The 67,501-nt window shown below is 43.1% G+C and overlaps 3 protein-coding genes across 16 annotated transcripts; 1 reads left to right on the top strand and 2 right to left on the bottom strand.

Moving 5' to 3' along the window:
- The first annotated feature begins 73 nt into the window (after positions 1–73).
- LOC117770258 (homocysteine-responsive endoplasmic reticulum-resident ubiquitin-like domain member 2 protein) lies at positions 74–6,134 on the top strand. 2 transcript variants are annotated; one of them, XM_034599465.1, is made up of 9 exons: positions 74–223; positions 492–777; positions 2,269–2,346; positions 2,866–2,976; positions 3,134–3,246; positions 3,915–4,004; positions 4,103–4,399; positions 4,589–4,703; positions 5,103–6,134. In XM_034599465.1, the coding sequence occupies exons 2-9, from the start codon at positions 631–633 to the stop codon at positions 5,268–5,270; spliced, it is 1,119 nt and encodes a 372-aa protein (XP_034455356.1). In that variant the 5' UTR covers positions 74–223; positions 492–630; the 3' UTR covers positions 5,271–6,134. The 2 variants fall into 2 exon arrangements, with proteins under 2 accessions (XP_034455356.1, XP_034455355.1); XM_034599464.1 differs by having other exon boundaries at positions 2,863–2,976.
- Positions 6,135–7,142: 1,008 nt separating this feature from the next.
- On the bottom strand, positions 7,143–42,539 carry LOC117770257 (sodium bicarbonate cotransporter 3-like). 12 transcript variants are annotated; one of them, XM_034599452.1, is made up of 26 exons: positions 36,689–36,918; positions 30,579–30,660; positions 29,353–29,502; positions 28,041–28,182; positions 27,434–27,594; positions 27,110–27,298; positions 25,741–26,124; positions 22,097–22,212; positions 21,162–21,319; positions 20,788–20,875; positions 20,424–20,570; positions 19,947–20,053; positions 18,361–18,535; positions 17,203–17,336; positions 16,823–17,068; positions 15,942–16,047; positions 15,516–15,677; positions 15,001–15,114; positions 14,646–14,807; positions 13,521–13,772; positions 12,887–12,955; positions 12,431–12,604; positions 11,700–11,837; positions 11,107–11,204; positions 10,683–10,731; positions 7,143–9,448 (listed from the first exon to the last, which is right to left on the bottom strand). In XM_034599452.1, the coding sequence occupies exons 1-26, from the start codon at positions 36,788–36,790 to the stop codon at positions 9,425–9,427; spliced, it is 3,729 nt and encodes a 1,242-aa protein (XP_034455343.1). In that variant the 5' UTR covers positions 36,791–36,918; the 3' UTR covers positions 7,143–9,424. The 12 variants fall into 12 exon arrangements, with proteins under 12 accessions (XP_034455343.1, XP_034455350.1, XP_034455342.1 ...); XM_034599459.1 differs by lacking the exons at positions 10,683–10,731; positions 36,689–36,918 and adding an exon at positions 42,258–42,539; XM_034599451.1 differs by lacking the exon at positions 10,683–10,731 and having other exon boundaries at positions 36,689–36,914.
- Positions 42,540–49,513: 6,974 nt separating this feature from the next.
- On the bottom strand, positions 49,514–54,234 carry eomesa (eomesodermin homolog a). Of its 2 annotated transcripts, XM_034600408.1 has the most exons (7): positions 52,700–54,234; positions 52,136–52,290; positions 51,365–51,486; positions 51,019–51,177; positions 50,784–50,845; positions 49,953–50,671; positions 49,514–49,829 (listed from the first exon to the last, which is right to left on the bottom strand). In XM_034600408.1, exons 1-7 carry the CDS (start codon positions 53,401–53,403, stop codon positions 49,816–49,818), a joined length of 1,935 nt encoding a protein of 644 aa, XP_034456299.1. In that variant the 5' UTR covers positions 53,404–54,234; the 3' UTR covers positions 49,514–49,815. The 2 variants fall into 2 exon arrangements, with proteins under 2 accessions (XP_034456299.1, XP_034456298.1); XM_034600407.1 differs by having other exon boundaries at positions 49,514–50,671.
- Positions 54,235–67,501: the final 13,267 nt, after the last annotated feature.

Genomic DNA, 67,501 nt, shown 5'->3' with positions numbered 1-67,501 from the left:
TTGGTTTTTAACATGGTTTTTAATAATGTCTCTGTTGTAATCTTCACTTTCTCCAGTAGGTGGCGGTGGCAAACGGTATCGCAGCAGGTAGACAACCACACAGCATCCAACGAAGAAGTGCTCCACCCAGGTCCAGGGCAGTAGTTCGATCATTAGACGTAAACAACGCAGAGAAACCCGCTGAAGCAGAATCACTGCGGGACGAACATCCGAACCGAACCAGGTGAGTGTTCGACTCGGTTCCGTTAGCATCCGGGCTAACGTTGTCTGCTGGTTTTAACGCCCAGCAGAGGCAGGGTTCTACCGAAGCTAGCGTTAGCTTAGCCGGCTGTTAAATACCCCTGAGCAGGGTTAGCAGGTGGATTATTTACTGCATTAAATTGTGAAGTTATCACAGATGCTGGATCAGTTTCCACTCACACATTATTCCTCCGTCATGTCTGAAGCTATGAGGCTACTGGTCTCATGCTAACATCATGTTCTGACCTCAGGCTCCTGCAGAGGAACCTCAGGGCTGGAGATGATCAGCGCTGGAGCTTTGCACCGATGGTTCCGGGAGAAGATCTAGAAAACGAGGACCTTCCAGATTTCTCCCCCCCCTCCCACCTTTATGTCAGATGGTTGTGAGTCATGGATCCAGCTGTTGTGGACGGTCCCGTCATCCTCGTCATCAAGGCTCCGAACCAGAACTACGACGACCAGACCATCAACTGCTTCCAGGACTGGACCGTGGAGAAGCTGAAAGCTCACCTGTCAGATGTGTACCCCAGTAAACCAGTAAGTATTTATAATAATAATACTACTACCCAAGTAAACCACTAAGTATTTATACTGCTAATACTACCCGAGTAAACCAGTAAGTATTTAGGCTACTAATACCACCCAAGAAAACCAGAAAGTATTTATACTGCTAATACTACCTGAGGAAACCAGTAAGTATTTATACTGCTAATACTACCAGAGTAAACCAGTAAGTGTTTATAATAATAATAATACCCAAGTAAACCAGTAAGTATTTATACTACTACTACTACCCAAGTAAACCAGTACTTATACTACCCAAGTAAACCAGTACTTATAATAATATTAATAATACCCCAGTAAACCCGTAAGTATTTATGATAATAATAACACCCTAGTAAACCAGTAAGTTTTTATGAAAATAATAATAATAATAATAATTTATTTATGGAGCACCTTTCAGCACAAAGTACAAAGTGCTCACACGTGTTGAATCACAAAAAAACAAACACAAAGTTTCATCTTTGTGTTTGGTTTTGTGTGTGTGAACTGGGCAGTTTGCCAGTATAGTGCGACAGGAAACCATGTTCCCAGTCCCCTGCATACTGTTAACGTCTGTTATTAGGTATTCACAGTCCAGCCCACAGACACATGTGTATCTGAGCGTTTAGACTCAAAAAGTGTTAATGATAAGATCAGGTCTATTATATTTACATTTCCAATGTGACAGGAGTGTATTTCACCAGTGTAGAATAAGAAGCCAGCATTTACACAGCCAACAATCCCCAGTTGGACTTTTTGCTGTTTCCGTTCTGCTGAGATCCCCTTGAGAGAAACTTTCTGTGTTAAATAATCATAAAAGTGACCCAGACCATTAACCCTGATCTGTTCTGTGAAGAGATATTGAATCCCAGCAGCTGAAGGAGCCTCAGAATCTGCAGATCTGACGTCACAGTGAAAGGAAGCTTTTCAGATTCCTGTTGCTTTGTGCTTCTAATCCCTTTTCCTTTCTGCCACTTGTTCTGATGCAATCATTGTAAACACACAGGGACAAACTGCTCCCTCGAAACGCTGCAGTGTTTTCTCTGTGAAGGCTGCACTATTGTTTTGATTCAACCCATATTCAACCCAGAATAATACATTCTCAGTTGCAAGTGGCCAAGATTTTAAAATTGGCACTTTCAATTCCCAAATGGCGGCACGCAGTGAATGTAGGTCTTAAGAGGACAGACTCTGACCTTGTTGTACCGCCAGTTTAATCCACTGTTAAGACCTACTTATCCCAATTGAGGTTACGATGAGCTCATCCTCATTACTTACTCACACAAAGTCTCCGCCTTCTGATGTTGTGACCTACATTTGCAAATTAGCCGTTTTCCTTTCTTTTAGTTTTCAGTCGACGTTATATTAAAAATCTTCTAAAAGGTCAAAAACAAACGAAGCTAAACGCAGTTTGTTTCCTGCCGTTGTTGCTAAGATACAGAACCCCTCCTCTGACCCTGCTGTCGTTATCATGAACGTTTTCAGAGCTCCAAAGACCAGAGGCTGGTGTATTCTGGGAAGCTGCTTTTGGATCACTTCACCTTAAAAGATGTGCTCAGAAAGGTAGGTTCACTCTCTAGTTACAGGCCTGTTTAATCATTAGATGGTCAGGGTACAAAGGTAAAGTCTGTTTTCTTGTCAAAAAACAACAACAAGAAAACAGGCGCGTAAATTGTTTGAAACCAAAATGTAATAAAACTTTTAAAAATGTCTGTAAACACTAAAAACTGGGGTTTGTGTTTCATGTGTGGACAGATACAGACATCACCTAAATTACCAGGGACATAGAGAGAGTTATTTTGTGCTTTGATTTTTGTGCTTTGATTTAATTTGCTGCTTCTTTCGCACCTCAGGGCAAAAACTCACAGCAACATTTGTATTATTGAGATGTACAGAATTATATAACTGAAACGTCCTTGTGATTGGGTTGTATTTTACTGAGAAAATCAATGTGGTATATAAGTTTTCTGTGTTTGTTTATTGATGCTGCGTTCACCCACAACAGTCCAAAGTTTATTCTTGTTTTCTTTGAACCTGCAGTATTTTGACTCTGATAATGAGCTGTACTGGTTTCTACAGCAGGACGAGTACCATATGCTCCATCTGGTGTGCGCCTCACGGACCCCTCCCAGCTCCCCAAAGCCCCCCCGAAGCCACGGTAACAAGCCTCAGGAGAACCCGGCCAGTCCCACGGTGGGTCAGCCACACACACATGCATCACACCTTTCCATTCATTTCATCATCAGCACACTTCCTTTCATCATCCAGCTCCACGAGGACTCGAGATGTTTTGCTCATCTTTGAGCCGTGACGTGTTTGGTATATTCAGAACTTATCTGTCTGGTTACAGCCCTTTACGAACTCAAACAGCCCCCCCACTGGTCCACAACCCCAGTCGTCTACAGGGGAGAGCAGCGATGGACCCTTCCCTTCCCACCAGATGTATTCACAGTTTATGCACAGGTAAGATTCTGGAGAAACTCAATCAGAGCAGAGTCAACTCCCCCGCCTACACATGATTGTCTAGTTCTTATAGTAGAATTATAAATAAGAAAAATAACTGGTCTGAAAACCTAAATCATTTATTTGTCATAAAACATAGAAAGTGAAAAATCTGTATCTTTCCCTTAATCCACACTGAACTGTGATGGTATCTTCTCAGGCCCCATCTTTCAATCAAGTTTGGTGGAAATCAGTTATGTAGATTTTCAGAAAATTTAAACTTGTTCGTCCACTTCATGTACCGACTGAATTCATCCGGCTGTTAATGCTTCAAACTGTCAAATCTTGTACCTGTGATCATGGTCACGGCGGATCATGGCGTTCATCGTCACCTTCTTCATGTCCCTGATCCCCGAGGGGCCGCCAAACGCTGCTAACTGAAAACACGGGCGCCGAGAGCCACCGGAGCGGACAAATATCCCGAGTAGGGAAGCTGTTGCGATGAGGTGTTAACAGTTTCCCAGTGCGACAATTTACTCTGGAGTTTAAGACTTTGAGCTGAAACACAAATGACTGATTGAGCCTGAAAAGGAGAAAACCAGTTACTTTATAATGACTTTTTATTGTTTGTCTGCACAAAGACCAACATGTGAAACTGTCAAATGTGAACCGTCTGTCTCTTCCTCCAGCTGGAACCAACACCCTCCACAGTCCTATTACAGCCCCATGACACTGATGTGGTGGCAGCAGCTCTACGCCAGACAATACTACATGCATTAGTGAGTTCCTTCATATTTGGTGAATGGTTTTATAACATTGGTCAAACCACACATCCTCAGCTCAGCTCACATCCTGTCCCCTCCCCCCCTCCTTCCAGTCAGTTACTAGCCGCTGCCGCCGCCTCCTCTCAGCACCTGAGGCCCGACCAGCCCCCCACCCAGTCCCACCAGGCCGACCCTCTGAGCCAGCGGCCGCAAGCCGACCGCCGTGGCAACCCGGAGATCCAGATGAACGCCCAGGGGGGGGAGATCCTGAACGAGGAGGATCTGAACTGGGACTGGCTGGACTGGGTGTACACATTCTTACGTGCTGCCATCTTACTCAGTATAGTCTACTTCTACTCGTCCTTCAGCCGCTTCGTCATGGTGATGATGGCCATGCTGGTGCTTTACCTGTGAGCAAGCCTTTTACTTTACGTTTGTATGCAAACCATGATTTTGCATGTACAGCTTCTATTTTTTACCTTTAAAACTTGGTGGAAGGGTGGAGGACAATGTTAAAATTCGTTTTTTTTTTTAATCAAAACCCCAATAGTTGAATGTTTCATTGTGAGAGCTTCATTCTGGTGTTGGTGTGTGTGCAGGCACCAGGCCGGCTGGTTCCCTTTCAACCTGGAGAACGAACTGCTGCTCCCTGGAGACCGAGCCAATCAGGACGACATGGAGGGAGAGCTACAAAACCACGATCTCCAAGAAATGGTCAGTGCTTCTCTCATCTTTACTGAGATAATTACCCCCGGGGCTGATGGGGATCTGTATCTGTGGTACAAGGTTTTCACCGAAGTGCCAGGTTCAGGAAATGATTTCAGAGAAGTGGAAATCAATTTCAGGAGATGTTGCAGTCAACTTAAATCTTTTTTCAGTTTTCAGACTCAAAAAATAAACACAACCCTCAGTTTTTAGTTTACAGGGAAACTTCATCAGTGACTAAAAAGAGAACTAGTTTATTTCGATAAATTTGAAATGCCTAAAACATTTTGAAATAACTTTACTCGAAGGGTAAATTGCTGAAGTTATCTCAGTCAAATATGTTAAACCTGTGGTAGAGACACTGCATGTTACCGTCGTTGGTTCATATCACGACCTCATCCCGTATAGGAAGGACTAATGGATGACAGCTCGGACGATGAGGGGGAAAGCGGAGAGGAAGGAGCCGATGATCCGAACAGTGGCCCCCACGCAGGCTTCCTGGCCTCCACGTGGTCGTTCATCGTCACCTTCTTCATGTCCCTGATCCCCGAGGGGCCGCCAAACGCTGCTAACTGAAAACACGGGCGCCGAGAGCCACTGGAGCGGACAAATATCCCGAGTAGGGAAGCTGTTGCGATGAGGTGTTAACAGTTTCCCAGTGCGACAATTTACTCTGGAGTTTAAGACTTTGAGCTGAAACACAAATGACTGATTGAGCCTGAAAAGGAGAAAACCAGTTACTTTATAATGACTTTTTATTGTTTGTCTGCACAAAGACCAACATGTGAAACTGTCAAATGACAAGAACTTCTTAGTTCAACTTCTACAAAGGTTTCCTAGTGAGGCCTTGTGAACGTAGTGAAAAATACTAAGTGTCTGCCAAAGCAATGTCTCTGTGATTTATAAACTAGGGACAGCAGGCACGTTTGTAAAGAAAACTAATCACAACACTACTTGTGTTTAACAACTTCAAGCTACAATATTTGTTGAAATAGTTTTGTTTGCATTGCAATGATTCTTTTTACGTGATGGTTGTTTTCTCTGGGCCACATTAGTGCAAAAGCTGAACCGCAGCAGGAAACCCTGATTCATGTAGCACTTGTGATAAAGAGTGATTTTGACCTGAGAGTTCCTAAATGTGTCTGAACACGTTGTGCAGTGTGTGATGTGTAACAGAGTGATGTGAATCAATGCACTGTTCGTCCTCTCAAACAGCCTGAGAGAGAAGAGGGAGACGGAGGAATCGACCCTCCGCCGCTGACAGAACGTCAGGCGGGAAGGTCGGGTTCTAAGCGGCGTCGAGCGGTCGTGTCAAATTTTCCTTCTGTTGCAGAGTCCACGTAGGACAAAGCATCAAACCTCTGGTTTGTGAAATGGCTGCTGCTGTTACTTATGTTCTGTAAAATAATAATCGTGTTTATTAAACCTACAGTCATGTCATGTGTCAATCTTTTCTTCCAGAGTCTCTCTGAGGCAAAAATCAAAACACGATCAGAGTACAGATCCTGAGTCACAGAAAGATACAAGTCATTATTCTCTTATTATTCTCAGTATACTCCCACGTTATGACTGTTCAAGTAACGTCAAGGTCTTAAAAGCCTCTCGAAATGAACATTTTTGAAAATCCAAGCACAGAAAGTTCCCACCTGAAATGTGTAAGTGGAACAGAGGCTGCAGATGCAGAGATGTGATGCGGTTGTGCTGCTGAGCAGTTGTGTACAAAACAGATCTCTGCTGCCCCCAATTGTCCTCAACATAAAAAACACCCCAGGCTTTTTATAAAGGGAACAGAGCCTATACATCACTGTGCATCTGTATTCAGATCTAGTATTTACCTCTTTTATCCTTGAGGGGCCGTTTAGTTTTGACTAAAGCTCAACTGAATTATTGTGACCAATACTGATGAATATTTGAGATTTTTCAAGAAGAATATATATAGACGATTTGTTAACTCTGCCGAGGAGGTCAAGTTTTTCTATGATGAAGTAAAAACTACAGAACAGATTTCTGGACATTGGCTAAGAGAGAACACACTTTTGAGGCAAATCCTGGATTAGTTTTTTCATTTTCTTATTTACTTTGCAAGGTTTTCTACATTGTCACCAACTTTCCAGGGAATAATTCATGTCTCTTGATGAAAAACAAATCTGTCATTTTGAGGGAACTGATATCTGTGAGCGTATGAAATGTGGTGCAGCTCAACAGATCTTAATGGGACTGTTGGACCTTGGTAGCGGTATGAGCCAATCTAGTTTTTTCCTTTTACATCCTTTAAATGTAATAATCAAATAACTGTGACCAAGATTCTGGTTGCGGGAATTCAACAGTTAAAAAACTAACTTTAAATATAGAGTATAAACTGAGGAAATTAGACATTTACGTGAAAAATGATGCGATAAGAGTGAATTGAGGATGAGGAGGGTGAAGAAAGTTCACTCAGACTCAGCAGGAAGTCACCATGTTTACACTTTTATTGCTTTGCATCAAACGGCCATGACACAGAAGTCATCATTCCAGATAACAGGTGGCAGTGTGCGTCACTGATGTCACGTCTGTTCGTGTGCATTGTCGTTGTGATGGTTTGTTGCTGATGTTGTTCGTCCACCTCTTTAAGTTGATAAATCTTAAGGAGATGGATTGATGTGAAAATTGGGTCTTTTTTAAAAATCAAAATAAGGAATATAATTAAGAAATAATAAGTTAGTAGTCGGTGGACAAATTACATTTTCATGTATAAAGAGCTAGAACCAGGATTTCAAAGTAAGATTTGGAGTAAACGTCATGTTTGATGATGCCAGTAAAGTTATTTGACATTCATTGATAATTAAAAACACACAGTACCTCAATACTGATGACAGAGCGTTTGTGCTGTGGCAGTAGAAACACTGTGCACAGCTAGAGTTACATCAGAAGATGGAAGATAACACAAGTCACATGGTGCGAGTCGGTGGCTCAGGCTACGACCTTCACACGGACGTGGAATCACATTTAGACGAACATAACACTGAGCCGCGTAAAGTGACCATGGTCAGTCTTTGGCGTTTGTGTGCCATCTTGTTTGTGTGTGTATGTATGTGTGTGTGTATGTGTGTACATCTGTTCTGAACACTTATATTAGACTTGTACATTAAGATCTCCAACAAGGCACGTAGATAAGCTATTGTTCGTATAGTCACTGCAGCTACACACAGACAGAGCCGAGGAAAACGGACACGACAATCGTTTCACTAATTATCCGTTTGCCTGAACACGAGCTCAGAGTCACGAGTCCATACGTTGCACAGTATGGAACACTCACTTATTGCTAAAACACGACTGCACTCAGCAAAAATAAGAACAACTTCATAGAATAGAATATTTTTACACTTACTGTAGACTTGCATAAAATGATTTTGCAACGCTAGACGTTTACTAGTCTTTACACCACACGTACACTATTACTAACATTATTACAGACAGTATAAAAACAGGTGCAACTAACCGGGGGGGTCACAAATATACTGTTGCTTTTCTCCTGCACCCACTAGTTTGAATGATTTACAGCATTTATGAAAATAGTCGTGGTACCAGCGATGACAGGAACACAGTGGACAGTTAATTATCGCCGCCTTGTGACAAAAATATCAAGTGACTACGGTCAGAAATCCTTCGAGATTCCTGAGTTGTTTGACTGACATTTGAACAACAGCTCTGTAGATACTGTGGGAGAAGAAACCTTTTCATTAAACACACTATATAATCCATTTTTTAGGTAAGAAACTATACTGGGAAAGTGCTTACTGTACAGTACAGACTTTATATGGCCTCAGAAGTAGGTTTTCTATAATGTTACAAATGAAAAGAACACAGTTTACATACATACATACATATAATGATATTTCTATAACAGCACATATTATATAAACAGTGAGGTTTACAGTGAAAATAAACTGACCGACTTTCAAAGCAGCAATATCAACACTGAGTGCTCCCCCTGGAGGAAGGAGAAGGTATTTGTAAGTAGGTCTATAAAGGTGTATGCAGTAGTCGTGTGGAGTCTGACTGAACGTACCTGGGTTTTGGTTTGTGTCATTTACTGTAGTGTGCCGGGCCAATTCTGAAACACAACCCTCCGTCACTGACGGTACCTGGCCTCATTATCCAATGTGTGTTAGAAGCTGGTGTCGTTTAGCGAAAAGGTCTTAATTCGACCTAAAACACACGGAGACGAACGGGACAGGACGACGCACAGACATCTACGGGACTGTGACCAGCTAAAACAATGACAGTAAAATTGAAATTAAAATACACGAGGGGTTAGAAATAAAATCAAATTCGCACAGTCCAACATTCCCCACTAGGGAGGCCCCTTCCTTTGGCATCTGTGGTTTGAACAGCCGATTTGCTAGAGAGAGAGTTCCTAAACAGTGAGCGTCGGTGGGCAGTTGACAGCAGGGTTCCTCCGTTCCTCGGAGACGTGCGCTCTACAGTACGTCATGGCAGCTATTTGTACATTATGTGCTGCACCCTTCAAGACTCGAGTGGACTCACAGCCCTGGGGTGTAGGGGAGGGAGCTCGTCCGCCGCCCTGCAGGCAGGTTGTGCTGCTTCAGTTCTACGCCCCCTCTTTCCCACTAAGATGGAGTGTTGGTGTGCGAGAAGGAACCAGGAGGGAAGGAGGGCCTTCCTTTTATCACAGGAAGGTCTCTGAAGTGGAACCTGCTCCAGGCGAGTCGGGGCTGACGTCGACTCTAACGCAGGCCAACTTCTCCTGGCTGAGATGGAGAGACAGACACAAGATCAGTGCCTCGGACATTACTTAGGGTGGAGAGATGTGAGATTCTGTTAAGATGCAAACTCCTTTGATTTTACCACCTAAAGTAAACCTGAGGGATGAGAGGGCGAGTGAGAGGACTGTGACTTAACTGCGACAAACATAGATCAAATATGCGTTTACATGTTTTCCTTATAAAATAGTTTAAACACATGAGATTAAATGATACTTTAAACTGAAGGAGACAAGAACAGAGTCATATCTGCTTGAACAAAATTACATTCTCTATGGATTTAAACTTTAGAGGGCTACACATAATAAATATTTTAGGTTTTCAGACCAGAAATCTTTGTTACTGGACAGATTTTCCACGAAACTTTAGAAAAAGAAGCAGAAGAAGAGGAAGAAAAAGAACCTGTTAAATTTTGCTGCAGATCCGGCTGACGGGGCGGATCTGGATTTTTAAAGGGTCTTTAACATTGCGACATTTTCATTTATATCTCTGGAGGATTTGCGGATCTTGATGAAAAAACTAGACATGTTTAGGGGACTGATATTTATGAGTTTGTCCAGTTCGGTGCAGATCCAAATAAAAATCCAGATCTTGTGAATTTAAATGTATTTTCATAAGGCGACTGCGTCGGCAGAGGAATGTGCCGTTCTAGTTCATGTTATCATGTTAAAGTCGTGCGGCTGAGAGCAAGAAAACTTTTGATAGCCCTGACACCTTCCACTACACTTCTCTGGTCGGGCACACGAATTGAGTTCACATCTTTACTTGCTGATATTTTTTCAGCATGTTTTCATCAGAGATGTATAAAACCAAGAGGTCAGAATCAGGACTACATGCTACACTGCAAACACACAAAAAGAAGAAGACAGGCATCTAGACATCAAATCAGCAGCAGAGCTTCAGAAAAGTTCAGATCAAGAGACACAAACATGCAAAGGAAAAACAAATGAATGCAGATTAAAAATCAGAGCTGACAAGAAATGTCCCTTTGCATTAGAAGCACCAGGTATTAGTTGATTGGGTCACACAAGAATCAAATTGCTTCAACATCTCATCGCAGGTCAATCATCCGCAAAACAAACAAAGCACACGACAACAACAACACACGTAGCAGTGCGTTTTCCTCAGTTGTGGCCATGCGCTAAGTGTCTGAGTATCAGTGAGCGAGGTTAGAGAGCAGCCGTGTGGGTCAGATGTTTTGCATCAGACACAGCCCTGCTACCTCTTCTTCCATTGGAAGGCTGTGGGTCACTAGTCCTATTCTGTATGATCTGTTCAAGATGGACATAACAACACACAGCTGACGACCAGAGTCAGAACAACCATTTCAGCTTGTATATGACATGAAGCATCTGAAAACGCGTTCACAGCTCTAGATTCTGGGCTGGTTTTCTGCATCAGACTTCAGTTAAGGAGGAAAATCATGTTTATTAAGTGTCGTCCATTAAGCATAAAAGATTAAATTGCATTACGCTGCCATATTCGGATCCAAACATTAAAAATAATAAGATTATATTTTTGGGAGCGATACACTTCTGTGCAATTAGAAATAGAAAACACTTAATGAGTCGTGAAGTCTTTGCAAAGTGCTGCTTTTCGTTCTTGAACTGTGTGTCGTTGTGTTGTGTATGTGCTGCTCTGCTCACCTCCCTGAGAGGGACTTCACTGGGATGCTGAGGTGGTTGGAGCCTTCAAAGCCGACCTTCAGTGCCATCCCCTCTTTCTGCCGCCTGGACTCTGCCTCCTGGGGGGGGAAACAGCAGCGGAAGCATGAATTAAAAACCAGCTGTTACTGCATCCAGGCTCGTGCATCACCATCTTTGTGGCTGGATATTAAGACATAACACTGGTTTATGATCACACAGGGCAGAGAGCTGGATGAAAAAAAAAAAGAGTAAAATGAGTCCAATAGAATGGTTCAGTGTTTGTTTGTAGCTTTGAATATTGAATGTTATGTTTTGCTATATTCAAGTTTGGACTTTAAGCTTGTGTACATCTGTGACTAAGGGCAAAGTCTGAATATGTTCAGTTTAGATTTTTCTAGCTGGAGTCAAAGGTTGAGGTGGTCTCACTGCAGGACAAAGCATACAAATAATTATTACTCGGACGTTTCATTGGCACTGTTAAAAATTCTCTCGAGGTATTCTTGAGTTATTGCGTTCATGGGGATGTGATGTACGTAAAAACGCACGTACAACCTGAAAACATAATGCCTCCGGCCACTAAAATGAGTCTTTACCAGCTTTTCGCGAGCTTTCTTTTTCTTGTCATCCTCTTTCTTCTTCTTGCTTTCTGGAATCAAGTCGTCCAGCCAGCTCATCTCTCTCTTGGTGAAGAAGAAGTCCAGAAGCTTTCGGATGAAGACCAGCGCCAGAACCTGGAGACACAGACAGCACAAGAACTATTATCACAGGTTTATATCAAAAATATGATAAAACATATTTGTACTGATACTGGGAAACTGATTAAAGATTAAATGGTTAGTTTCTCATTTACAAAAAAGTAAAACCGTCCTCGTATGTTTTTAGACTCAGGTCCACTGAACATGTCACAGGAGTAGAAGGTGACAGAGGATGAGGGACCTTGGTCTATTGTGTCACATGGTGGCTACCTAACCATGAGTCAGGCTTCATCCGCACTATTACGCTTCACTTTTAAAATGCAACGTTGACACACTGCCATACACACTACTTGTTGCTGTTGTTGTTGTGTTTGAAAACGTAGAGACTGCATTGTAACCTGGACGAGCAGAGACGTGGTTACACACATTTCTGACGGCAAAACAGTGTAAACACTTACTGTCAGTAACAGTTCCACCACGTTGTCATCAGTTTAAAAAAAATATTTCACTTTTCCTCACAGTTGTTTCTCTTTGGCAGTTGTGTGGGTGAGACTATCTGCATCCATGTCTTTGTTAACTAGTTGTATCCTGTTGTAGTGAAGTGATGAATAAACGAGAGACGTCTTTACCATCATGGGAAACACGACGGCCGCTGAAGAGGCCTTGATGACCCAGAGCAGCACCAGACAGGTGAGCTGCACCAGGGTGAAGACATGGACCTTCCACAGCGGCACATAGCGGAGATAGATCAGATCCGGCTGGTGCTTGGCAGGCATACCAAACAACTTGATTCTGTCAAAGAACTACAGAGAAAACGAGAAGAGGAAGAGACTCAGCAAGCGAGATAAGATATGCAAATGAAAAAAAAGACCGGAGAGATGAGGGCTGACGAGGATCGGGTAAAATTCAATACATTATTCAGGAGCTGGAACACATTGAACAAAAGCTTTTAAGGATGCTGAATTATGATCAAAGGATTTGGAGCTACAGGGGCCAAACGTATCTTTACTAACAGCTTGTGACTGCGCTTGTGTTCAGAACTGAAGAGCGCATTATCTTCAGAGACCAGCAGAGGAGAGTCTTACTTGGATTCCTTTGAGGGAGGAGACACCCATGTAGAGAAAGACTCCGTACAACACTGGCATTGGAATGAACTGTAAAGAGCAGAAGTCAAATGACGTGATCAATTATTCAGCTTCAGGTACAAATAAAGGAAAAATAGCAGGAGGATACATGACGTAGGGAGAAATAAACTGATCATAAACATGCGTGTCCCATGTTAGACATATGACTGTAGCTGCTTTCAGAAGTCCACTAAACTCCCGATATTTTCCTGAAATTTTGCCTATGGGCTGAATGCGAGACTGCATATGTCGGAGTCAATTACTCCAAACATTTTCCAGAACGTTTTCGAGAAAGCCCCCTAGTTAAAAGTTCAAGGGAACCAATGTGAGGATGCAGCAGGAAAAACAGATTCTAACACAAATGGACACACAACTGAAAAAAAATGTATCCTGCATGCTTTACCCAGGCACCCCCCCCCCCTTGCATGAATGTTCCAGAAACTTGACCCTACTGCGTTATTCTTATGTGAAAGTAATAGTGTGGAAAATGCTGGGAAAACTGGGTCATGTCTGAAAACTGCTTGTGATTTACAATAAGTGAAATCAAACAGAAGCCCAGGAGGGTGTCATTTATTTCTGCAATGATTTTTCTCACCTTGAGCACTGAGGTCATGAAAACAGAACAACCCATGAGGACAAAAATCATGAACCCGGTGACGCGCTGCTCTCGGATGCCCAGGAACTTGGGCTGCTCTCCGGGAGCGGAGCAGCCGGACTCCACCTTCAGGCTGTTCACGTGGGAGATGGAGAGGACGGTCGCAGCCACAAACCACGGCAGGCCCATAATGGAGCACACACCCAGCATGACTGCCACGATGAGCAGGTCCAGGTGATAGCCACAGCCTTTCTGTAGGACACACAAGGAAACAAGCGAGAGTTGAGAGATGCAAGAGCAGCGATGAGTTGTTTGTCCCTGTGGAGCAAATGTACAACAATAACAGAATAACACAGGACAAGGAGCAAAATTGTTAACAGAATTTTATTTGCCAAAACCTACTTGGAACCTTCAAGGTGGGTTGAGTTTATTTCTAAAATAGTAGCACTGTAGAAATCTGAAAAACTAAAAAGTCTCATTTCTGTGAGATGAACACAACAGAGGAAGAGACAAGACTAGAAAATGTTTTACCTTCAAACATAATTCAGGATGACAGAAAGACGTGGTAAGAGATGAGCAAGGCACAGAGGAAGAGAGAGGTGAAGAGGTTACAAAGAACAGACTGAAGGAAAACAAGCTGGAGGCTGCACTAATGAGCACAAGGTGAAAAGAAAATGTAAAAAGAAAAACAGGTGAACAGACAGATTTGTGGAGCGGAAAATGGGTTTAGTTGGTAAAGTCTTTTATTACAAAACTATCTATCGTAAAAACAATATAGTTTAACTCCCATCACAAGATTAATTTACATTTATTTTGGGATAAAACCAGTTCCCAGTAAGCTCGTTCAGATTCTGCAGTGTCTTGGGGTTTCAATGGGGGAACCACTTGCTTTTGGCATCATTAAAAATAAGACTTTAATGTGTTTTTAATAATAGATGGCAGATATTTGATGGCTTTTTTTTTTATCCTTCCCTGATACATTTTACATACGGCAGAGTTTTACTTTGCAGTATTTGAGAGGCAACATGAGAAAAGACGCCTGGAACACTTCAGAGATTAAGAAGGACTGTGTGTGTCTTTAAGATGAAACTCGGGCTGAAGTTAATCTCCCCAGGCAGGTCTGACCTTGAGTTTGTGCTCCTTGCGGTTTATGATGACTGCAGTGATCTGCTGGTCCATAAAGATGAGGATGGTGCAGAGCAGGGCAGGAAGTGCAGCCACCAGCAGTGTCCACCAGGGATTGTCTCCTAGCGGGTCCATTAGCCAGCCTCGGTTCTTTGAAGTAGGCTGCAGGCAGAAAGGCAGGGATGTGCTACTTTTAGTGTTGAAGGCATAAAGGATTTATTTGAGGATAATGTGAACATTAATTAGACATTTCCCTTAAGAAGGAATAAGGATATACAGGGTGCAATTATGTTTGTTTTTATAATTTTGACAACTATGGATTGAGATAGAAAGACAAAGTGGAACAGATGCCTACCTCGAAGCGGTCAGGAACATTCAGTTTAGGAGATGGGATGCCCATTAGATAGTCGACCAGCACCATGACCATGATGGTTATAAACACAGCAAAGTCGCTGATGGTGGAACGCACCTACAAACACATTCAGAGATTTGATATGCTTCTTTCTACTGTGTGTCAAATCTCATATTCATTACATGTGTGTCGACAGTAGCAGCTCAGACAAAACCAGCACCTGCCTACACAGAACACCGAGTGATAACAGAGAAGCTGCTGAAGTGTGGGAGGATGCAACGTGATCTTCTCTTTGTGTGCATGAGACTGCTCCTGCCTACTGATGACTGATGCATTGTAAACATTTACATACTGTGAGAGGATTTTATCTAGACAGACACACACTTGCAGTCACAGAAACATAGAAAACAACTTATTTAAATATTAATTTACATTACTTACTGTACTTTAAGTTGTTGAAAATCCACTATTTGTGTTGTTGACGGTAAAATAAAACAAGTGCACATAACAAATCTCACCTTGGTGGGAAAATATCGCTCCGTCTTGAATTGCTTGAGGAAGGAGGAGAGGAAGAAGGTGGTGAAGAAGAGGATGATCGACCAGAAGAGAACATCTGGGATGTAGGGACCATGCTGACCACAGGCGAGACCCTCAAACTCCCCCTCGAGCGTTTTACACATCTAGAGAAAGAGGAAGAATTATTGAAAAGTAAAATATTGTAAAGCAACGTCAGACTCACAGTTTTTGGGAGCTTAGTCATAGTAAAAAGTAGCAGCACAAGTATGTTCATGTGCCTGATTAAATCAGTATGAATCAGTGAGTGAGTGTGAATGACCGTACTGAGTAATAGTGGCTGATGAGTTCTGTTTGAATCCTTTACATGCGACGCAGTGTGGGTGTAATTACAGCCCGTCACACTGGAGGTCACTGTGTGCTTCCCTCACCGAAACATTGAGGCTGGTCCATGGGACAGAGTCTGGGTCGTATCCCGACTGATTCCACTTCTGCTCCTGCTCGTACGTGACATTGGCTGGTGGAGAGCACTGACACCTGAGGAGCAGAGAACAAATGCCAGGTCAATTCTGCACCTTGATCCTGTGCAGAAAAACTTCTAGGTTCATTTTGATTTTAAAACTACGGCTGCAGCATTAGTTGTGTTTTTAAATGTATTATTTTGAAAGGGAGTAATTTTCATTTAAGCTCTGTGGAACATCATGAGCCAACATAATTACAGTGCTCAGCAACAAAGGCAGTGTGTTCCTAATGATAGCATTTATGTCATCCTTACTAATAATGACTAAACCAACACATTTGGGTATGTCCACTTCAAATCATCACACTTTTGTGCCATATTGTAATAGATAGGAATGAGATTTGGGGGGTGCTAATTTGGTCATAGAAGAAACCCTTGGAATCAAGATTGCATGTGTCTCAGATTAGCAAATAAAGTAGATTTGGGCTCCTTTTTGGCGGAACTTGACTGGTCATATTTCCTTTTGTATAGGTCACAGACAAATAGTTCTCATATCTTTTAAGGTATTTTCCTTCACCACATTTTACCTAAGTTGTATACTATAACAAATACAATTAACAGCATTATGAGTGATTATAATAGTTAAAGGAGGACTTTTTTAACAAGTAAAAGTTTCACCAATTGTAGTTTATAATGTCATCAACACCTACAGAGAGTTTGATCTTCGGTTTTTGAGTTATTGCCCAAAATAAGTTATTGGCTCTTAGTTTGCGAATCACAGAGAAAAAAAAACTATTTAAAAACTGTGTAAATTAATCTGCCCTTCTCAGTAACTGAAATCGTATTACTTACGAATACAGAGTAAGATTGTCCAACTCGTTGTGCATGTTGACCGGGTAGTGTTCCCCCAAGTGAAACAGCTTCTCGAGAGCCTCGTAGATGAAGATGATGCAGATGAGCGCGGCAAAGGCCTCCTCCGTGAATCTGGTGATGTAGCAGACCAAGGAGCTGGCATCTGTCGCCACCAGGACGAGACACAGGAAGGCCGTCCACAGACCGATGCTGGTTCGCAGTGACAGGTAGGACAGGCCATAGTCGCTAGGGAAGAAAGGCAAAGACGACATGGATAGAGGTAAAGATATGCAGCACTACATTGCTAGGATGATCATTATTATTATTATATTATACTACTATTTCATCTTCATAGCAAAAGTAAACTTGCTTGGACATACGTGCAGAACTTGAAGAGGATCTTCTCAAACACTAAAACGGGCCCCGTGCTGCCAAGAATCGTGAGGGGCTGGCCCGCGAAGAGGGAGTACGCCACTCCTGTCAGCGACGCCCCAAACAGAGACTCTATGGCACTCTGTCGACACAGAGGAGAGGGAGGGCGTGAGGGAATGAGAAACACAGGATGGGGGAGATGAAATCACGCAAAGGAGGATCGAGAGGGAAAGGCTGAAGGAGAAAAGAGAGAGAGATGATTTAAAGAGACGAGTTTTGATTAAACAGACACCGGCCTGCGACTGAGAATAGAGACTGTTTGGATGTTTCCACTCTGCTGACTTGTCCAAAGTCATATCTCTGTGGAGCTCCCGCCTGCTGAGTTTACTCAGACGCATCACACACACCAGCACACAGACCGTGCCTATGCCAACAGCCCCCGGTCTAGTATGGACAGTAATAAAAAGACAGATACCCTATGGAATACATTACAGTGTGATAACAGATTAGTGCATGGGAGGATGAATAATTATCACACCCTTTTTTTAGCCAGTGAATAAAGACCTCCCAGTGAAAGACATGCGCTCAGATGAGTCTATAACAGAACACTGATGTGGGTGAAAGATAATGACGATTCTTCTTGTCACACTAAATGAGCTGCTTTATTAAAGAAAGTGACAAATTGGGTAATCAGAAAATGACAATGTCTTTGTTGTGAAACCGTAAGGATGTTATTAACTAGGATGGTGCATAGGCTTCATATAAAGATGTGGGGCACGTCTCCACTTCCTCCCACTTTACAGAAATGAAGCAAAAATATCCTGGATGAGCAATGATAGGGATAGGGGATTGAGCCATGAAAAAAAGGTCAAATAACGAATTAAAACCAAATTGACTAGGAAAATTAACAGTTTGACATCCAGCAGTGGAACAACCCAAATGAACAGAAACTCTTTGAGAAAATTGGTGTTGTTTGACTTTTTAGTTTGTCCCATCTGCTAACAGGAAGGAGGCAAGGCCACCAGGGGGATATTGAGACTTTTGAGAAGCCGTCAGTCTTCATACACAGAATGGAGATCATCACAACTACATTAAACTGCTGCCCCATGTGTTGTATGTACGTGTTTATAGGTGGTTAAATATCCTGGTGAAGTTTTCAGACTCACTATGTTGCCTTTGGTCGCCTCTCCCAGCAGACCTCCAAATGTGATGACGGGGGACATGCAGGCGCAATAGAGGAAGAGGACGGAGGCGAGACACTGCAGACTGAAGGAGTCCCGGATGTCGCTCCAGTAGAACGGTGCTTTCCGCTTGATATCCCAGATCAGACCCCCGAATATCCTGACGAGGACAGAGGTAGATTTTTAATGTTCACATAATATTGGCGGCACGGTCACTGAAAATATACACATCAGAGTAAGCGACACATAAACAACACAACCAATTAGGTAAATGGTTAAAACATTTATCATATCATTAAAGTAGAATGAATTCCCATTCTTACGATGTGTAAATTCCTGTTGCTCTGTTTATAGTTGAAATCAGTTTAATGCAGCGTGTTTGATAACATAAGGTGATTCAAAAAATGCTTATTTACTATTTTCACATGGTTAATTGCGTCTGGTCGTTTCCCTGAACAACAATAGTTTTCATTTGCTGGGAGCTCAGCCAATGTTCTGACTGTGATCTTATTAATGTTCACCACCAAAAACTAGACGGCACCGTGATCCTGCTGCTTTACAGAATTACTCCCAATCCACACTTCCTCTCTCTGGTTCTGCTTCTTTTTTTTTTTACTTTGCCTTGGAGAGATTTTTTTTTTAAATAAATCCATTTCTCACCTTGCATATCTTCCCCCCCCCCCTCTTCTGTGACACCTGAACAATTGCTCGGCTGTGATGTCTTCTTTCATTTTCTTTTACCAGACACCTCTGGAATTCCTCCCTCTCCTGCTTCAACAACCTTCTTTCTCTGTGCCTCCTTTTAATGTGAACCCTGATTTTCTTTGAGCTTTTCTTTAAATTAGCTCCTTGCAACTCCCTACACGCCTCCGTCCCAGAATAGCTCCCTCTCACAGTAGCAGTGAAACGTAGAGTGAATCTGTAAATAATACAGGGCCTCTCGACTGGTGTGTTTGTGTGTGTGTGCAGAGTGCGTGAGTCTGTCTGAGGTTTAAAATAAACACATTGTCCTCGCCGTGTGGCCTGGACTCGAGAGACCCAGCAGGAGATATCCATAAATGTCAGCATCTGAGGTCCGTACTGCGCGGTAGAAAAACATCTGCACACATCATAGATTTTCAGATTCTAGGCTCGTGATGTGTGAGGAATCCAAAATCTCTGATTTAAAAATGGTGTTTAGAGATCAAGTATGATTGCTGTCTACTGCTTGGCATAAACATATTGCAAAAATCCTTCAGCTAATGTCTTGGGATTAATCTCATCATCATCTTCATTATTCTTGCCACAAATAAGTGTCTGCAACTAAAGAAGATAAAATGAGGTCTTTGGTCTCTTAAATGAGCTTTTTCCTGCAGCTCTTGTTGTCATCAGCCACTTGTCTGAGTGTGATCAACATGATGTATTACACATGTCTACTTACTGAATAATGGACTTGTTAATTCCACTAGGGTGTGCATTTAATTATCAAATGTTTCTTTGTCAACACAATTCTCAAGTGATATTATAAATTATTGAAGTGAGTGAGGTCCTCCTGCTTTAACAGATGATCGTTTAAAGTTGTTAACACTCACATCCCCGTCCTCTGCAGCTCAGGTCCTGCATCGTGGTCCTCATCCTTATCCAGGTCTCCGGCTTGAGACGCAGAACCGTTGAGCTGGGTTGGTATCTTCCTCTTCATCTGCAGATCAAAAGACGTCTATATATGTAATATGGCTCAATGCATTGAAATCCCTTCGCTGTCATGATGCTTTTAATCCATAAGAGGGCACTCTGCGTGTGACTATAGTGGTTAGAATGAAAATGATATGTACTGAAATAAACACAGTGAAGTCAGTGAACTTCTAGATTGGGACAAGACTTACATACATCATTCAAGGTCAACTATTGTGTTAGTGTGCTGGTTATTGGTTAGTGTGCAGCTGGGTAAGGATTTCTGCACCAATACCAGCCAGGCAAATCTCTATAGGTTTGTTGTACATGTTAATTTAATTTACTTTTACACACTTTAAGGTTATTTAATACAATGTTGGACATAGAAGTCCACTGACCTGAGATGGGACATTCTTGGGGGGCTCGATCCGAATCGTGGGATCCCATTCTCCAGGGGGCAGGACAGTCACTTGATCCAGGAACTCGTCAATCCCGGAGAGGAGATCCGTTCGGTCTTTGGCTTTGTACGCCACATCATGGAAAATCTACGAAATCATTATTATTAGCAGTTATTGAATGTTACAAGTTAAATAATTCACAACAAAAGCAAGAGCGAAGGCAGTGTAGCAAAGAATAAAACACCACCAGCACATCATGCATCTTAAATCCACCAAAGATCTGATAAGAATTCCTTTGCCACAGTTTAATGACGCGATTGTCAAGATAAAAATTTATAAATACCAATTAGATTCTAGCTCGTACCTCATCTGTCATGAGTGTGGCCATTGATCTGCCAATTTCATGGTACTGTGGGCCTTTGCCGTGAGGACCCAGAAGCAGGAAGAGAAACCTTTGAACAAGACACACAGTCAAACTCAAATTCACCACAAACCACAGTAACTACAACACTAATCACAACAAAATGCACTGTATTCACTTAATGACGCACAGTGGAGTTAAATCCGTTTCATTGTTCCTCACTAAAACGCCTTGTGTGTATTCATGAGGTTTCTTTCTTGTAAAACTTGTGCGAAGATGATATTTCAAATATTAGGATACCTGCATTCTGGCAGTCTAGTAGTCTAATAACTCATTAAAGTCTGATGATGATATCAATCAGTTTCTGTTCAGTGTACCTCGTGGGAACAGGCACCTCTGTGAGGCCCGTGATAAGGACCGCAGGAGACAGCCGTACAAAGGCAATAATGGGCTTCTCCAGGAAGTCCACTTCTCCCACCAGCACGTTGGAAGCCTCGGCACCCGGAGGAATCTTTTTCATGAAGTTCATGTCCACCTTAAACCATAAAGAACCAATGAAATTGAGGAATTAGAGATGCTGACAAACCCTCATAAGAAAACAGAGCAAATACTGAGACCAAAAAGTGGAAGTTGTGCTAAAGAATAAGAGACTTCAGGTCACGGGAAGCGCAACAGAAGCTCACACATGCAGATAGAGAAGAAGAGGTGTGAATGTAGAAGATGGCAGCAGGTCGTTAGCTATGACAGCAAATGAGATGAGGAAAGTTAGTAGCTATCCTAAGAACTACATAGTACTGAGCATAGATTGTCTGTTGCAGTGATGCTTTTCTTATCATGTTCCCTGAATAAATATCTCAAAAGGGCTAAATACAGATTTGAGTGGGGGAACATAAATCTCTGTGTAGCAAATACTGTGTCTTCATCCCTCTTTTGTATCCTGTGACTCATGTTAAAACATAACGCATCACATAATGCATGCCATTATTTTATGGATTACAAACTGAAAAATGGTCGGATGGATGACGGCCATGAGAGGGATGGATTTTTAAAGCTAAACACAGTTACACAACCACACTTTAGACTTTTATTCTGATTATCAATTCTTAGTCTGTTGCAGGCGAAGCAATGACTGAAGCTGCTCTTCATGGAGCCCAGAAAGAAAGGGCTGATGTGTAATGTCACATGGGGTCTCAAACTCAGGCCACTGAAATGACTGAACGTCCAGAAACTGAAGCAAAACACAGATGGACTTGGTCATGGGCCCCTCCACCATGAGAGACAGTTTCTGTGCTCAGTACTGTGGTTAGGTTACCTTGCTGAAGTCGACACTGCTGCTTTCTCTACTGACCCCTACTTTGGATGGCCTCCTCTCCACCGCCTTATTGCCATCCAGGTTGTTTGGGACGGAGTTCGGAGACACCAAGGGTCCTGGGAGGAGCAGGGGGAGGGGAGAGGGAGAGACAAAGCAGTGTTGGACAGTGTGTAAGGACTTCAGAGGAAATAACCGGCAGCGAAAAGCTGTGTGGTTTACGATTAAATGCCAAAAGTGACGTAATTATTAAATGTCATTTGTCTTTTTCGTTTTCTCCCTAATCAGATTTTAATCAGGAAGAAATGGAAAAAGTTAGAAGCAGTTTAACAGGCGTTTAATCTCTCTGGGTAAACTAACCTTTAAAAATAAAAACGTGCTATTTTAATATATTCTTTGGTCATTTAAAATGTGAAGATATGTGACCATATTAAAGATGTACAGTTAATTATACTCCTCAGCCCTGGATGATGTTTCTGCCAATCAGGATACATCCAGTTCATTTTTCCATTATTCGCTTTGAGATACAATCAAATGACAAAACTTTATCCTGCAAATTTCTTTACACATGAATGGGAAGAGAACCAGTTTGCTCTTGTACAAGGTGGTGAACTGCATTCCAGTAGCTGACTGAGATAAAATACAGTTGTGATCAGACTGATAAGATATAGACTTGTTTAACAAAATAAAATAATACCTATTGAGGTTGTAGTTTAAAACTTCACCACTTTGGCTGCGAGTGTAATGATTTCTTTCCACCACTACCGTTACAAGCTAGATGTGATGATTTCCTACGGGACTCAGGACACTGTGATGGCTCAGCTACAGTGAAGGTATTTTTGACTCAGCTCTGTTGCCGTCTGATTCCTGTCTGTTAAGCTCATTACTCTGGTGCTTAAGTCCGTCCTGCTTAGCTTGAATTTATGTCAGCTTTGACCTATATCTGAGTGGACTTGTTTGATATGCCTGACGATTCACCTTCCTCCCGACAACTGCGAAAATTGCCGACACGCTTCAACACCGCTTAAATCATTTGAGCCGAACCAGACACAGGAAACGCTAGCACTTGAGGGGACATGAGAGCAGGAGATGAAATGAGGGAGTGATGTGTTGAATCAAAGAATAGCATATGAACACTATTCTCTGAAATTCTGAAGTAACGCTTCTTTTACCAGGTTTTACCACATTTATGTTCACAAATTTAAAAATGTTGCCATAAAGAAAAAAAAACTAAATACATTTATAACAGTTTAAGTATTGTGCCACAATGTCATCTAGAAATAATCCCAAATTTGAAAGTGCCGTTTCTCCATGCATGCATTCTGGCCAGTAAGCCATACCTTTGAACTGTACCCTGTGGATGCTGGGGAGCTGCGATTGCTGAACAGGAGCATGATTGCTCACATACCCGACAAAGCCTCTTGGAATAAGGGAGGGATTATCTAAGGTTGTGTCCGTAAACAAACTTCATTCAGGAAGGCTAAGCCCTGGAATGCTCCCTCATACCAACCCTTGAAACAGTGGTGTCACACTTCTCATTCATATGCAACGAAAAAAGAGTCAACCAAATAACAACAGAATATATGTGGGGCTGGTTGCACTGGGACCTTTGATTCTCATTTGATAAAGTATATCTGTCTAGTAGATGCAGGGATGTGTTTAGTCAGTGAGCTTGATCTACTGCCGGTAATCTACAGCTCTTCATTTAGGAATAAGTTCTCCACAGTTTCTGTATAAATTTGTTTTACCCAGGACTTCACAGTCAGTGTGTTCAATGCCTGATTATGTATAAATAAGCTATGGACAACTGTCCTATTCACGTGCACGTCAAATAACTTTTAAGAAGATCTACAGCATGTCTCTGCATGGCCGTCTATTTGGAACCGGTAAGCCAGCTATTTCTGGCATCCAGGCAAATTCCTCTAAGTGACACATTCAGGACATTTTCCTGTCAAACACTTCATCCCTGTTTAACAAATGGTAGTCGCCATTGCTGTACAACAGTTCAATCTGTACAACTTACAGAGCAAATTATTAAACTGTGACGATGAAGGCTTTAACAAGTGCCCCCCCCCTCCCTCGAATAACCCACACGCTGATGTCAAGATGCATGCCTCTTGGGAAACACTGTATATTTTCCTAGAAGGGGTACAATTACAGAAGCTCGTCAGCTATAATAAGACCACCCCAACCTTTCAGATTCAACTCCCGCCAAGTGATCACTGCTTTTAATGACCCACACTTTGAAATGGAGCCATTCCCAGAGCAGAGCAAACAGACGGCACAGGCACACGCACACAGTCTAATTATAAATTGACATGGCTTGGTTTGGGAAGAACAAAAAGTCACTGTAGTTGCCCCTGTGATAGCAGCAACACACCCACCCTGGTCTCAGGCTTTTATTTAGCCGGGCTGCTGGCACACGATGCCGTTGCAACATTCGGGTAAAAGAATGTTTGTTCAGGAATTGATGAAGAAAAGGAGCAGGGGAGCCAAATGATCCGATGGGAAAAGAACAAGTTGCATGAATGTTGTATTTGTGTGTACTTGAAATGAGACAGGAACCTGAGGATGAAACTGAAAGGATGTTTTAGATCAGTCTCTACACATCATAACAAAACGACTTCACAGTTGGGGATGTTATGAGCTGCTATCTGCAGCAATTATATATTTAATAAAGTGGGCCTTGTTGTTTGCAATCTACCAAAAAGGCCCCAATGAACACAACACAACGCTGTGAGTGAACAGCAGAACAGCACTAAAAATAAACAGCAACCAGTAGTTCAAATTAATGATAATCTACAGTGAGAGAGAATCTCAACAAGTAAAGCCAGAGCAGCTTGGCATGAGAAGAAAGAACCTCCTGGAGTTGAAGCAAAATGTGGAGATTCAAGACTGTTTTAAGGATCTAAGCGAACGGTCTAAACTGCATTGGCCAAGTTCATCAACGGTGTATCCAAATCCACTCTACTTCAAATCTGTTGTACATTGACCTTTAATTATTCGTCACTGTGTTTTGTGCGTAACATGCAATAAACCAATCAATCAGAGAACACATCTGACAACGTACCTCTATAAAAATGTCCATCCCTCACTTAAGATTTAAATGCCTCAGACTGTCAAGTGGCAAAAAGAACAATGTTATCAAGTGATTCCTTCTATCAGATCCTACATGAAACGACCTGAATGAGAAGCTTAACATAGTAGTAAAACATCCCAGGATGCATGATGAAGTGTACGGATATTTCGAAGGCGACCATGCAATCACAATGATGGGGGCGGGAACGTGGGACAGGGCCCAGCAAGGCAAAGATGCTGAGGCATGTCTTATATGTAGGGAGAACTGATTTTGAATGGCAAAGGGAGCTATAAGGAGTTTTCAGGAAAGCAAGAGCAACAGTGGAATAGACAGACACAGAGAAGGGAGAGAAGCAAGAATCAGGAGGCGGAGGAGAGAGTTGTTAAAAACTTAGTGGATAATAAACAGTGGGGAGAGCGTCTTAGCAACTGAGCCTTGCTGTGGGTTATTGATGAGATGGCCGCATGGTTGGAGCATTACAAGTTAACGGGGAGCAGAGCTTTCATGCTAGTGCTAGTGTTCTCTGTTCAAGCCGTGACTCACACTGGCAGGCTACACAGATATTTGCCTTCTAAGGGCAGCAGCTCGAGGCCCTGGGATGCCGAGGATGCTCGTCGGCTGAGCCGTGGTGATGCTGCCTCGTCTTCTGTAGAGTTCGGCGGGTCGTCATCCTCGGGAGGCGATACCACCACCTCGGGGATGCCATGAGGGCCAGGGCCTGTGCCACGGGTGCGTGGTGGGCTTTGGGAGGAGCGCCGGAAGAAAGCAGGGGTACTTTGTGGGGTGGTGAGGGGCGAGAGACCTGGGGCGGACCCAATGTTGGAGTAAGAAGAGGGCAGGAGGTGGTTGAGCAGGACAGAGACTCGGGACTCTCGTCTCTGGGACAGGTTGGAGACAGAGGAGGATGCCCCTGGCTTGTGGAGAGAAAGACGGGAAGAGGACAGGCCCTCTCCTAACAGAGGAGACAATGGCAAAAAAAAAGAGAGGAGAGGGGAGAGAGAAGAGGAGGGAAAGAAGGAAAAGGAATAAGGGATGGAGCCGAGAGAAAAAACACATGAAGTAGGAACACATCACAGAAATGGTATCTGGTTGGGGACAGGGCCGGAAGGGGTGGGCAGCAAGAGCGTGGCAGAGTTGGAGAGATTTGTGTTTGCAGAAACGTGAGCAGAAAGCGAGGTTGAGAGCAGGAGACACTACGGATGGTTTTGTGATGCATGTGGGAGGTTCTGCAAGGGGCCAAACCACTGTGTTATTCAACTCCAAACAAACCAATCGCGTGGCGTGACTGAGCTGAGGTACAGGTCTGACTTCAGCTTGCATGCAGGAGGGGATGACTTAGCACAATGTCAGTGCACTGTAAGCAAACATGTGCTCCACTGCAGACAGTCATAAATCACGGTGCAGGTCACACAACTTTCACACTACGACTACCACCATCACCGACCATTAACGTAGAACCTTTCACAACTGCATTTCAGGTTGAATGACGTGACAGTGGAAGCCCAGTGAGAACTACACACACACAGAAGTGGGGAATGAGATATTTCCTTTCATTCTTTAAACTTCAGGCCGGAGCCCAAGATCTTAAAATGCAGAACATACATTATCACCACTGTGGCCATGCCCAATCAAAAACACACAATGCAGGTTAAAGCAATATTTCATGGTCACCTTAGGTAATGAAAACACTCATTATTTCAAATCCCAAAGCCAGGCCAGCAATACAGGTTAGCACAATCATTAGCACCCAGATTTCTCTTTCGCTAAGGGAACCGACCGCTTCAGTACGGATCATTCTCCAGATTTTACTCACTTTTACCATCCACCTTCTAATGCTGGCATTGAGGGATTTGAACAGGGAATTTTTAGCGACAGTTCCCGGGGTGATGGAAAAGAGTGGAGGAAAAAGAAATGCGAGTGCGTCAAAAGGATCTCACCGTTTCTCTCAAGCAAGAGCGGGTCAGAGTGTTTCTTGCCTATGTCAGCGATGGAGCGCACCAGAGGGATGCGATTGCTGAGCTTTCTCTCGTTCTGGTGGTGGTGCTTCTTCAGCATGGCTTCTCGCACCTGGTAACGGAGGTCCTCCTTCAGCTGGCCCGACGCCACCATGCTGTCTATCAACATGTCTGAGTCGGACAAAAGCAGGACCACAAATGCACACAGAGAAAATTGAAGTCATGAATGTGGCATTGAAAACGATATTAGACTAATGAATCATTCGATTTTTATTAATACATGATAAATTCATCCATTCGATGTACCCGCGATATCCTCGATAGTGTTGGCTCTCATATCCAGCATGACAGTGCCGTTGAGTATACAGCTACGTAGCTCAAATAAGCTGTGTAGCGACAATGTAGCCACGTAGGGCTTACTCCACCTCTCACCACCATCCTCCACATCCTCCTCAAACTTCAGCCATCTGCAGAGAACAGAGAAAAATAATTTCTTCAATCTTCTGTTGATAATTAACAACAACAACAAAAATGTATAAACGTGTCTTGCATTATCTTTCAAGAACATGTCGTTCCGTCTCATACTCCCCAGTTAAATGACAAATTCAAATCTCACTTTTCAGAGCACAGTGAAAAGCTGCAAACTGAGTGAGTCATCCTCCAAATCTGTCCCTTACCACACACACACACACCAGTTTTATCAGGAAGGGAACAATCTCTGAAATACCAGCCAAGACACATCTACAAAATAAAACTCAAAGTTCTTAATAAAACAAAAAGCTCCCCGGTGAAGAGTTGCTGGTGGGGAAAAAAAGCAGAAGGAATGTATTTCGGTATTGCTGCATATTCGAAGAGATACAGTAAACAGAACTACGAAACCAAACCAAATCTGGCCTGAAGTTGTTTTACTGACCTGGCAGTCTCCTTCCATTCAGTGGCATTGCTGCCGTCTCTGAAGGAGAGCTCGTCCAGCTCAGTGAAGAGGTCATGGGGGACGTGCTCCAGGTCATCGTCCTCTGTACCCAAGATGAACTGGACCCTTTGGGAGGGTGTGTCTGGACACAGTGTGTGCAGAGGACAAAGATCAGATTTGCATTGTTTACAGTGATAACAGCTAAATAATCAAAGCATTAGGTGTTATTAAAAGTATCCTGAGGAGTCCTGGGCGAAATGACACACTGGTCATGGTTTAACGCTATTTCACCGATTTACAGAAATGCTGTAATGAGTCCAGAAATGCAGCAAAGTGCCAGGAAATGCAACATAGAAGAAGTTAAACTAGTACAAATGGTCGCAAATAATCCTGTTCCAAATTGTTTCTAAGGGAGGAAGTGTATTTTGTTTGGTTGGCTTAAATACACACAATGCTTTTAGCTGAGAATTCTGTCAATGTAAACACATTTTGATGGCTGAATGAATTAGATAGCAGATATCAGGACATCTGGAACCAGGGAGAAAACGGAAATGGATATGACATATTACAATAAAATGCCACAGGGAGACAGAAATGGAAATGATTGGAAGAAATAAGTGTGTGTGTCGCCGCTAAATTTGGGCTATGTGATAATATTTTGGCACCAGCATTAGGACTTACTGTGTGGGCGAAAAAAAAATCTTTTAACTGAATATTCATCTTATAAATCATGATGCACTGAGCCCTCAGTAAGAGCTTAAGATGATGTACGACTGCAGTTATCATTCAAGGCATCGTTTGGGTACCTACGAGTCCTGCAGCTGATTCAGCAACTTCTCACCCAAACACGTGCACACGTCCCTGAAAATGTCAGTCTTCAATCAGTGTCAGAGGCTGGCTCCCTGTGGCCTTTAATGCCTTTTAGAGCTGAATGTTTTATTCACGACTGCTTGAAAGCAGAGAAACGCTACGTTTATTAAGAGGGGACTTAGTAAGGGGCCCAAACTTTGCTGCAGGGCCTGTAATTACTTCTTATTTAAAACTATTTGCAAGAGAATTGTTGGTTCAGTTTTAAGTCCTGTATAATAAAAGCACAAGATAACCCCCAACCTATACAAAGACATTGAAAAGTATACAGAGTCTGAGATACAGGTCTATCTAATCGGGACTGCAAGGGTTACTGTTAATTATCTGAGACGAGTCCAGAGTCCTGAACTAAAGACAGTAGATCTGAAGAAGTGACTGGTGTTTTTTTAGTTAAACAATCTGGGGGATTTCCACTGTATGCTTGGAGTTAAAAACAGTGCCTAACCATAAGATGGGGATTCCCGGCCATCTTCCTTCCCCTCCTCGGTGTCTCTCTCTCTTTTCTTCCGGTGGTGTTTGTGTCCTCGGTGACGATGCCTCCGCTTGGTCTCTCTTCCAAGAGGAACATGGACACCTACGTACACTGCTCTGTGGCCTGGGGGACAAGAAAGACACAATTCAGACGGCTTTCCTTCTAGACCAGCTTTCTCACAACCAGAAAAATGAAAATGGAGAGGAGAAAAAGAAAAGCAGGAATAGTACTTTGCAAAAAAATTAAGAGGTAGAATAGCATAGAGGAAGGTATACAGTTAAGTATTCAGTGTTTTGACGTATTTTTTTGAATTGTAGAGAATTCCCGTTCAGCGATAAAAAATGATAAACAATATGATATAAATTGTATTTTAAATGCAATAGATACACTTATGAAATACAACAAACTTAATGAAAAAGTTATGAAAGTTCCAGGGATAAACTTAAAGTTTATTTGAGTCTATTTTACTTAAACAACTAAAGTAAAATAGACTCACTACCATTTGAGATAAAGTACAAAAAACTTCTTTTGAGTCCACTTGAATATCTACTCGAAGGAAACCAGAGAACAGCATTTAACTTTTTCACCCTTCCGTTTTCCTCCAAATGTTTAATCTACTTCCCTTCATCACTGCCTCACAGGAACAGTTGTCTGAGATACAAACGACCTATTCTTGTTCTATATAACGCTGCCAATACTCATTCCTCACAGATGAGTTTTTCCCTCTATGATTTGAGAGGAAGCCCAGGAGGACTGAAACCAGGATGTGGCGCTCAGAGGAGGCAGTAAGAGACATGAGCTGAACAGATGAGGCAAAACAGAGATGGAGAGGAGGAAAGAGGAAGGGGGGGGATACAGGAGATGAAAGAAGATGGAGGGAAGAAAAGTGACAAGTTTAGCTGGACGGAAAGCAGAGTTCTCCATGGGTGTTACAAAAGGAAAGATGGGATGAATGGAGACATTATTGAGTGGAGTGAGGAGGACATGAGAAGTGGTGGACTCGTATAAAGAGTGTTTTTAATTCATTTTATCTGATCAGCAACAAGTGACTGATTGCCATTCATTTCGCATTATGCCAACTAGCAAGTGTTTCCCCCTGGTGTTGGCTTTCTTAGGATCCTTCATTCCAATCACTGAAAAAAGAACATAGTAACAAGAAAAGTCTCTCCTCCCCCCCCCCCGGATGGCTTTAAACTTACTTTCCAAATCTTCCTTCTCATAGTTTGAGTGAGTGGTGAAGCTGGTCTTTCCATGGTCAACGATCGCCTCTTCATCTAGACCCTGAGAATGACGATGCGAGACAGAGGAGAGACCAAAAGAGATTTAAAAAAGAGGTCAGGTCAACAGAAAAATATTTGTTAAATACTAATTTCTATTCTCCCCATTCTCCAAGATTCTCTTTGATTTTCTTTTTGCTTTATATTTCAGATTTTTACAGCTGCTCCCCCTTGAGTGTTGAAAGAGAAAGATTAGGAAAGAAAACCCATTAACAGCAGGTCTGACTAGCATCACTGTAATAAAACACAATAATAAAAACAATATTTAAATCAACCCTACCTGTCAAAACAGAAATAACATATGTGGGATCTGTCAGTGAGAGATGTAGTGACTGTGTGTAATATAATAATGTAGAGGAGATTTGCTTGGTGATGACTCATGATCAAGTCGAGTAGGAAAATCCACCTGGCTACAGACACAGGGACCACGGACAGCTCCACCATCCGAGGGACAACATTTCTCCAAATACACCGGACATCACGATCCTCAAGTACTGAGCCCTGTTTGTTTGTATTTGTATATTTACAACCACATCAAATTACCCCATAGCTCTAGGGTTAGGCCCAGACGAGTAACAAACAAAACAAACAAAAGGATTTAGTGATTACTGTGAAAATTCACCTCTTATTTGAAATATAGCACAAAACAAGCTGACAGGTTGGTTCAATTTGTCAGAAGATGTGATACCTGAATAAATGATCTACAACCTCAAGTGCTTGTACAATGTGACATTGACTCATGAAGGTTTATCTATGAGCTGGTTTCCACAAACTAATTAGTCTGTACTGGAAACTATATCCATTGTAAAAGGTTCAGGCAACAAAGGTCGAGTTTCATGGCAACGTCAAGAGGTTTGCTAAGCTCATTAAAAAAAAAAAGAGGTTGTGACCTTTGTGAAAATATTTTGCTTAGTATCAATGTTATGGAAACATCAAGAGAGAGAAAGATCCAATTAGATGAGACATAAATCCGTCAGGATGATGCCTGCCAGCAAAGGTAAACAACATTAATATTCTTTATGACATTATAATGCCCTGACACAATAATTACAATACCCAAACACACGTGTACACACCTAACCCTTTGTGCTGGACTCACACATATGCTAACACACCAGGTAAGCAAGCTGCCTCTGCCTCCTCTTTCGCATTAACATAATTTTTTCTAACCCTAAAACCAAGTCTTAACAGCCCATTAAAAGTGGGTCAGAAAGTGAGAACTGTCCTCACTTTCCCAAAATGTCCTCACTGTAGGGTAGGCTCAAAATGGTCCTCACAAAGATATCTGTATAAGTACACACACACACACACACACACGTATGGAAAACTGTGACCTTGAACATTACATGCTTAACCTACACCTTTAACCTGAAGTAATCCAAATCTCTAATCTTTCAACTAAACCATCGACGGAAAATAGCTTCCAGTTTGAAACACGTACTGGTTCTACCCCCCCCCCCACCCCACAAACACACACATAATCCAATCACAAACGTGTGGTCCTTGTTATTAGTGGTCCCTTGACTCTCTGCCCTTAAGTGCCACAACATTTAGAAACACTGTCTCCAATTACTGCTACATACGCCAACGCGGAAGTGAACGTGCTGGGTGACGTCCATGTGTGTCTACCGCCAGAATACAGCAATTCACACAGATGTTACTCCAGCCAGAACCGCAAAAGTAATGAGGAAAGCAGAATCCATTCTCCTATCAAAACACTGCACTTCCTCACCCACTCCCTTCACCACCCACAACAGTAGTCCTTTTGAAATTGAGCCCAAACTGAGTCTGCATCTGTGGGTTTTTAAATATGTGACATTGAGTCTTTTTATACACATCATTTCATTTCAAAATATACATATCTGCTCTTCTTCTGCTTTGTGGACAAACACACTGAGGCAAGCATATCCCCCGATTGGAGGAGCCTTTCAATCCCTTCAACCAATCACAGAGGGGCAACTGCTGCCAAGCAGGAGAGAGCGAAAACAAAAGGTGATGATGTTCGCCACATGATGAAAGGATACGTGGCTAATATCACGGCCTCTAGTTGTGTCTCAGGCTCAGCCACAGCATGCCGTCACCTCCACTGACCACACTGAAGTGTCATTCTGATGGAAAGCACATACTCTATGTCTATCTCCTCCTCTCCCTGTTTCATTAGTGACTCACAACTCTGAATAGGTCCTCAATGACATATAGATTTCCACACATGTATTTGCATAAACATTCTCTCGTTAGAAGTAGGATGAATGAAGCCATCTGTGATTGTGTTTGTGTGTGCACTTGTCTTAGCCTGTAGCCTGTGTGCGTGCACGTTCTTCAGATGCTTGTGGATTTGCATGATAATGAGCAGCGTTGTTCTGTGACAGTGCCTTGATGAGGAGTGGTAATAATTCGGCTGCAGAGACGGAGAGGAGCAGTGAGAAATTAATCCGACCAGTAGCTGGAGTTCTTCCTCCCGCAGCAGACAGAGGGTGAGTAAACCTGATCAAGGGGGGGTGGGGGGGGGACTGGTGGTCATTTGTAGCCGAGAAGCACAGGAAGCTGTCAAGGAGTTCAGATCCAACACATTTTCGGCTGCAATTACGTCAGAGAGAGGAAATCAACACTGCTTTCAGACATGTACTGAACGTGAGAATGCTAATGTCCCAGCGAGCCCCAATGTGTGAATACAGCAGGAAAATGTCCAGAGAATTCACCACGAGTGTGTGGGCGCGCAACTGATATTTTTTAAAAGCGTGATGGATGCAAATACTGAAAAAAACAAAAGAGAATAGGAATATCTTAGGAGGAAGAAGGGGGCGTCACACATGTAGAAGAAGATGTTTACTTGGAAGGGAAACAAGACTCCAGAGCTTCACTTGAACTTCACACATTTTTCCTGTTGTTGTTAAAGCCTCTGAATTGGACAATCTCCTGCAAACCCATTTGGGTCCATCAGTCCCACTCACCGGTCTCCAAGAATCACATGAACCCATGTTTACGAGCAGGCCACACAAAGCTGGTGTGTAACTAGTACTGCTTCGTGAGTATCGTCTTATTCCTAAGCTTCTTAAAATACCACTACACAAATCTGTGAATTCTACTGTATAAACACCTGTTTACATACAAACATCATGTAGTCTGCATTTGCTGTTGTCGTGCCTGTTAGGTGACATATACACACGTTTAACTCTGTTGTGCCCTCAACCCTGCATTGCTTGGTACAATTTAGGGACACGTGATTCAACCTGTCAAATAGTTCCCGAAATAATAACCCCAGACTGTCACTCGCAAGTCCTCAGGCAAGGGAGGCAATCGGCCATTATACCCACAGCTGTGGCTGCTGTACAGGGGCAGTGCCAGTGGGGAGGGATTGAAGACCAGAAGCTTAAAAAGATAGAAGTCACCATACATCAATGGAGGGCTGTTGACAGAAGGCAGATGTGTCTCTGGCTGCGTCTGGTTGAGAGTCTGGATATTCTCAAGGGCCCGATACAAAATTGGGAAGAAAGATAGTGTGTTAGAAAGAATGTGAAATGATTGAACCTCACCTCTGGCGTGAGGTTAGAATAACTAAAGGTTGTATAATGTCTGATCGTCCGTCCCCAGCTGATTGACAGTCATGATGATGTTCAGCCCAGAATCCTGATCAGAAATTTGTGGTCTCTTGATTGTAGAATAATTTCTGCCATAGTCATGACCTATTGTGACGAGTCATTTCACAACTGAAGGTCAAAGTTAAACAACACTGAGTCTTTAATCTTAGATTATTTATATCTTCAGTTTAGAGGATGCCATCCCTGACAGTGATAGGTCGCAAAACACTAAGATGTCTCACTCGGTGGTGGTTTTTTTCACAGCTATGTTTGACAAGACAGAGGTGTGCAGGAACTAAATTTAGGCCCTTTATCCACTTAATTTGTTAAAGCTGATCCAACGTACCACCAGCACGTTTGATATTTTAACAGGGACAGAGACACTCTGCACCAGCTGCATGTTTTCTACACTGTTTTGCAAATGAATATTAGCGACTGACCTTAGGTTGAGGATAAAATAAATACCAAAAATAACATCAGGTTGTTCGACTACAGTTTTCAAACAGTGGGAAATCTTACTTCAACATTTCATGCAGCTGGCTAGAACCGATGAAAAAGCATTTCCGTGGCCATTCATCTGAGAAAAAGCCCTCGCTTAATAATAAATAAAGCTGCCAATAAAAACATACAGGCCTATTGTGCACTTTGCAGATAACATAAAAGGGAACACACCATGAACACATCAATTCAAAACACAGAATGTTCCACAATATACTTAAGTTTCCAGGCTGCATCTGGGAAAGGATAAAGGGCAAGTACAAGCGTTACTGTAAGTGCTTCTGCATTTCAGGATTTTCTCTGGTCTTTACAGCAGCTTAGGTGGTAAAATCACAGTTGTGTTGGGTTTTATGCATGGACAGGGATTTACGGTTCACATGGACTTTTAAGGCTTACCATGGGTCCATTCCTCTAATCTAATGTGCTGAGGTCACACAGGAGACCTCTGTGTGACCTTGCTATTGAACTACAGAAAACCTTAACTGTGTATGAGCCAATTCCCCCAAAAGAACCTGTGGATGCTTGGAGAGTTGGTGTCCTATGAAAAAAAAAGGGTCCACACGAGGGAAACATTACCCAAAGGATGTGTCACATACTACATCTGAAAATCTGCTTGTAAACGGCCTCAGTAGGAAACATAACATGAACACGGCATCAAACTTATGACATTTGTCAAGGTACGAGTGGTCCTGCCCTGTATCCTGCAGGGATAAGAACAGTTTTATTCTACAGTATAGTATTTGTTTTCTTTGTATTTATAGTTATTTACAATAAATAAATGAAGGTTAAACTATAAAATATCAAGCCTCAATTACATTTCTTCATCATAACGGTTTCATAACGACATCTTGTGAATCACTGCCATTTTTAGAATATATATTGGTCAATATACTGGTATCAGAAATCTTTTCCTCCCCGATGTTGGTATCAGCTGCCAAAAGTCCCTATCGGTCGTGCTCTATTTAAAATTAATTTTATAATTCACTGCGTATCAATTCTGTGTTTGTGTGGGAGTGCTTTAGCCACGCAGCAGTCAAACACCTCTTCAGCCGGCACCCAACCAGCCAACAGGCCTGGTTCCCTCTGATCTTACTTCCTTGCCTTGCTTTGCTGGGAACTGTTCCAACAGAGACTGACGTAACTGAGGTGTTATATAGTGAGGGACCTGTCCCTTCCCATTACTGAATATCTGTCTGTCTCACATTGCCAAATGCACTATTAAAGACACAGCACAGATGAGAATATAGACATTAATACACTGCCAATTAATGTTAAATGATGCTACTAGATTAAATTAATGACATGATTATAAATTAAATTGTCTCAAAACAAAGATAAAAGAAAGAATTGATACTTCTTACATATAAAAGGTGCTACACTGTATATAGTATAAGCATTGGATATTCTGGTCAAAGTCTTTTTTAGAATGACACGGACATCCGCTGGTGCTCAGCAGGTGCTTGAAGACAGAGATAATTATATAATCTTATCAGCCAGTTCTATTTTGCTGACTTTTGCTTGCTAGCAATTCAATTACTTACATCCCTGGAGTCGCTGCATGTTTGAGCGAGGCAGTCGGAGGATTGTTTCCTGTGTCTAACGCCTCCTAACTGAAGATATAGTTAGATGTTTGAGCATAAAACAACTGGGAAGATATTTCAGATATTTCAAGCAAACACATCCCCATCACAGGTTCCACTGGTTGTAATCAATATTCCCAAACACGCTGAGAAGCACGCACATAAACACAAAGATGGAAACCATGCCCTCTATCTGCCTCTCTGTATTTGTGTACCTGGTTTTAACAGTGCCTTCGTCCTTGCAGCTCCCCCTGTGAGCACACGGCACATGTTGTTGTGTCGTGTGCGTTCAGCTAGACTGAAAACGCAACAAGCATTTGATTCAATTCCCCTTCAGTCAATAAAAGCTTGTTTGAATTCAGCTGCCTTGGCAGACCTGTTTTTCACCCTCCTGTCCCTGACACTCCGTGTCTCTCTCCTCTTCTCCTTGTCCCGCTCCTTCAAGCAGCCATAACTGTCGCTGTCGGTTTCCTCTCATTCCTGCTCCTTGAGGCAATTCAAGAGTGGAGGTGATATGTTCCCATTTTAAGAAGCATGTCCAACGAGGCAACAGCTTCTGACTCGTTCACCTCACCTCATGTCTTTCCTTTTTGGTCGAATGTACTGACCACCTGCCCCGTTCATTAGCAGAGACCTCTACTCCACTCAACAGTAAATGATCACACCAGTAATAGAGCACACACACACAGACACTGGATCCCGTTCAAGTGCACGCCACGACAGTTTGGAAAACATGAACACACACACAGGACCAGACGTACCGTGAGCACAGCCTCCTCGTCGCTCTGTTCGTCCATTTAGACTAAAACATCCGCAAAGCAACGGCAGACAGGACGTGAACCACTTCCTTCTTTCTGATTGTTATCGCTCTTGTTAAAAACGTGTGTGTGAGCTGAGCGCTAACAGAGATGCTGTCGCACTCGTCTGTAACCTCTTCCTCTGCTCATCTCTTTATACAGAGAGAGAGGGGGGAGCGAGCCGCTTCAGAACACACGGCGCTCTGCTCGTCCCTGTCAGCCCGCTCTTTGCTCAGCAGCCAATCCCACCATGCCACCATGAATATTTTATTCACCCAGCCAAGAGCTTAAAAACACACACATACACAGCACCACACGGGAGGACATACGTACATATTTGGAGGACACACAAGTGCTCGCCCGCCGAGGTATTCAGGTCACAAATGGGGAGCCGCCCCCCAGCACAGATAAATAGAAACAAGCACACGTGTGGGCCCGGCATTCCTCAGAGGGTGCAATGAATAGAAGAAGGACAGAGTGCCGTATATTAATGAAGAATCCAAATGACTTTCACTTTGACATTCACAACTGTTACCATATTCTCAAGGTTGGACACGTCTCTCAACAAGCTGCAATTACTGGGGTTCATTTGTTGCCTCTCAACAACAAGGGGTGTCACATGAGTAGGGCAAAAAGAACATGTTTCTGAAACTTAAGAGTCTATTTTTTAATTCAAGCAAACACTGGGGACCCATAGGTCCAGCTCCAAATAGACTAACCACAAAGGCAAAGGTCAAACCAAACCTTAAATGAAGGTACTTCTCGTAATGAGGAATAGAAAATGAGCAAAATAAATTGAGAGAGTGATATCTAAAGGGAAAACTTTACACTGAGCTCAGACATTCGACAATTCTGTGAGAAGAATATCAGACTGAAGGAAAACCATGTGTACTCCTGCCAGGGTGGGAAACCTTTCTCCCATCAAGGGCCACTTTCAATTTTTAAACATCCTTCAAGTTGTTGAAGACATACTTTATATGAAAATAATCGATGGCTGGAACTGCTTCTCACTGGCAAGACAACTTTGACTTTGTCTGGTGCACGCAGCTCCATGCTGAGTAACTATTACATCTAAGCAACCAACAGCAATCCCCCTCTCCCCATGCTAATGAATGGATGTTAACTAGCAAAGTGGAAGGTAGAGTTCAAAACCAGCTCAATTTGGCAGTATTTTCTATCTAGAATATGAAAATAAGCTTATAAGTAGGCCAGGGCTGTACCATTATACGGATTCTGTCAGTCAAACTCGATTTATCAATACAAATGTTCTGTGATTTATATTCATAGACCATTCAAGTAATGGTTAATTGAACAGCCAGATAAGCCATTATTTTTAGGGTGCTAGCAAAGTTCACATAAGTTGTATCTCTAAGCTGATGCATGCTAACTACACATGGATCGGAAAATTTGCAACATTTTTTGTTGACACCAGATATCAAACAAAAGCCAGAGACTGTATATATTAAGTTGCTTTCTCCGACTCACTCTGAGTCAGCAGCTGCCAGACGTCTCCACCGGAGTAGACAGGTTAACTTGGAAGTAGTGGATTGATTTCACTCAAGGCATGAAAGGAAGGAGCACTCGCCCCAGAAATAATTTCACACTGACTGATAAAAAAAACTCGACCCCTACCCCAAAGGCTGTGTAAGGATAAACTAAACTATATAACCAGTCGACTGGAAGAATGCATGACCACAATCAGCACAGGCATTTGGACATCAACCTGCAAGGAAAGAACGCTGCTGATGCTAGCATTGCTAATCTTGAATAATCAATATGGTATAGTTAACACTGTGGATCTTATTAAACTGTGCTCAAGTTTGTCTGTTTTATAATTGTTTTCTGATTTTCCGACTCGTCCACTTAAATTTCCATTTAATCGACAGGGAAATTTGCTGTTAGGAACATCTTTTGTTCCTTCCTGTAAAAAAAACCTTTAAACTTGTGGCCTGTTGTACTGTTTTAATCGCGTCACACTTCCTAAAAGTACATTTAATTCCTACAGAGAGTAACAATCAGGCTCTGTGCTGTGTGAACCAATTAGCCTATGGCTGGGTACTGTAGAAATTAATTCTTTTTATCGTATTATAATAATAGTATAGGTGAAAAGATCAGAGCACCGTCAGACTGGCACAGAGGCTCATTCTGTGTAATTACCCATTCAAAGCAGTGCCACACAGTGATGAAGTAAAGTTCATAAAACACCCACTAACTCTGGCAGCAAGGGGCTTAGCCAATAATAGTCCAGGTCAGAGGGCCAACAGGACTCAAACACTCTTTCAGTAGTGGGGCAGCAGGAAGCACAAATGTCCTCCTGGAAAGTTGGCAATGACCAGACGTCAAATGTGATGAGAGCTCATATACGGTAGTGCCAGGATAGTATAATTGATAACGAGTCTTTAGGGTATCAGTGACAGAAAGTATGAATGTAGTCAAGAAAATATGACACATGGAGCAAACGCAACAACAGGAAAGTTGTGGTCTACTAGACAACAAATCAGTGTCATATGAATAAAAGACACAAACCTCTTCTTTGCAGTACAGGTTAAATATGTAAAAATGAAATCAACACTTAGACTAACACACGTCAGTTAAATGTAAAGTCAAAACCACGCAAGTAGCCCTTTCCTAAATGCTAAAAAAAACCTGAGATGACCTTTTGTGTCTTAAAGGCATCAGAAAAACGACTCAGCCACATTACCCAACACACGAGGTAACTTCTGGTTCTCTCAAAGTCCTGTGTCTTAAATAAACAGCAATGTTGCACTTTCAAAAGGGACATTTATAAACACACACGTGTGACAACACCACTGGTCGACCAGCAAGCCTGAAAAATATCAACCGTTTCTTTTTTAACACCTCCTATTTCTTTAGAAAAACTGAATGTTCCACTCAAAGCTTAAGCTGACGTTGTGCATTCTGATGGATAAAGAATTAATAAGCGCAGAGACTTAATCAGGCATTAGGCAGTTGCCTTACTGCCCGGAGGGTCCTGCGTCACACTGACTTCAAGGCTTGGGGGACGAGGTGGGCAGCCATCCAGCAGCTCCTTTTCATTGAACAGCGTGGGGTCGAGTTTCCTCTGACACATGCACATGTTGCATGCACACACATAGAGCACATACCTAGGCGCACAAACACAGTAGTAGACAACCCTACACCAGCATTGATGTCAGACAGTCCGCCTGCCTTTTTAAACTTAGCTCAGCCACCAGTTTCTTTTTTGGGCTTGTACACACGGCCGAGTGTTTGATGCTCATCATCATCCCATCTATGACTGTAAAGTTACACCCAGACCCAGCAGACAGGAAGTGGGTCTCACTTGAAACATCTCATATACCAGAGTGTAGTGGGTGTAACTGCACCTCATGGCTCCTGCATTGAGCAGTATGCTTTCTCTTTCAGTTCAGTGTAGGTTCACCCCTAACTTTGAGCTGAGGTGCCTCGCATGTGGTGTCTAGGAGGTCCGGCTATGAGCGACGACTCCAGATACAGCACACGACAGCCGAGACCATGGCCGTCCACAGGAGTTTGAATCAGGCAGCTGTCTCAGCCAGAAGTTCAAATGATGTGTGTGTGAGAAAGACAGCAGGAGAGGATGGGCGACATCTCTGAATAGTAGACAATATGTTGGTTTATATGGATGGTTTCTGCATAGATCTGAAAACGAGCATGGCTTTGAAGATTTACCACTCTTGAGCGATCGCTGGTAGCACCTTTGATAAGAGGGTGTTAACTTTCTTTTAAAAATATATATAAATGTGATGGCGGCAAGACATTCCAGAGGATCGATTCTACGCAAGCATTTGCCCGAAAAATGTTGCATTACAGTGAAAGGAATCAGTTTATGGAACAATCTCAACAAAGAAACCAAAGAATTCTAACAATTAAAGCCAGTTTATGTTGAGGAAATACAATGAAATGTGTTAAGTTTTGTTCTTTGTTTAGTTTTTATCGTGTCCGGTAAATCGTTTTGAGAGTTTCTTTTGAATGGTATAAAATGAAATGTAAGTTAGGAACTAACAGAGGAATGTGAGGGGGCTGTGGTGGCTTGTGATTTTTAATTTGATTGAATTATTTGCCTTCTTAACTGATGTCTTGTGAACGAGGAGCAGATCAGATAGGCTTAATCTTCTTTCTGCTCCTTCTCATTCAAGATTTGAGATTTCCCCTTTGCTTTTAAAATTGTTTTGTTTGGTCGATGAATGAAATTAACGGTCCAAGACCATTTGAAACACAAGGTGGCGTGATGAGCCACGTTCAACACATAAACGCTTCTATCTTTTAAACTCGGTTCTATATTAAATCTACAATTCAAGTATTTAATCACAGATCATTCATAGAACATAACTTAAAGCTCAAAAGCACATGTGATCGTGCAGCAGGTCTCTAAAGTGCATGTTTCCTCTGCAGCTTTCACAGTCAAATCAGCAGCATTCTCCTGACTCTGAAATGTCACACATGAAAGAGAAGCTATTCTGGGACCATTTAGTTTGGAAATGAGACTTTTTTTTGTGTTTGTTTTAAATTATTTTCCCAGTTAAACGTGGTGTGCAGATCGCATGAATGTGAGCAGCTCGCACCCCCCACTGGAGCCGACTGGGCTGAACCTGCTGATGAAAATAAACCCAAATGTAACGGTCGCGTTAATCAATAACAGATATTACAAACCGCTCGGAGCCACCCGGGCGACACTAAACACGTGTTTAAACTACTTGTGAGTGGGTGTAAGTGCCGGGACAAACACGGCAGGGGACGTCCGGTTCACTTAAGGTCCGTTAATGCGGGTTAAAAGTTCTGGGAAGAGGCTCGCGAGCGGCTAATGCCTCCACTACTTACTTCCTCGAACACGAACCGAGCTACCGAGCCGCCCGGACACGTAGCGAACACCTCATTTGAATGAACCCCCCCCCGCTCCTCCGCCGACTTCCCCACAAGAGACCCCGGGGCACAACTTTGTGTCCCTGCCACGTGTCAGGGGGAGAAAGCCGGCTAACAATAGTAGCCGCCGGATGGTGCCAAACCCGGGGCTCTGCCTCCCCGGCATCCCCTCGCACTTCAGCGGCCGCTCGGGGCAGACAAGGGACAAAGAGCCGTGCTAACGTGACGGCGGAGCGGCGGGTTGTACCGCGCTGGGCGGGGACTTACTGATCTCAGGAGGGGCCTCATCTGATCCGAGGGTTCGTCCATTTCACCTGCCGCCGCTCCTCTTCCTGCCGCTGGCTGTTTTTTCTCCGTCTTCACCGGTGGATGAGCGTGTGTGAGCCCCGGGGCCGGTGACACTTGTCCGGGCTGAGGCGACTGGCTGCTTCCCGGCGCTGTGGACACGCCTCCACAGAGACTGACAGCGAGGGAGGGCCAGTAGGCTTTCGGCGCCCGGCGTCCTCGGCCAATCCAATGAGAGTACGTTGTGATGGAGGCGGGGCGTGTGGCTCCTTCGCCTCAAAGTCCGAGCGGGTCTTTTGTGTTGTGATTTTCTTTAAAGAAACATTTCAGATAATATGAGGCACATTTATTATTATTCAGTTTATTATTATAACTTAACTGTGCAATATTTATTCTGTCTGTGGAATACAATGGTTCATGTGCAATACATTCACTGTTCATATTCTCACACTGCACATATGTTTCTTCTTTTTCACTGTATACATTATTTTTCTATATTTTTTACATTTCCTTACACTTAAGTATACTTATCCTTACACCTATGTTACTTATTATTACTTACTGATGCCTATTTTTGACTCTTGCTGCTGTAATATTGCAAATGTCCCCATTGGGGGGGGATCAATACACTGTAAACCCATGTGTAAGATAAAGAATCTTATCTTATTGACACAGAGGCAATTCAGTTTGCTTTTAAAACAATAGAAGAATCATAATACTACATATCAGACGCATTGACAAACATTAAACAGCGTAGACAATATTTTTAAAGTACAGAAACTTAACTTAAATTTAAGGTTATGTCTGATCGATATCTTTAACCATGCTTCAACAAATGTTTACAATATATCACTATGTTTGATGCCACGATAAATCACAAGATGTGTAAATTATCAATGCTGCCATATATGATAGGGTGATACAGACACTTCATATCGAATATTTCCCTTTTAACTTTGAAGTTCCATAAAGTCTGTGATGGAAATTTGAACCATGTAGTCACCACTATTATTCAATAACACTGGATATGAATCTGTTCCTGTTCCCAAATGAATTGGCAGTTAACTAACAAACTAAATGTAAGCTATTTTCATTTATTTATAATATTAATAGAACAAGGACCTCCATAATAATTCTCCTCATTCTCTCATTTGTAAGGAACAGGCATGATTTCCTACATTTTTACAAGTATATCTGCAATTTATCTACTCATTGACCATTTGGGCCTTTAAAGTGGAAATAGTTTAGAGAAACACAAAAGTATATCGTTAGAAGATGTTCATGAGGTTATTTACTTCTCAGTATATTTAATTTAGAAATGACATTAGAGAAGAATATACAATGCATTTACTGTGTATGCACGTATGGCTAAGCCTACACACACTTTGGAATTCAAACTGAATATAAGCTTCCTAACTTTTTTGGACTGACATACAGATGCCTGAACATCTTCAGTTGTTTCCATCACAAAACATGGACATCGGTATAGGCTATTTCAGATGTTCTCAATAAAACACTGACTGAAACTTTAGTCTTGAAGTGGGAAACCAACAATCATCACTATTCTCAGCAAGGATATATTATGTTGGTTTATGAGCCACACTAAGATAAAAGTTAGACACAATATTTGAACAAAACCTGAAATGAAATCCTTTTAACTCTTGACACAGGCGCATCACCTTCTGTTCTGCCTAAGGAATTGGAAAAAATCACGATGATTTTGTTTTATCGAGCTTTGATTGAGTCTGTGTTACCCTTTCCTTTGGTGTCATGGCTTGGTTCTCTCTCTCTGAAGGACAGAAACAGACTGCACCAGAGAGTTAAATGGTCCAGTCGGCTGATTGGTGGGTGTTCCAGGTGCAATTGTTTATCTAAAGAGTCGTGGCAACCTTCAGTTTATGGAAAGTTTGTTCATTTGCCTTGTATCTCTTGTTTTTGTTTTGCAGTGTCCTGACTATAGTTTAGCCCTTGAAGTGATGCCGTCCTCTATTGTTACTGCTCGACAAATCTACCTACAGACACTAATAAAGATCCCTGAACCTGAACCTTCCATAAAACCATCTCTCCTTTATACCCTTATATGTATTAAAATATATGCAACCACAACTGTGCAATGTTCAATGTACACCAGCAGATGGCAATGCTGTACTAACCAATTCTCTCCACTATTGGAAGTTGGCTTTGAGAAATCAACATGCTGTAATTAATTCACCTTTTTAGAGGCAATTATTTATCTGTTATACCTGGTTACATGCAATTATCAACTTTAAATCAGCTGTAAATAGCCTTTAGACACAACTTACTTTTTAAACCATCAAAATAACATCTGGTGGATGAAACAGAGCTTAAGTGGGAATCTTGTATTTTGAACTAAATGTGTAAGGCCAAGTTAGTTCTGGTGCATTAAAGAATAATATCAGCCTTAGCAATTACCTGTAATGACGCAGGCCAAGAAGCCATTTGAGGAAAACCTCTGTTCCCTAAACGTTCATGGCCAATAGAAAGCTAACTTCTGCCACAGTTTCAGACATCGCCCTCCGTCATGTGAATTCATGCATCATCAAATGTCCCCAAACTTAACTGCAGCAGAAAACAATACAGTCAGAACAGAAATCAGACAGGTGCAAACAGCAGAAGAAGTCGGTTTCTTGCAGAGGTGTGTCTTCCTTTAAATAGAGCCTGTTCCTCACCCGCCCTAGCAACCTCAGGCATAATCACACGGCGGCTCAGAAATAGAACTGCGAGGTGGGAGATCAAACTATCACCTCTTAATTGTACCCTGAGTCTTAAAGATGCTGAGAGCCCATTAGCGCACAAAGACGTGTGCCGTGTATCGCTCCTAAAACATGCATCCACATAATGCAGCTGGGAGATGAGTCAGAAGTTAGACAAGTGGAAGAAGCACCACACTGGCAACCGCCTGTGCTGGGATTCACATAAAGAGACTCCAAGGTGTGGTGGTGGTGATGAGGGGGAAAAGTTTTCTCTTTCGAAGCTTCAGAGAGGGAAATAGGTGGTAGAGTAATTGCACTAAACTTGCTGTGGTAGGATGACTTGTCTCTTAGTGTCACATGTTAATACCCAGTCAAAAAAGCAGATATTCTTTATGTAGCCATGAGCAGCAGGAAGCGACAAATTGGAGAGTTTAACATGTTAGACACAAGCCACCAAATGAATATTGACCGCGTGGGGTTTGGTCCCAGAAGCCGTCCAAGGTTAAGAGTTCCCTTTTCCCAGAAGATCTAGTGGATGTTGTTTTTTCTGCAGTGGTGAGGCCTTCTGACGGCGCCAGGAGAGAACGAGGAGAATGTGAAATGCCCAAATCTGTTGCAGCGCTCCCTCAAAGTGCCAATGCATTGATTTTGACCACAGATCTTTTCCACCTGGCTGCCCCTGCTTGCCCTACCCCAAACATCGCTCTCAAGACCAGGGTCTTGCGGGAGCCTTAGTGCCCCTGAATCCTGCTCAACTCCTCTGGGACACATCAAGGAGGGGGGGTGGAGAGGCCAGTGACCAGCATGGTGTACCCAAATCGACGCAGGGGTGGGTAGATAGTGGGAGGGGGAAGCGGTGGTCAGAAGGGGTGAGTAGGAAACAGGGGAGGAAGAGGGAGGGGTCCGGGCCTGTTGAGGTACGACCCACTGCCCTCCAGAGGGAACACGGGGGTTTGAAATCAATGTGCTGTTAAGTGCAGCTTAGCCGCGGGATACTCTCTTCAGTGTTATCCATGCACCAGTGAGTCAGGGCCCTGCCTGCGCGCCGCACACACCGTCTGGGGGGGCACCAGCACGAGGCCCCTTCCCCTTCCGCGCCTCTGGATCCTCTCACCTCGGTGCTCTCTGCCAACACTCAACGCCCTTCTCCAAACAGTTGTGGTCCTGCTAACTTGAGACTCATCTCTCACCGGGGTCCTGCTCCAACAGACCTGTGAGCATGACACCCGTATACAGTAGTCGGCCCCAACCCCGGCTCAGTGCTGACGAACCGCTTCCAAAGGAGGCTAAATAAAGCTTTATGCAGCGTAAACACCCGGGGTGAGCTAAAAGCAGCGACCTCGTCAGCATCATTAGGACTGTCAATGCCTGACCTCCACTTATTAATGCAAAAGACATATGCTCGGAATACGTACAACAGAATGTCCCACGACGTGTATCTGTGCCAGACGGTACATGTATTACTGTGTTGGACTAAATCGTGGTGTATGGTTATGTGAGCCTTAGGATTACAAATTACTATATTGGACTGATTGACATCGATGTCGTTAACCTCAAGCGAAAATGAAATCCTCTTCAAAATAAAAGCGAATGACTTGATCACGAGCGAATGCATCACAAAACAGCAAAAACAGGCTGTGTGAGACTCACGCAGTCCCAGAGGAAGACTTTATATATCAACACATTGGAAAAGGGGAAATACAGTGTGAAGAGGAAACATAATCACCACTGTCTCCGTCTTGCCCGTGTGTAGGACCCTTTTTCCTTATTTTTTTTTTTTTAAAAGAGACGTCTAAAAAATCCTGACCCAGACACACATCTGCCTGCGGCTGCATTTAGCCAGTGAGAGCAGTAATAGTGTGTGACTGAAGGTGAGGAAACAGCCTCAGGCCTTCATCTGTGTTTAGATGTCAGCCCTCCTTGAGTACAATGTCTCCGTAGCCTCCTTGGCCTTTCCCACATGAAATCTCTACATGCTCGCCAATGATTGGCCTGGGGGAAGGGCACAGACACACGACACGGAGGAGGAAGAGAGCGCTGAAGTTTTACTAATATACTATAAACTGTAAAAAACACTTGTTGGTCCTTGTAGACGTTATTACAGTACTGCACAGCAGCCGGTTTTTCAGGTCTCATCCCAATGCGCATATCTCCCGTAAGTAAACATGGTCTGAATTTGTGGAAGCATGCTGTAGAGGTGTCTATTGATTGCTGTACTTCTTGCATGAATGCTTGAGAAAGACACAATCTATCGACTTGTTGCTAGATTTTTTTTTTTTTTCCAGGGGTTGCTCAGGAATCATCTGTCATAAAGGCGTGGAACATCCATCAAATACGTGATGGGGGAGTGTTGGAGACTGAGGACGTTTGCAGTTTAAAAACAAGATAAATGTCGGTGAATGTAAAACATGCTGTTGTACACGTTATTTCACGAAGAGGAGATTTCATTCCAGTCAGAGGATGATTGAGATTTCTGTCATTGTCCAGGGTCAATGCTAACATGCATGTGAGAGGACATTTACACAACTGCCATCTTCCTACATGATGTGTTTGTTGGAAGTTAAACTGCACAATATGTGAAATAAATATAATCTATACAAATGCTCCAATAAATTAAATGAGAATAATCAAAAAGTTATATAGTAGGATTCTGACAGGGAGACATGCAAAGGTCGTAGCAACTGCTTTTTCTATTTGGAGGTTTTCAATCAGATACATTTAGGGAACTGATATCTATGTGTGTGTGTACAATTTGGTTTAAGGGGACTGTTAGGCCTTGGCAGAGGTAGGCGCTCCTCTGAGTGCCACTCTAGCAGTATTGCATGGAAGGTAATTACTACAAATACATAAATCCAAAATGCCAATATTTGTTGGCATGAGAAGACTCAAAAGTTATTTAGGAGATTCTGGGTTGTAGCAACTATTATTTCCACTTAACAGAAAAGGGTTATGTGTGTATAAAATTCTAACTGGTTTTCTCTCCGATTTTCAGAAGATCAGTTATCGTCAAATCTCTGCATCTCTAATGTGTGTAGCCGCTGTGGTCGTCCAACGTCCACTCCCTAATCTCAGCACACACCCACACACTCCACCTCTCCAGCACCGTCGAGCAGAGGTCAACACAACAGACGAGGATGAAAACATCATCACAGGCCCTGAAATAACAATTCGCTGACACGCGCAAGTGCAAACATTTTTATTCTCCCAGCTCGAATCCCCTGAAGAGCCTTTTTTTCTTACAGCCTTCCTGAGAGGCCGGGGCAATCAAGCACTCTACCTTGTTAGGAGGTGTTAATTGGAGTTAGTCAGACTCCTCACTTTGTCAAGGAGTCTGACAACAGAATTAATTAGAATTTGAGTATGTAAATCAATTCAAATTGGGGTGCTTACAGGGGGGGGGATTTGAAGTATTTTCACGCAGGAAAAACAGGTGCTGAGAACACGAGCCAAGTCGAGTCTCTGTGTGAATCGTATGACTTCTCTTTTTGTGGATTTCATCTTCACTAATCCACGTTCGCGGAGGCCGTAGATCGGCCGTATAAATAGACGTGTTGAGCTGTGCATCGGCCTTAGTTGGACGGATGACGGACCACTTTCTGTTTACCCTGCTTTGGCATTTTCTCAGTACACAAGCCTCACGTGTAGTTAGATTACTTAGGTAAATTGGAAAATGTGTGAAAACGCCATGGCAACAACAGGAGCAATAGTAGCTTGGTTCTTTTGTGTGGTTGTCACCTAATGGGCCTATGTGGTGAGTCGAGCAAGACCGGCACATCTCGTGTTTAAATCGCACTTCGCTCACTTGAATTGGTGTTATACCTCGTAACACTTGTTTGTGGCTTGACGGATTGCTCAGCTCTTTTAAACGCACGGGGTTATGAGAATTTCTGTCCACGAGCCAGAAATAAAAGCTACAGAAACGCACGTTCACTGCATGTCTTTATCACTTTCTGGTATTTACAATGCACATGCTTGTTTGTATTTGGAAATCTTTCAAGAAATGGCACCAAATATACTTTATTTGTAGAGGGAAATAGATTTAAAGCAGCCAAAGCTTATGAAATGTTAATTTGTAATGTAATGGCCTCATAAAGTCACATGGCTCACTTGGAGAAATATTGATTACTTCCCTCATCTCGTTAAACCAAGTTAAAATATCAAACTGGCTCTTTACTTGTGCCCCCTCCCTTTCTGAAGACAGGTTTCAGTTGCATGGTTTTACATTTTATTCTGCTCATTGCAGTGTCAGCTTGATGGCAGCAACCACTTAGGGGCTTCCGGTCCAGAGGCCCAAATTCCTGGCCTCCTTAACAAGCCATAAAATACAGTAGCTTTACAGGTCAACACGACTCGGGTACATTCACTGCTTAACAAGACATGCACAATTTCCATTTAAACGTGTCACAGCCTAATGTTCCGCTTCCTACTGCAACTAGCGCACGTTTAAAAAAATGCTTTAGATTTTTTTATTTACAGCTGCAAACTCTCGGCCACTTCCCTTTGTGAATAAAACATACAGAGAAAGACATTTGGACAATGCTTTATGAAAAGCTGTTTTATTATCCATTTAATAACACCTCCATGAAGACACTTTGTACAAGATACATCACATTCTAAAGTGCACGAATACTGTACAACGAAAATGACTTAAATACGCAAGGGGGGGAAAAATGTATCACATTTGTGAAAAAAAAGATATTTGTAAAAAATAAATGAATAAGAAGGGACATGCTTTTTTCAAAAACAACAATCACTATGCATGTTCAGGTATGTGAGAGGGGCTGGCCTGGGAAAATAACCATGTGCAGCTTGCTTGGGGGGGAACACTAAGCTTTGGCACCTTTAGAGAAAAGAGAAAAAAGACATTATCAAGGAATGGAGAGCACTCAATAAGCAAAAAGAATTTTATATAGTTTTAATAAATAGTCTCAGGGGCTTGTGTAGAATGCATAATAACCCATGCCTTTTGGGTTGTCCTTGTTGTACTCCTCCGTGGTCAAGTCCTCACACTTGATGGTGGGGGAGTTCTCTGTGCTTGAGCCCCCAGGAGACATCCTGCGCCTCTTGCACACCATGGAGTACACACCAGAATCAGTAGAGTCCACAGATTTCAGTGAGTGGGACGTCTCGATCCAGGTTGAGGCCGGGGGTGCGCTCTCGTCCGGCAGCTTGTCTTTAGTGGCCCCCAGCTGGTCCTCGGGGAAGGCCGGGGGGCTCGGACGAGGGGACCAGGGCAGGCCCGTGGTCATCTTGCGCTGGTAAGTGCTTCTGGTTCCCCAACCAGCAGCCATGGAGGCGAAGGCCGAGTCTGGGTAGTAACTGAGGGCATGGGAGGTCTGAAGGGACAGGGGCTTTATGCCATAGGAGAGGAGGCTACTGGTGGAATAGTCATTGTCATAGGACAGGTCCAGCTTGTTGGAGCCCGGCTGCTGAACTGGTGGGACGAACCAGCGCTGGGCAGAGGCGGCGGCGCTGACGTCCTCACTCTGTGGGGAGAGAAGGCTGTTGGTTTGGGGAACGGCCCGTTCACCAGTGTAGAAACGGTTCTGAGGCAGGTTGTTGACAAACTGGTCCTGAAAGAAAGGCTGCATGGCGTAGCGGGCCCCAGGCACAATCTGGGTGGAGCGAGGGGAATCTGTAGGGGATGGAGTCAACCTGTCACTCTCTGGGGCTGTGTACATCCTGTCCAACAGAAAGAATACCATGCATAAGAAAGAAATATTGAAAAAAGGAAATTCAGCATCTCAGACATAGATTTAAAAAAAAGAAGAAGAAGTGATTGAAGTGTACGTACGAGTCATAATTGTCCCGGAAGCCTTTTGCAAATGGGTTGTGATCTATCTTCAGCTGTGTGATCTGAAACAAACAAGCAGAAGAAGAGAAAAACACATTATAATCCTATTAGATTATTGTATATAATAATAATAATAATAATCTACACATGACAAATTCAAGACATTTCATTTAGTTGAATCTAAATATCAAAACCTATTTTCTATTGAATTCTTTATCCAAATGCTGAATCTTACGTCTGTGTTCTGGTAAGCAGTGACGGCTATAAACTGGTTCTCTGGGAAGGTGAAGGTTTGAGTCCTGGCCTCGTTGCTCATGTCCTCCACTCCGTCCTCCGTCACCTCCACAATGTGCAGTCGCGGCTGGTATTTATGAAGCGACTGCAAGACTATCATCTGCAAAAAGGGGAAACATGTGAACCCGTCAGATGCATATCTTGTTGAGAAGATGGCCGTCGTTCTTTTAGTGTCGTTGCATCAAAATTGTTTTTCTTAAATATGAACTAAATAAATGAATAAAACAATCGTTGAGAATAATTTGGAAAACATTGAACTTAAAGCAGGTGAGAGATCAATATCTAACCTGTGTGTTGTTGTTGTTGGCCCCTTTATTGTTGGTCAGCTTCAACTTGCCAAACGAGATTTCTTGCCTCATCCAGTGAGCACCAGTGTTTGGAGATTCAGGATGAACATACATCTTGTTTCCTGGAAAATGTAAATAGATAGTTAGTGAAGTGACAAACAGAAAACCAGCATCTGTCTAAAGATGCAATAAAACCCACTCTGCTTTTTGACATAATTATTTTTAAGTGCAGCTCATTCTCTTGCACAATTTACCATCAAACAGCTTGGTTTTGAAAAAAGTGTATTAGATGAAAATAAAATAAAACACATTCCTATTATTTAAATATAGATATTAGATGTTACTGATTAAAAAAAACATTCTTTCCCACTGATATAAAATAGAAATTATTAAATATTTGTAAAGAATTCCCCTTATAATTTTCTATCAAGACTAAAACAGTTTTAAAGAATGAATCACTTATTGATTTATTTAGAATTATAACTCATGATGAAAGCAATCATTTAAAAACAATGTCACACTTTAGCTGGTTCATTTTAATTGTATGACACTTCAAATTAAATTCTATTTTTTTTAATAAAACACTAAAAATTCCAACCTGTCAAAACGTATATAAGATTTTAAAAGAACTGAGAAAATGCATTTATTTTTTAAAGAATTAAAGCCACCACAAAATGTTACACCCAGATTTTAATGTTTACAAAATATTTTTGTAAACATTATATACAACTTTTCCATTGTTAAGTACTTGATTGAAATGCTCTAACTCACCTTGCATGTTGTTGTCCGCTTTCCCACAGGTGACCCACTTTCCTCCCTGAAAGCGCCAGTGGTTCGGATCGGCCAGTATGACTTCTACAAAGACGTTGTAATGTGCCGTGAGGTTGAGTCCGGTGATGTTGAAACTCAGGAATGGAAACATCCGTCTGGAAGAAGAAGAAGAAGAAAGGAATAATTAACAGCTGTGCTCATACTAAGCAGGGACGATGGAGATTATTCTATTTGGCAGAATGTTTTACGAATGTTAAAATGTGAAATAAAATAAAATTGTATCGGTGCAATGACCAAATCGTTGCTTAAATGCGCATTTACAATTTACCAGAAACGAAAACTTTAAATTCAAAGCACAGAAAACGCATAATAAATGCGTCACTGGAAGATATCGACCGTGTATGTAACTTTTACGCGTGCGTAAAAGGTGAAAATACAAATGACTGCTGCGTCTTAAGGCATTCAAAAATAAATGTGCTAAATGGAGATACATAATTCCATTTTCATGCCCGGTTTATTCATTTAAATTAGGCCTTTAAATCCTCCGGCAGCGCATCTGCTTACCTGCCCTGCTTGGTGATGATCATCTCGGTCTGGTGCCGGTGGAATTTCAGCCACAGAGGCCGGTTGCACAGATACACCTGCGCCCTGGCTCCGGCGGCAGACCCCGGCAGCGACATGGAGCCGATGCCCGTCCCCGTCCCGGGATAGGAGGGGTACAAACAGCCCGGACCCTGGCTGAACTGGTACCCTCCGGTGCTAAACTGGCTCCGGCCGGTGCACACGGACGAGGAGGAGAAGCCCGTGGGCGGCAGGACGGATCCGTAGTGAAGCGACGCCGGGTACCGGGAGCTGCTGGACCCCGTGTACACCGAGCCGGTCTGTCCTGCATAGGGAAAGAGGGAACAGGGGCTTGCCATGTCGGTACTCGCCTGGGACGACGAGATGAAGTATCTGTCAGAGCCAAGTTCGTCTATGTTGTACCGCCGAGCGCTCGTCAGCTCGTCCTCGAGCACCGGGGAGCCTTTCCTCCCATCGGGCCCGGATTTAGTGAAAGTGTCCCCCGCCTCGCCCAGCATCCCGTTCCCCACCCCGCTCAGATATTTCTTGGGCGCGCTGCCGGACTCCGACTCCGTCCGGTCGACCTCCTGATACTCGAGCTGGGACGACGGCCTCGGGCTGTTGTTGACACTGTCCGACGAGGAGAGGTTGTAAAAGGTTTTGGGTAAATTGATGCTCGCGCTGGGAAGGATGTTCTCTAACTGCATCGTTGCGAATAAATAAGCAAAAGAGTTGTTCAAAAAACAGAAAAGGCTCCAAGAGGGTGAAGAATCTCGGCCGTGGAGGCGACACAACCACCGTGCGCCCTGGTTCTCTCTGTGTCTACACGCCTCCCTCCCTGAACGAATGATGGAAGGAGGTTCAACCTTCTCCTCACCTACGGATTTTCAGATCAGATTATGGGCTGGACGTGGGATGTCGAGCGGCTCTTATAAGACGCACTTCTCCACACACACACTACCGAGGGGAGGAGCTTTTTGGAGGAGCATGCAGGAGCACCATTGCTGTTTAATTCAATTAGAAAGTGTCTGGTAGATATAGAGAAACTCTGATGATGACTATCGATATATGTATTGATTCGTTTAGGCCTGTTTTTAATTTTTAAAAGAATTACAAAACAGGCCTAGACACGTCTCCACGCACAACCTCTCCAAATCATATCGTTTAGCATCAAAATTCAAGTGTAAATTATATTCGATATGTTCTAGAATTTAAGTGAAACATAAAATATTTATAATAAGGTTTTTCTTTTACATTTTTACCCCAATGACCAAACAGAAAAGCAACAAAAAAAATAAGAAATTAATCCTGAATTCTACTTTTACGCACAAGGTTCCCTCTCCAAACTTTTAGCTTCGGCTTCAAGTCACCAGCTCGTCCGAACACAGCGTTTCTCAGATCGTCCTGTAACGTCTGCTCACACACACACAGTCACACTGAGAAACGCGGAGACCTTCCCCCCCACCTGCGACACACACACAAAAAAAACATCACATGTGCACCTTGTTTCCTATAATTGGAGCCCGACGCCTCCTCCTCGTCCAGGTTTTCAGCCCCTGGCTCCAATAAAACTACCGACTGTCAAAACTGCCTGTATCTGAATATAAATTTAAAAATAAAGTTAAACTATGTATTTTCTAATCATTATATGTACACGTCTGGAGTTAAGAAAACAAGTTAGAATAAAATCTTTTCTTCTATTTTGTTGAAAATAAAAATATAAACATATATAGTCCTTTTCTATATTTTAGAGGTTTCTGTTTAAATTTTTATAACCTTTAAATGATCATTGAATTATTCACTGACTCACACGATAATCATAAACCCATCAATATGATAGATTGTATTGGAAGCAACCAAAATATATTTATTATCTGATTTAATTTAACTCTAATTTTACCTTTAAAAAAAATATGAAAATGTTTAAATTAGACTGAGACTCTAATTATATTTAAAGGCAATTTATGAAGTGAGGAAAAAAGGTGCCAACGACCGTGATTAATTGGTGGGAGACACACACACACACACACACACACACACACACACACACACACAAGTAAGTAAGTTAACGATTCAAAAAATCAACATGCCTGAAAATAAATACTAAAATAAATATATCTACACATGCCAACATGTGTAAGTTAATGAATCAAAGAGTTGAACAAAGACAAACATTTCTGTAATTATAATTAAAATCATAATTCTGAATTCAGAATATGTGAGGAATGCACACACACACACTGAGAGAGAAAGCTACAGAAACGCGATCAAACAAAAACAAGTCGTTGATTCTGTCTCAATAATAAAGGAATTTCTCAACAGTGACACCGAGACAGCGCCCTCTAGTGACCCACCGAGCAACTCCCCACATCCCTGTTTACAGAGAAGTCACCTCACACTGTCCAGCAGCTGCATGCAGGCCCTCAGCTCTCACTTCTTCCACTTGTGTCTCACTTTACATCATCTTCAACTGCAGTGAACTCAGCCTCTGTGTGTATGTGTGTGTGTGTGTGTGTGTCTGTGTGTGTGTGTGTGCGTGCCTGTGTGTGGGCAGCCTGTGCATGTGTGAGTCCTAACATGAGCTGGAGGGGGAGTAGGGGGTGAGATGAATTTGGGGAAAATGGGGATACAAATCTGTGAAAAGCTGAGGGAGCGTCTCGGCTGGAGGCAGATTGGCTGGTGTCATAAATGGGACAGTAAAGCTGGCAATTGGGCCATCAGGGGACCACGGGCTACAAGCGCACGGCACACGAGCTGTCAATCAAGCCCCAGACCCTTCCCAGGTTACCGCGCACGCATGGAAACACCAGGCACGAGATCAGGCATCCTTCCTTTGATTCAAAGTCAGCTCCATTATTTATTCTGACCCGTCTCACAACAGAGGATCTCACTTATCCGAGGCATAACCAAATCCTGATTTTCACCAATCACCTACTGTTTTTCTGCTCCGTGCAGCAAATGCAGAATCCCTGAGGGGGAAACTTGTAAAAATGACGTCTTCGGAGCAGCTTTTGTGTCTTTGTGAAATAAGTCAGTGATTCCTTTTCAGCTAAATCAGCTCGGGTGAATGACAATTTTCCGGAAAACCCCCCAAAAATCACGTAAATGAGATGCAAATTTACAATCACTGAAAATAGGAGTTGTAAGGATCCTGACACACACACACAGACACACACTAGAAGAGGTGCTGCTCTCTTGACTCAGTGTTGCTACAGGCTGTCACTCTATACATAGAGGATGTATCTATAGTTTGAAGGAAGCTGCATCTGCATTAAAAGCCAAAACATTTCACGCCCCCGCTGTCATCGCCTCATTAGTACAATGCTGCCGTGTACGTTTTCTTCTTTAATGGGCCCCTTGCATGATCAGCAACTTTCCTGATTAATGAAGTATTGTTATAAGCAAAAATGAGGCTTTATTCCACCTGCACAGCCACAGCCGGTGTGACTCCTTTACAGTCCGTCATTTAAACATGTGAATTCTCCTTTGCACAAATGATTTCACAGCTGATCTGGCGCTTTACAGCTCTGTTGCAGAGGATTACAAGCCCGTAGAGAGAGAAAATCCCTGTAAAACGACTTTAACGTTATTGTTTTTACGGCCGCGGTCTGAAGTATGTTGGTTTTCCAAAGTGACCCCGAAGACTCGGTAGCCATTTTAAAGCTAGGAAACAAAATAAATGTGATTTACAGGCCACCTATAAATAAACTAATTCCAAAAGAGGTGGATGTTTCGGTCCGATTGGTAGAGGAGCTCGCACTGGTGACCTGTCAGCATGTTTCTTGACCACCTATAAAAGTCCAAGTGTGTCTGAGATGACCCTCTTTGGCCCCGGGCCAGGGCCCGCACGACAGGGGGAAGGGAAGTCTTAACCATATTGTTGTCAGAGTAGATCATCAACAGGGCACATGAAAGGAATACATTCCAGGTTTTATGGGCCAAGGTGGCTGCTGAAGCCTTTGCTCCGGAGTGAATTCATGTACCCCATTGCAAGGATTAATAACGCAGGTCTCATTAGAGATCCTCGCCACCGAGACCCCTGGAGGGAGGGGTGCTGGGAAAAGAACTGAGTGCAATGTGCACCGTGCCAGCGCCGCGCTCCTCCGCAAATCATCATCCTCAAGAACACTTTTATTGGAAAGAATTTATTTGGCGAGTTTATCAAAGATGTCCCCCAGTATATTTTCCAGTGTGTGGGAATTGCTAACATTTAATCAAAGCCGGAGTCTTTAGGCAAGGAGAGCTTATGTTACAGACATGCTGCTGTCTTCAAAGATGTGAAGGTGACAGCTTTCATGAATTTCCATTGGGGTTCATATTGCTCTCATCAATTACTTTCTCTTGTTCCTTTCTTATTTCCTCGTCCTCGGCCCTGTTTCTTCATGATTTAAGCAGCGGAAGGTTTCCTCCCTTCAGCCTGGACAAAACGTGTTTGCATAACATAAGAGCGTCTTGCCTTTTTCTTTCTCTTTATTCCCCTACTCAAAGAACATTAGAATATGTAAAGCATATTCATGTTTGATGTCATGGAGGCTATTTCAGATGTCATTCCAGCAGAGCAAATTATCACGAGATGGGGGAATCTTTTCCCATCTGCAACCAGTCAGTGAGTGAGACCTGCGGGAATTCTCTGTCTATATGCAGCACGTTTGAATTCCTCAAAAATACATTAAAATAAGCCAGGAACGAATAAAAATCATCAAATGCTACTTTGCGTCATATCAACAGATAAGTCTCCATGTCAGCATGTTGCTGCATGCATGCACGTGTGTGCGTGGTTGTGTTTTCTGTCTGCGTTGCGGAAGGAGCGGTGGATTACTGCGGTGGAGATGTATCTGGGGGATATGTGAGCCCAATGCGATTGTGATGCGCAGGTTTTTCAGGGGGCAATGATAATCCACTGTGTTAAGACAAATCTTAGAAGAATAAGGTGTACCGGATGTATTCAGGGAAATGGGATTGTAGCTGCACTCACTGCATTTGATTCCCCAATGCATGATAACATGATTTTTGGATTATTGCATTACAGAAAGTGTCACCCAGGGCCGCTGGGAAAAGCAGCGGGAACATGGAAGTATGGAGTTTCAGGTTCTCCTCTTCTTCACTGATCTCTATCCTCTCTCACATAGAAATGAACTCTGTCTATTTTCATGCTCAGAGCAGTGTTGAAACTGTTTTATCCCCAAATGTTTTCCAGATGTTGAAAAAAAATAAAAATAAATGCACATAATCACTGTTAAACTTCCCAGTAAAAGTAATTACCTCCACCAGGGAGCTAACTCCAGTTTTTCATTTCTAGGAATTGGGTAAGCAGATCACTGGACTGATTTTGACACATCCACCCTTTTACTTTCACTCACTGTGTCGTCATGGGCAGAACACGAGGCCGACAACAGCAAAAGTGGATGGTTGTCCGCTGGCCCGAGTCTCACCCTCATCCCCATTTTAGCAGCAACCTTTGTTGACCCACTTACTCCCGGCCCATCCTCTGGGAACCCCCGGAGGAATCGACATAAGGGACCAGAGCAAAATAGCAGGTGCTAAAAGTTTGACAGCGTAGACTGGATATATGTGCTCCATGGAACGTGAGGTGTAAGGGAGGGTGGCGGAGTTGTATCGACTCGGCATTAAGCCTCCGAGATAACACGCCGCCCTCTCTAACAGGCAAATACTCTCCTGGCCGAGAGAGAGTCGGGGTGAGCCGGGGTGGGGGAGTGGGGGAGATGGTCCCACGCTCGAGCTTGTCGACCAACCAAGACACAGCGGCCCGACCCAAACACACCCCTGGTTCCCTGTCCGTTCCCATAGCACTATTACTGCCAAACAAGCTGGGCTTTTATCACATCGCTAACCCTGACTCAGAAACTGCATTTCAGAAGGACCCTTTATGTTGTTTTTTTTCCTCCCCTTTCCTTTTTTTTTGTTTTGGACAGGGGACTCAAACAGATTTACACCACAGGAGTATTCTGCTGCTGCTGCTCCTGCCTCAATGTGGTTAAATCAGTGAGTCAGAAGTGAGAATGTAGAGTTTTAACACTTCTCTCTCCTGGTATGAAAGCTTCTAGAGCGACAGGGAGGAAAGCCCTAACTGACTTACTGTCTACCAACCAGAGGCATATGCTATCGGGAGTGAGGTTATGTAGACATGATTAATGGTTTAAGGTTGACCCCCCCCCCCCTGTTGCCTTGGCTTCTTCAGTCTCCTCCGGGGAGTAAGGAAGACATTCACAGTGCTAGAAGACCCTCACACGTCCCCATCAGTCCAATAGAAAACATCATCACGGCCAGTTAAAGGCCTCAATTGTGTGAATATTGGACACATCTAAGTCGATATTATCATTTCTTTTTATTGGTTTGTGCAATTATATATTGAGTTGATAAAATGCCAAACGATTCGCTGAAAGGGCTGATATATTTGCTCTGGAGAAACGCATCCAGCAGCCATTAGATATAATTAGAGACCACAGAATGCTTTTGTATTAAAACATTTGCAGCAATTTGGCAGCTGTATAATTTAGATGCACTGGGTCATGCCATGCACATACACGACAACACACAAACGTGCACACATATGCTCGCACACAATCATATACATGTGCCGGCGTGTATGCACACACGCTCACATATGCACACACATGAGGGACCTCAGTGCAGCGGACACCTTCAATATTGAACCCAGACCTAGGCCTGGTCTCTGTATTTACATGTAAATGGTCTACAACAATCTGCGGCCCCTTTCGTCTGCTCCGTCCCTGCAGCCGTCTGGGCCTGGGGAAGAGAGCTGCTAGTCAGATGGGGGGGACCACATCAGATGGGCTCCCGCCGTTATGGAGCCAAACGCTTCGGAGGGAGAGGGAAGAGGCTGCCTGCCTGGCAGCCACTGAAACAGCAGGGACTCCCACATAGCATGGAAGTGGTCCATGGTTTGGTCTCCATCTCTGACTGGAGAGCAGGGGAGAGATGGAGAGGACCGATCAGAGGGCCTTCACTCCCGAGGACAAAACAACCGGAGATTGACAAAGATCCTTCGAGGGGAAGCCCACTCGTGTGCGGCTTGCAAATCAACTTGGTGGGGCCACTCATGCAGGTTTTCCTTAAAGAAGGCTAAGAACCTGGTCTCCTCCCTGTGGGTAGAGGTGTTATATTTGACAAGTGTATATGTGGATGTGGAGGGGTGGGTGTCAATGATAAGAAATTACGAACAGCAGTGAGCAGGCATATCCAAGTCACATGGTGGAGGGAAGGAGCCGGCCTGTATTTGTTCCTTATGATCATCTGTCAAGTGTTTGTGTGTCCTTCTGTGCTGGCGGGTCAGATATGGTGGAGGTCTAGACACATGGACCAAACATTCTGTCTGACTGGGGGGGGAGCGCTTGTTTCGAGGTTCATCTGATGGTTGTAGACCTTGATAGAACAGACCAGCCGAGACCCGGTGATAATGGTCCAGACTTCACTTTTTTAAAAGTCTGGTGCGTGATGAGGGATCGAAGCCACTGGAAAACTCGGACTGAAGTACTTCCTGAATAGTCTGAAAGTGTCTGAAGGAGTCAAATAATCTGCAACACTCAAACAGAAACTGCCCATCACGTCATCTCGGATAGACGCATGAAGGGGATCCCCCTCGTTCAATCATAAAGATGATTCAGAAAGAGGACATTTCCCACCTCCTCACCAACGAACAACTGCCTCACACCTTCAGTGCAGAGGCAGACAAGGGCGGGAGCTGCAGGCTGATGTGGTCTTCTTAAACACGTATATATGTTTGTCTGTGCGCGTGGGATCTCGTGCGCGTATCTACCCTGTGCCTCTGTGTGTGTGTGTGTGTGTGTGTATTTGCAATTAGCCGTGTGGGGGACAATGCAACACGTTAAACCAGTGTGGGAGGTGTGAAGACAGGGGATCTGCTGCAGTCAAAATGAACAAAGACGGAAAAAAACAAAACTGCGTTTGCTTTGTTTTCAGGGTCTTGTGAAAAATTGCAGTTAATTATGTTCATCGTTAGGCTTTTCTGGTTCTGCCGTTTTCCCGATGGAGTCGTCAAGTTGTTGGATGTCAAAGGGCTCGGACGCACCATGAACTGTACCCCTGACATTTTTAATGATATAACAATAACTATAAACACAATAATCTCAATATAAAGAGATGATTTTACACTATAGAGGAGGGGGACATACAGAAAAGATCAATATATAAAACCTATGAAAACTTTTTAAATCTTTCGTGGTGTTTTCAATGTGATTCATATGGGTGTTGGGGATAAGACTATGGCTGATTTCACCTGTGTGGTGAGCTGTGGTCGCCAGTGACTCACCCAGAGCTGCAGAGGATGTGAGTAGGTGGTCTCACACGGAGCCTACAGCTATTCTCTCTTTCAGTTTATCCACTGACTCTTGTTTAAATTCACCGACAGGGAGTTCGTTTCTCTGAGTCAAATTTGTAGCTGCTTTATTTCAGTAATTCCAAGTAATAATTAGACATTATGACTAAGGCCACTGACTGAGGTCCCGAAGAATGACACATTTGTTTTGTATGGAATCCCACAGTTAACATCCAACCCCCTGATACTCACAAATACTGTCAGAAAAGGCAAAACAGGATGTGAAGAGGGTCGTCCGCTCTCCTATATGCCTCAGCCATGTGTGGACTGTGAAGGCTTATTCCTTGCTTGCTTACCTTTGCGTCTTGTTCCACAGGACAAGAAGGGACTAAGCGCAAGAGCGTGTGAAGGCACAAAGTTTCTGGCACGTAGGGACAGTGCGGCTGCGACAGAGGTGATCAGGACTTGTCGATGATGGAGGATCGAGCTCCAGGTCTGGGTTTCTTCATCGCTGGACACAGGGGTCACACTGCTGGCTGCTCAGAGCTTCCTGCCTCTTTCAAGGGACAGTGAGTAGTGACAATATTTACTTGTGCTTTCAAAATGACCTTTGACATGCGCGCCAACATTGTGGTACCACTAACTGAGAAATAAAATCCTGGTTATTATCATTCAAATTTGATTTTACCGAGGGTTTAAAAACAACAATTATATCGGTTGCATCAATTCTTGTTATTTTGTTCTTGTGTTAGAGGCAGGTGACGTCAAAATAAGGACTATAGTTGGTTTAAGTCTAAATGAACACCTTGGCCTCTCTGCACCTTAGTCAAGTTATTACAGAACACACATGGAAAAGAGTGTCTCAGGTTCAGTATAAGGTGCGTGTAGCAACAATCCTGCATCTGAAGTGAATAAGAAGTCTTGCACAAGAAGTTGAGGGTGCGAGAAAGACAGCAACAAAGATTACACTCCAGGGCACAGCCTTCCCCTAATTTTTCTATTGTGTGACTTTCTATTTCTCTTTTTAAGATAAGATAGGCAGATCAGATTCATGTCATAGTTTAGAAAACCTGAGCTGAATCTCATCCCAGTTTCTTCTGCCAGTCCGGGCAGGGCCTCCAAGGGTCGTCCAGCATCAACCAGCTCGTGCTAGTTACCATTGTTCTTCTCCCTACTTTTACAGCTTTGTGATTTCTACCATAACCAGGGTCACCCATTGCCGCCTTCCTCCTCTAACCCTGCGTGCATGTGAGCTAACTTAGCTGCGACTCCCACGGACGGACGAGACACGTGTGTGTGTGCGCGCATGTGTACTGTGCGCATGCGACACTGCAGCCTGCTGGCCTCCCTCCCTGCCGAGGCCAGAAGGCACGCTCCCCGAGTCCTGCCAGCCTCTCCGCAGTCTGGGGCCACTGATGTCAGAATGGCAGGAGCCAGTGGGCGGCTGCTATTAGTGAGTCCTCTTTGCACCGGATACTGGAGTTCCATCAGCTGGTTGTGTAACTTGTTTTTTGTGAGGTTGGGGCGGGGGGGGGTACATAATGTTGGGCTCTGAGCGGGGCTGCATGAGCGGACCATCATCCACAGCAGTGACAAGACAATAAGCTCATATCAATCGGTCATTTCTGCGATGTCCGACCGATACTTTTCACTCCGATAGGCATTTCAAAATAAAACAAAGAGTTGATTTTGACAAACGCACCTCCGAATGGCCGTCCTCCCCACTCCTGAGTTTGTGGTTCGGTCCTGCCTCCCGTACAGAGCAGCAGCAGGGGCGAACCATCACATTTGGTGCCCAGCGTGGGGGCGGTTGGTGAGCTGTCGAGCTCCAACTATCCCATGGAGCTTTTCTTCTGTCTTTTCAGTACAATTTTGACTAACCTCATTTGCATCTGCTAATTAGATCCTGTTAGCATAATTCATACACATGACACCCTTCTGAAGCTAATGAATAGATACATCTCAAGACAACTCGCAAAGAGCGTTTAATGAGACTGAAGTTAGTCGAGAACGGCTGCTACAGTGAGGAGGAAAGTTGAGGAGGGAAAATCGGAGGCATTACATTTTGTACCTTTAAAGTCCGATGGGACTCAGATATTAAAACTTGATGTGATATTTGCAACATAACAGATGCAGGAATTAACCGTAATGTGGTTGATATACATATTCAATGCTGCTCGCACGCTTCATGATAATGTGTCTTTCTTTTCACACTGAATAAAAAGTTTTCAAAAAAAAATCCTCCGTCCGTTTCTGAAGATATGAGAAGACGCTGCAGATGGCAGGGTCATAACTGCGATTCTGCAATCCTCAACCATCTCTATTTAGATAATCTACATGCAAAACGTTAACCTATGAATATTCATCGTGGGATAAACGGTAAATATGATTCATCTTATACAGCTGGGTATTATTCGCGGAGGCAATGTGTAGAATAGAGCGGAGGCTTCCTGCCAGGTTGTCAAAAGAGAGAGAGCGCGAGACTGAAGGGGAAGAGAAAAAAAAACAACTCACCGTGTACTTACATATTTGAGCTGCTGATCTCTCCATTATCAGGATGTGTTCCTGATGAGAGTTCACAGCTTCCACAGTGATCCCCTTTAGAGCTCGGTCACCGCAGGAAGTGAGCGTGCTGCTTAACACGTGCTTCTCAGGGCTGTTTATTTTCAGAGGATTTAAATTGGTCATATGTGAAGGCTCACAGCTCTAATTCCTTCTACGGCTCTTATTTAAAAACACTCAATGGACGGGTCGACTTTAATAGTTACACTAACCACAAGAGATTAAGGAGGGTGTGATACAGTCACACACGGTTACTCTGGATGTGAGGTTATGATTTTGAGAAAAAAACAATACTATCATATAAAATGGAGGCTTAAAATATCTTCTTAAAGTTATCTGTCAATGTCTGAAAATATTTTGTCAGTTTCCCTGATAAAGAGTGAGATAGATAGACAGATAGATAGATAGATAGATAGATAGATAGATAGACAGACAGACAGATAGATAGATAGATAGATAGATAGATAGATAGATAGATAGATAGACAGACAGACAGACAGACAGACAGACAGATAGACAGACAGACAGACAGATAGATAGATAGATAGACAGATAGATAGATAGATAGATAGATAGATAGATAGATAGATAGACAGACAGACAGACAGATAGACAGACAGACAGACAGATAGATAGACAGACAGACAGACAGACAGACAGACAGACAGACAGACAGACAGACAGATAGATAGATAGATAGATAGATAGATAGATAGACAGATAGACAGATAGATAGATAGATAGATAGATAGATAGACAGATAGATAGATAGACAGATAGATAGATAGATAGATAGATAGATAGACAGATAGATAGATAGACAGATAGACAGATAGATAGATAGATAGATAGATAACCCCCCCCTTCTTCTTCCCCAAAAGGAATCACGTTTGGTTTTACATTAAAAGTTTACCTTCTATTTTTATTTTAAATGTGGAGATTAAAGATCTTCAATGTTTGTGGAAGAGGCGGCTCCTGTATTGTTTTCAATAATTTTCATTACCAAACCAAATTAAGTTGAAACCTTTAAGTGCTAATGTGTTTCCTTATTTCATTTAAATTATTTTCATATTTAACTTGTGGGTAAAGTAAAAGTGTTCCTTACTTTAAATTGGGAGTAATTTAATAAAGGATGACATTTTTTAAAATTATCTTTATCAGTATTTAGGGCCAGAACCGAAACAAACAAACCAAAAAGTAGTTAAATATAAACTTTCTCCGACATTCATCAAATGAACCATAATTTTTGCCTCATTATTTCAAACAAATACAATCATGTGTCGTCTTGTTAAAACTTTAAATTACACATTCCTCTTAAAGCTGCTTACTTTGATTAGCACGAATCCATTCCCAGATTTGGAGGCTGCAGCATGGAGTGTTGGAGTTGTGCTGTCATTCTGGTGTGGAGCTGCACCTGGCTGATTGAGTGACGACCCAGCGGGGAGCCTTGAATCATCTCAGCTGAGGCCTCATGGCTTGGCCTGGCTGGAGCCCTCATGATGTGATAGTGGAGCGAGCCAGGCCTGAGTGTGTTTGTGAGTCTGTGTGCATGCATAGTGATGTGTGTACTTGTGCGCACGTGCAGGCTTGTGTGTGTGTGTGTGTGCAAGTACAAGTGTACGAGCACTCGTGTGTGTGTGTGTGTGTGTGTGTGTGTGTGTGTGTGTGTGTGTGTGTTTGCTCCCGTCTGCTCCCTCCAACCGGTTGATCTTTCACATTTCGCACGGGCAGGAGGGACAGGAGGCTGCCAGGCTGCGCCCGGAGCCTGGGTACAGTGCGGTTAGCAATGCCCGGCATTCATTAGCACCTCCCAAGCTGTCTGCACTTTTACCAAACGCTCTAGCTAGCTAACATGCACTGGCTCCGTGCTCCCTGCTCTCGTCACCCCAGTAAAGGCCTTCACCATGCGTTGGCTCCACTCAGCCACAGCTGAGGCCTCCACTCTTGGCTTGGGCCGCTTCAACTTTGTTACAGTTCAGCACAGTGACACGATGAGAAGCCAGGCGGCTTTGCCAGAGTTCATAGAACTTTATGGAGGAGGTTGTCATTTCCTGTTGTATTATCTGACGCTGAGTTTGAATCAGATGCATCAGTGGGAAAAGTTCTCACCAACTGTTGTAAAGGCCTCAGTGATACCACTGTGCATGCAGAATAATACACCTGATAGTGTTTACTGGTGGGAAGCCAGTGAGGGACCATCACTTTGTTCCTGTGCTTGAAATTAACAATCACAAAAAGTTTGATTCCATTAAATGTCCTGTCACCAAACTGCACATGATTTAAAGAAACAAGAATCCACCCATGCTTACGTACAAGCATGAAAACGCCAATGGCTCGATGCAGGTACCTCCGCCTTAAGTTCAATCAAGCTGCACCAAATTGGACGTAACCACAGAGATCAGTCGCCTTTATATGCCTGTTTTATCAGTCCATGGGAAATTGTTGAAAATGTCAATGTCTCGCAATGTTAATCAAAGTGATGAAACAAATCCTGGATCCATCTTCGTTCAGATCAACAGCAAAATTTATTCTCTTCTGCCAAATCCTGCACCAAGTCTCCTGGAATCCATTTTGTAGTTTTTTCTTTGTTTTTCTTGCTGCCAAAAAAACAACAACAACGGACAGGAATGAAAACATAACCTCCTTGGCAGTGGTGAGTATCTATTGTGCATGTGTGACCAGAGCGCGCGCGCACGCACACACACACACACACACACACACTCACTCACAGTTGGCATCATTCTGCTGAGTGGGTCACTTTTTTTTTTCTTTTTTTTTTACACTTAACACGATCATGTGACTTAATGACAGATCTCAGTGAAGGAGAGGAGGGAGGGGGGAGGGAGGAGGGAGGGAGCTGACACGAATCCTGCCTTCAGACTGAAGCTGTGATTCTGTGACAGGCAACATTACACAAGGTGTGTCTCACCTCATCACCCTTATCTCTGACATACACTTGCATACCTCCCCCCTCTCTCTGTTACCCATCCTCTCACCCGTCTCATATGCTCCCCCCCCCCCCCCTCATCTCTTTCCCTCACAGGCTCAACAGGCTGGGAATACCTCCGAGAGCTGCGACCGGGGTGCAAAGAACCCAGCAGGAGTGGTCCTGGCACGTCCCCATCCAACTCCATTCAAGCTTTAACATACTTTCTCTATAGAGTGTTTCTCAAAACCCCTTCATAGCAAACTTTTAAAGCTTGTTTTTATTGTTCCTGATTTGAGCCGACACCTAGAGATGATTTCATAGACATGAATGAAATACTGAAGGATGTAGAGGCAATGAATTAACTCTTATTCGGATGTTTTAAGTGACAGGACATGACTTTAAACCAGGAAACATTATTGCTCATAAAGGTTCTATTGCTACAAGCTACACCTCTGATCATAATAACAACTACTGGGGGGGTTTTAAGGGGAAATGTGTTTAAACTACTAATACACAGTATTATTTGATGCCTCTGTGGGGATCTGTTGTGTACATGTAGATTGACGTCAGTGTGATTTCATGTTTGGAAGAAGCTCTAGAGTGTTTTATAGAACAACGTTTGAAAAACACCTTGATTTAATGATTAGGGCTCTATTTCTGCTCAGCAAAGCATGTGGTCTAAAGTGCATTGTGCATTCGGGGCTTGTCCGAATCCACTCTTGGTAGTTTAATGGCAGAAAAGACAGGTCGCTGCACCGGGCCAATGGTTCACAAGTGCAAGTACAATTATGGTGTATTTTGGGTATTGAGAACTTCTGTTTCCTTTAAAAACCAGACACAGTTGCACTTTGGCGGATTGATATTGTAATGGCAGATTTCTCACGGAGAATCAGAGCACACTTACCTGCAGAGGAACTGTATCTGTTCATGTGCTGAGTGAAAGTGCAGGAAGCAGATCATCGGTGTGCGTGAGGTGCGTTTCAACGGAAATAGAGTT

Source organism: Hippoglossus hippoglossus, chromosome 11, assembly GCF_009819705.1.
Source record: "Hippoglossus hippoglossus isolate fHipHip1 chromosome 11, fHipHip1.pri, whole genome shotgun sequence".
Classification (NCBI taxonomy): domain Eukaryota; kingdom Metazoa; phylum Chordata; class Actinopteri; order Pleuronectiformes; family Pleuronectidae; genus Hippoglossus; species Hippoglossus hippoglossus.
This window is presented reverse-complemented; position numbering and strand designations above follow the sequence as displayed.

What these genes read in the sequence shown, in the direction of transcription:
- LOC117770258 (XM_034599464.1), top strand. Translation starts at nt 631, where the DNA reads ATGGATCCAGCTGTTGTGGACGGTCCCGTCATCCTCGTCATCAAGGCT. An exon ending in TAAAAGATGTGCTCAGAAAG is followed by an intron (nt 2,347 to 2,862) that starts GTAGGTTCACTC and finishes TGGTTTCTACAG; the next exon opens with CAGGACGAGTACCATATGCT. An exon ending in AGACAATACTACATGCATTA is followed by an intron (nt 4,005 to 4,102) that starts GTGAGTTCCTTC and finishes CCCTCCTTCCAG; the next exon opens with TCAGTTACTAGCCGCTGCCG.
- LOC117770257 (XM_034599451.1), bottom strand. Translation starts at nt 36,790, where the DNA reads ATGAGAGGAAACCGACAGCGACAGTTATGGCTGCTTGAAGGAGCGGGA. An exon ending in CCAAGAATGTCCCATCTCAG is followed by an intron (nt 20,054 to 20,423) that starts GTCAGTGGACTT and finishes TTTGATCTGCAG; the next exon opens with ATGAAGAGGAAGATACCAAC. An exon ending in GCAAGGAGCACAAACTCAAG is followed by an intron (nt 13,773 to 14,645) that starts GTCAGACCTGCC and finishes TGTGTCCTACAG; the next exon opens with AAAGGCTGTGGCTATCACCT.
- eomesa (XM_034600407.1), bottom strand. Translation starts at nt 53,403, where the DNA reads ATGCAGTTAGAGAACATCCTTCCCAGCGCGAGCATCAATTTACCCAAA. An exon ending in CTGCTTACCAGAACACAGAC is followed by an intron (nt 50,846 to 51,018) that starts GTAAGATTCAGC and finishes TGTTTGTTTCAG; the next exon opens with ATCACACAGCTGAAGATAGA. An exon ending in TTCCGGGACAATTATGACTC is followed by an intron (nt 50,672 to 50,783) that starts GTACGTACACTT and finishes TCTGTTGGACAG; the next exon opens with GATGTACACAGCCCCAGAGA.